We start from the raw sequence: 72089 nt of genomic DNA on the forward strand, positions 1-72089 counted from the left end.
AATTAACTAATTGACTCAAAGGAACAAGGTTTTGTTCGGTGAATATTTTTCGTTTTTCTGTGACACTAACACACTGAAACTTGAAAATCTTAACTTCGCTGCAACTACACATTAATGAAGATAGAGAAGGGCAGATTCCACCAATAACGGTCTGTTGCGTTACAATTTTTAAGACTGAAAACTTTATTTTCAAGAAAAAAATCGTAGTTTCAGACATTAGACTGGTCCTTTATTGCCTCAAAGTGTTAAAAATTTGATCTGAGGTAACTGGTCATACAAAACTATTGCAATTGACGGAGGTCTGCATTTTCAAACGCATATTCTATGGCGATCTCCGCTATTAAAATTTTTTCTTCGCCAATAACGGATTTGTTCTACAGTTTTACACGCTCTATCGTCTCCACCAAGTTTTATTCGTTCACCATAGAAACTCAGGCGTCTGCTGATGCCCTTAACGATTATTTGGCCTCTTATTTTGTGTGGAATTTCCGAACTTAATTTATATGAGAGATTCTGACTACTGTGTCGTGAGCCATGCACCAGAACAGAATTTAAATGAAGGACTCTCAAGCAAATTTAGTTTTTATACAATTCTGTGACGGAATTGGGCTGTTTCTTGCCTCACAGTTTTAGAGTACAAAACGTTTTGCCAGGAGTGACTTCCATATAATCAAGCCGGTCGAAATACTACAACAACAAACCTCTCCCTCATCGGCCACTGATCACACCCTGAAAGACTAAAGAGGCAAGAAACAGCCCAATTCCGTCACAGAATTGTGTAAAAACATAATTTGTTTATTTAAATCCTGTTCTGGCACGTGCATTGCAGGGTAGTACTCGTCAAACTAAAAAATTGGAATCACGGGCGTAATGTACTTGCTGATGCTGAGGGCACCGAATAAATACTTCATTGAAAAAATGAACGGTTTTTGGTACAAAAGCATGTAAATTATCACTTTTCAATTTCAAACTGATCTTACCTGGAAATTTATATCCAGAGGTTGTGTAGTCTAAAAAGTTGAAATCAATTAGCTTAAGAAGTCATTCTCACAAACAGAACTGTATTGACCTTTTCCCTTGCCCATGGCATCTCAATGGCGTAATGGTTATCTCGTTAACTTTCCATTATTCGATTGAGTTGCCAGTGCGAGGGTTCGAAACTCAATCGCAGCAGAAAAAAAAAATCGGTTGTCAGACGTGTACACAAATACACAACTGGCTGAATTGGTTCAAATCTGGTGTAGTTGTGTGTGTAGAGCTGTCACACGGCTTGCCGGTCAAGACATTGTTGGGAGCTGTCGGTATTCAACTCCTATTACGGTTTAGTGGGTTTAGAACTGTTATTTTTGGTACAAAGGTGTAATAATCAAAAATCCTTCAGAGTGTAAAATACTTTGAAGGAGTGGTTCAGAATACACGGTAGGCAGGTGGTCGCTAGGTCATACCATGTATGCAAATGCCTTCATTAGCTATAGCAGCACTGGTAGCCGAACCTGACACTTTAGTGTGATCTCCCGGCTACCATACGCTATTATTATTATTCTCTTGCCCAGGGACACTAATTTCAAGTTGAGTGAATCTTGTGGAAGAGATGCTGTTTCCTTGGCTGTTTCGATCTTCAAGATACTATGGCGGCCTCATGGCACTAGTATCCATTCACAAGACATTGTTACACTTATGGAACTAAAAATTTTCGACAATTCTTTTAAACTGTCCTAGTTGTATCGTCTTCGACGTTCGAAGGCAATGAGGTTGAAGCTCAAAAGACATGTTCTTTTGAAATTTTGAAAGGAAAGAATTTAAAGCATAAGTGCTGGGTGTTATGCCGTTCTTATGTTTCTCGTCATGTAGGAAATTTTATGTTTTCTGAGAAACCTTCCACGCGGTTGCCTACGTTACACTATGGAATTTTGGGTATATAACGATAACGATAAGCTAAAGCATGATGCATGATAAAATATTATTTGAAAATAATATAAATCTGTCGGTGTGGAAAATGGCAAAATTAAATTGCTTCTGCTAGAATTACAGTTTCCTGTGTAAAATCAAGAAAGTCAATAGCTAGAGAAAAAACTGCAACATTTTTTTTTTTCTATTGAGTAAAATGCAAATCCAACAAACTAAATATGTAAATAAAATGCAAACAAGCGTTTTCAATGTGAAAAGATTACTTTCGTAAGTCCAAACACCAAATAATCACATGTTCGAATTCTACATGGTTTTTTCTAACTACATGTTTATCTAACAATAAATTGTTTGCCCATAAACCCCCTTTCCAACCAACAAACAATACAAAAACTCTGTTGCTTATCTGACTGGGTGTCCTGAATTTTCCGTTGAAAATGGAAATGCAATCGAATAAGGTAAAATCGTGTTTGCTGTAATATAACAGAAAATTTGATGGGATTGAGGCTTGTACTTGAAGCGAGACCGTGGAAACGTAACGGCAGGAGCAAATAAGTCGAGCTGGCCAAACTTATACTGTGAAGTGTATGAATGGTTCGTCTTTTCTATGTACTTTTTACCGTCGTTTCGCAGTGCAGAATAATAACAGATGGCGTTGCTTCCGCTCAGCTGTCTGGTCCAGCGCAGCGCCATCTGTTATCATTCCACTTTTTCGCAAGTACTGGCTGCATTATTTTCATAGCAGAATAAACGTATCAACATAGAATTAAGGGATTTGGCCGTACGCTCCATCATGATATTACGAATTTAATTGTACAATTTTACACAATTTAATCATCAGAGTTGTAAATGTCGTACCTCAATTAACTATGCTTTGCAGTTTATGATATTTTGGCGCAAAATTTGAATTTAATAAGGCATTTTAATCTCGTTGTTTCTAACAACATAATGCTGGGATTGCCCCAGCATAAGTCTAAAAAAATTCTTTAAAACGACACGGTAAAGGTTACTTCACAGATCGCTTTTTTATCGAAACCGAACCTTAAACCCTCCTTACATTCAACGTTATTGACACACATACAGGCATTGCTATCTGGATCTACATTTAATGCATGTTATAGACGGCACGACTGTATACGTATTGAATTGAGGAACTATTTGTACAACTTGTTCATGGACGTAATTGAAGTAATGTCCAGAGCAGCTGACATTTTTCAGAGCAATTATAGTGACATTTAAGCTTTTAGTTTAATAATACCGAATTGGACATAAAGAAATTTTCTTTTCTGGTTGGAAAATAATTTCTTTCCATGAAATGATGTGATTATTTGCAGTGGATATAAAAGGTTTTTTTTTTGTTATTATACGTCGAATGGATTTTGATGGGAAGAGAATGTTTCGGGACAAATGGTGTTATATCGAAAGAAAAATCGAACGTTTTGTATATTATTGTAGCATGTGGGTGACATGTGTTAATGATTTTTGCATCGATTTTTCTTCGCTATATTTTAAAGTCCACCGACAAGGACAAATCTGACGTGTGAGACGCAAATACTACATTGTTACTTCCTACAAGCAAATCGTACACATCCTATACGTACATATATTAGGCATTTTTCTTAATTTAAGTATAGTTTCCAGTTAAAAAGAGCACTCCGTTTAGCCTCCGTTTACATGACAGTTGTAAAATAGAACAAAGGAACTGTTCCGACGAACCAAGATGTTCTGGTTCAATGTTTATTTGACCAATGGAGTAAACTTTTGGAGTACCCGATCTTCTGGGAATGTTGCTTAATTTTCTGGTCACAGAGAGAAAAAACACGTTTTTTCTTTTAATTCGACGTTTCGCCACTATTTAATGGCATCTTCAGGAATAAAACGATTCTGCAAATACAATGAATTTTGCATATCGTAAATAAAAAACTAGAGACACAATCGTCCTATATCTATAACCATTGAACAATTTGGATATAGAAACTTACTTTAAATCGAATTTCCAATTGGGAAAATTCTTTATCTTTTTTCAGTTCGACTTCTTACTAGAGAAATTTTGAATGTAAAAGAACTTGCAAAGCATGACAGGCAAAAATTGCCGAACAAAAATTTTTTTTTTTAAACCGAACAAAACAGTGTTGAAATGGTTGAAATACACTTTGTCAAAAATATGAACCGCTCAAAAACGCGGGAAAACTGTAATAACAGATTTGAATATTAATCCGAAAACTTAACGTCCAAAACGTTATGATACACTTTGCTGATACTGTCAACATCCTTCCTAAAATTCATCGAGTTATTTGTCAATTTACAAACAAGAATACGGCACACCTATGGGACTCCCGCTATCTCCAATTTTGGCGGACATTGTTATGGAAAAGGTGCTCGATCTGGCGATTCCACAATTCGATTTTGTCCCGGTCTTATTCGTCAAATATGTTGACGACATGTTTACATCTGTACCCACCAACTTTGCTCAACACACGATCAACATCCTGAATTCGGTGAACCACAGAATCCAATTTACAAGCGAAGTTGAAAAGGATGGACAAATCCCGTTTTTGGACGTGATAGTTTTCAGAAATAATGATGGCACAATTGGTACAAGATGGTACTCTAAACCATCCTCATCAAATCGGTTGCTAAATTTTTTCTCAAACCATCCATTTCAACACAAAACTGGCGTCATTGATAATGCAATCAACCGCATATTCGGACTGAGTGAAACGACATCACGCCAGCAGAATACGATCGTGGTGAAAAACATATTGGAAGCCAACCATTACCCAGCACACTTGATCAACAAGGGGATCCGTAAATTTTTCCATAAGAAAAACAATCGTGACACAACACTGAGCACAGTGTTAAAGGAACCGATTACTTACAAGGGTATCAGCTACATTTCATCTTGCTCGGTAAATATTGGTCGTGCATTATGTGAAGAATTGGATGACGTGAAGGTCGGCTACAAACCGTTCAAGACTAACAGATCCAATTTCTCACAACTGAAAGACAAAACCAATCCACTGGATAAGTGCAATATTGTTTACAAGATTCCATGTTGGGGCGACGGTTTTTCAAAAAACAAGTGCGAACTTTGCTACATTGGTCATACGGGTAACAAGTTTGGTGACAGACTAGGACAACATCAAAATGATGTGAAGAAATCAAACGACGAAGTAGAAGCTAAGAACGGTCAGACAGCTTTGGTTCGTCACTTCCAAGATGGACATGCGCCCGATTTCGAAAACGCTTCAATATTGATGATGGAACCCAACGAGTTCAAGAGAAGAATACTTGAATCGCTAAACATCCTGACAAATAACTCGATGAATTTTAGGAAGGATGTTGACAGTATCAGCAAAGTGTATCATAACGTTTTGGACGTTAAGTTTTCGGATTAAGATTCAAATCTGTTATTACAGTTTTCCCGCGTTTTTGAGCGGTTCATATTTTTGACAAAGTGTATTTCAACACTGTTTTGTTCGGTTTAAATTTTTGTTCGGCAATTTTTGCCTGTCATGCTTTGCAAGTTCTGTTACATTCAAAATTTCTCTAGTAAGAAGTCGAACTGAAAAAAGATAAAGAATTTTCCCAATTGGAAATTCGATTTAAAGTAAGTTTCTATATCCAAATTGTTCAATGGTTATAGATATAGGACGATTGTGTCTCTAGTTTTTTATTTACGATATGCAAAATTCATTGTATTTGCAGAATCGTTTTATTCCTGAAGATGCCATTAAATAGTGGCGAAACGTCGAATTAAAAGAAAAAACGTGTTTTTTCTCTCTGTGACCAGAAAATTAAGCAACATTCCCAGAAGATCGGGTACTCCAAAAAAAAAAAAAAAAAAGGAACTGTCACGTAAACGGAGTAAAAAAATGAAATAAATTTAATTTCCACTCCGTTTGCGTGACAGTTCTTTTGTTCTATTTTACAACTGTTATGTAAACGGAGGCTAAACGGAGTGCTCTTTTTAACTGGAAACTATACTTTAAGTTAGAAACAACGTTTTTCTTAAGAGCGTACAAGGGTTTAGCTTCGGACAAAAACCACATGCTATTGCGTCATCTCTTTTAATTGAAGTGAAACTCGTATTGTGTCTTCAATAACAATAGACACACATCTTAGAAATATAGTGAAAACAAAATGGCCGCCGGGATAGAAACAAAATTGTTTTTGGTTATGTGATTATTCTCGATGTACTGCCGAAAAAATGTACCTAAAGTTGAAAAAAGTGTTGCCTTGACGTGTTTTAATTGTGAAAAATATTCATGAAAATGAAAATATTATAAATGTGAAAACACCTTTTGGTTAAGTAACCGTCCGTTCATTTTTTGTTGTATTCCATCTCTTGGATCCTGAGAATTATGTTCCTAAACATGCCCTATTTTTCGCAATTTTGGTTCTTGTCCGCAGCTTGTACGTCCTTAAACAACGTGGGAGATAAGCGACGAAGTCGTGATATTTTAACTCTCTTTGGGAAATAGTTATTTTCCTAACGCATGCTACAATGCCTTTTCAATGCTCGCCTCCGGCTCGAGCTTGAAACCTCTCATTCACTAAAAAAAACCTTTAAGCATAAGTTAGGAACAACGTTTTTCCTAAATGAAGCTTATAGTGACTTCAGAAAATAAACGTTTTATTGACAAATAACTGGATACATACCACCTTTTGGGCAGGTCAGTTCCCTTGACTGACAATTTTTTCTATATCTTTTTAATCAATTTCATTTTATTTTCCATTGTTAAACTTCCTAAACATCACAAATGACTGATATCAAAACCTTCGCTTGAGTACAAATTCTTTGGAAAAGTACTTTTTCTGTTCTCTATTTTGTTGTAAAGCGGCCAGATTTTGAATCAACAATAAATCATAAATAGACAGGGACTCGTGTGAATTACGGCTCTCGCTCCGCTCTCCCCACAAACTTCCCACTCGTATAAGCTGTCTATTATTCAGTTTCATAGTCTTATTGGTAACGCTAATCAGAAGTAAAAGATGCGAATGTACGGTAGACGTTCTTGCCTTACTTTTATGTACAAAAAGGATGAAAAGGATTTTAACATGAATAAAATAGCACGACTCGTGCGAATTACGGCCCTCGCTTCGCTCTGGCCGCAAACTTTACACTCGTAGGAGTTTTAAAGTTTTCTGTTTGATTGTTTTTTAGTGTCATCCCATAAATTTGAATAACGACTCCAAAAGTGGTTTTTCATAAAATTTTATAAATATTTTATGTCATTGCGTGAAATCTACTACTTTTGCCCGTGATAGCTGACTATCATGCGTGATAGCTGGATATAACTAGCCCACAAAATCAAATTCCATCAAAGTAATCTTTTTCGATTGACTGAATTTCCAACAGTGGAAAATACTGTTTTTCTGGAATAACTTCCAAATCCTTAATCCCACATAGCCCATCTTCGAACTTAACCTCAGGAATTCAATTCTGCGTCGATTAAAAAAATAAAATTAGTAATTGCTTGATAATTACTCAAGTTATCGTGTTTACAAGCAAAATATTGGGACAAACAATTCCGTTTTTCATAACATATCATACAACCTTTCATTCAAACATTTTAGGTTATTTTCCGGCATCCCTGACTTACAGTCAAGGGAATTATTTAAGTTTTTTGGAAGCCGAAAGCTCAAAAATGATACAAACTGAATTAATTGTTGTGTAGTGGTTTTAAACCAACCCACCCTATGCAGATATTAGAATTCCATACATGAATTAAAGTATCGCTACAGAATGCAGAAATGTATCTGAAATTCCTATTTGAAAATCATTAAATTATTCTGACAGAAGTTAATCATGACTGCCAACATATACATGCATGAACATATGAGTAGATCGTATGCAAAAATATAAGAGCACTCGAGATATTTTATTACAAATAATATTCTTAAAAACCACAAAATATGAATGTATGAATTATTCAGCCCTTAAATATGAATTTCAAATCCATTTGCTCGTAAGACTTGTTTATATATTTTAGTAAATTCGAAACTTCATGTGCTCATCTCTAACCGTATTTCATTTCAAAAATTAATAGAGAGTTTCGATGTACTTGAATATAAAAATTGTTACAATAATTACATGATTTGCAGTTTTCATCAAGTTTTGCTGCAAACGATGCTCATCCACGTGGACATGTGTGTGCTTCATATAGAGCCTGTTTAATTGAAACTATTTTTTATATACGCGGCCGTTGAAACACTCGAATCTCTCTTTAATAGGCGTGTGCGATGGATGAATGGATCGGGACAGGCGTGGTCCACAAAAAATTGTTATCATCCGTAGATGCTAATCGATTTTTAACAGTCGACGAGCTTTGATGACTAACTATACGAAAGATACTTTTTCGAAAAATTTCTTCAAAGGGGCTCATAGGATTACGATGCCGTGTGTAATTGAAGGAATTCGAAGCACGGAATTCGACGGTAAGGGCAAAGGGTTTGCCTATGTTCATAGATGAAAAAAAATGAAATTTGGGTCATTGGACTAAGACCGCTACTAGGGCCCTATAACTCGAGTAAATTTCATCCGTTTTGCGTAATTTTTGTTTCATTTGGAAGGTAATCGAAGGCCGAATAGAATGTTGTTGAAAAGATTGTTAAATTTGAGTCCTTGGACTATGGCCGCTACTAGGGCCCTATGTGTATTTTGCATATAACTCGAGTAAATTTCATCCGTTTTGAGTAATTTTTGTTTAATTTGAAAGGTAATCGAAGGCCGAATATAATGTTGTAAATTAAATTTTAGGGCTATTTGAAATTAATGTTACATTTGAAAGGAACGTCGTAGGGGACTTCGTAATTGCGGTATGCGCAATTCCTAAGATGCACACATTTCATAACAATTTTACTTTAACTACATTTACGGGCGCAATAGGCTTACGGTAAAAATAGGGCGACAGACGCGCTAGGGTCACGTACGCAATAGATATACGTGTTCGTACGGGGCTCAGTCGCAGCAAACGCTCCGACTGTTCTGATGGCTCGTTTTATTGCATTGGACTACAAATGATGGTATACAGATCGTGAAAAATGGAAAATGGAAAATAATAACAAAAAACGAATGTGTTATCTGTCAAATATTTTGAAAGCTGTAATATTTTGTAAACCGGTGTAAAATGATGTTCGTACCACAAGTTGCAAAATGCGTCTAAAATGTGTTTAATCACAGTCCAAAGTTAATAATTGGACTGTAATTCACGCCGTTAGTGCGGTCGAAATTCAAAATGGAAAGCGGTAGGTCTTTCTAACGTAGAGTCATTTTCATACAAGGAAGCGTTGAAATGTATTTTTTGGCTCACTTTTTCATCGAATCGTTCACTCAAAATTTAAATTTTAGGCACACTGACGGCGTGAATTAAACACATTTTTCACGCATTTTGCAATTTGTGATACGAATATCATTTTTCATGCATTTTGAATGCATTTTTCACCAACTGTGTAACTGATTTTAGTTCAGACTCACATTTCGACATTTAGTGGTTATTTTACTTTCATTGCTTCTTCGCAGTTTGGATATAGACATTTTTGGCTGCATAAGGCCCGTCATTGAGAAATGACAGGACAGTTTACCGAAAATGTATGGAAAATTTTATCACAAAAATTCACCAAAAAAATTCAAAGAAACTCACCTCTTATGCTTTCCATTGTATTCGGGCATAGTCTCTTTAGGTCGCCAAGGCATATTTGAACACTAAACACTTTTTACTCGATGCAAAAACAAAGTTTTTTTTTTGTTTTGTCGCGACAAAAACACAGAAAATATTTCGACACAACTGTGACACTCCGCTACTATAAGTACTAGAATGAATGTTTGCTGTGTTCACTTCGGCGGTAAAATATTTTCATTCAAAAAAGTGTCAATTTTTTAAGGCTTTACGAGAGCTCAGCGGACATTCTTTCAACGATGGTAGAGCATTTATTAAAAATTTAGCCTCTCGTAAGACTGCGCTGAGCTTGACTTGACTTTGACTTTCGCAATAACAAGCTTGCCCCTATGGGCTATCCCATGAGATTATTTGAACGTGAGGACTTTGAATTGAATGATCACGAATGAAAATCAAGTCCTAATCCTCCCTTTTCTCTCTCGTAGACTCGGTTCATTGTACACCAAGAGAACAATCGTGTACTTCCTCTCGTCGAGCATACACATTCACTTTCGCACTCTGCCTCCGTCACTTTGACGTGCCTTAACGTTAACGAGCTATTATTTTAACATCTAATATATCAGAAACAATCTTGCAAATTTTCAACAAAAAAATGTTCCAAGAAAGAATACTCGAATCTAAAACAACGCACTACAAAACAGGCACAAGACCGATCTAAAATAAGAGGCCTACTCGACGCAATAGTCAGAATATTTCATGTAGTTTTATGTTGGTATGAGATTGAGGCTTGTAACTGGGCCTTAAGGCCCGTCATTGGGAAATGACAGGACAGTTTCCCGAAAATGTATGCAAAAATTTATCACAAAAATTCACCGAAAAAATTCAAAGAAGCTCACCTCTGATACTTTCTATTGTATTCGGGCATAGTCTCTTTAGGTCGCCAAGGCCAATTTGAACACTAAACACTTTTTACTCGATGCAAAAACAAAAAGTTTTTTTTTGTTTTGTCGCAACAAAAACACAGAAAATATTTCGACACAACTGTGACACTCCGCTACTATAAGTACTGGAATGAATGTTTGCTGTGTTCACTTCGGCGGTAAAATATCTTCATTCAAAAAAATGTCGGACATATTATAAAAATCATGAAACAGTTGACAAAGGGTAGCGTATACAGTTAATAATGCTCATCGACCATTTTTTAAAGCTTTACGAGAGCTCAGCGGACATTATTTCAACGAAAGAGAATATATATTAAAAATTTAGCCTCTCGTAAGACTGAACTGAGCGTAAATAAATGTTCGTTTCTCTTTAGTAAGCTAAGAAGACTTCGCGAAGTCTAATTATGCCACCTCTTTCAATAAAAATATCGGCTGAGGTCGAATAATTCTCCGCTGAGCTCTAATAATTCTCCGCTAGGCTTCAGGAAGTGTCTGTTAGGCCTAAGGAAGTTTCAGGAAGGCTTAATGGAGCTAATCGGACACTCAGCGGATATCTGCCAAAGCTAAGTGGAGTCTTATTAAATCATAGCAACAATTATTAGGTATCCGCTGATGCTTATTGAGTGTTCGCTTAGCTTCATTGCCTTACTAATAAGTGCTAAGGTCTGACGGACTCTTACTGAAGCCTAGCGGAGAATTATTAGAACTCATTAGAGGTTTGTCAAAGCTCAGCGGAGAATTATTAGAGCTCAGCGGAGGTTTGTTAAAGCTCAGCGGACAATTATTCGACCTCAGCCGATATTTTATTCAAAGAGTTGGCATAATTAGACTCAGCGAAGTCTTGTTAGCTTACTAAAGAATTGGGAGAGGTTACAATTTTAATAAATGTCTACCATCGTTGAAGGGTCGGACACTTTTTTGAATGAAAATATTTTACCGCCGAAGTGAACACAGCAAACATTCATTCTAGTACTTATAATAGCGGAGTGTCACAATTGTGTCGAAATATTTTCTGTGTTTTTGTCGCGACAAAAGAAAAAAAAAACTTTTTGTTTTTTCATCGAGTAAAAAGTGTTTTAGTGTTCAAATATGCCTTGGCGACCTAAAGAGACTATGCCCGAATACAATGGAAAGCATAAGAGGTGAGTTTCTTTGAATTTTTTCGGTGAATTTTTGATAAAAAATTTTCCATACATTTTCGGGAAACTGTCCTGTCATTTCCCAATGACGGGCCTTAACCAACATTTAAAATGTGAACTATAATAAACCAAAAGTTCACATTGTTATGTTGGTACAAATATTATCACTGCTGTGTGTAAACAGGCTCAACAGCAATTAAGATTATGCTGGAAAACTTTTGTTCTCGAAACTTTAAATCCTTTCACGAGCGGTACTTTGGGAAATAAACCTCACATCCGCACTATATTTTGTGGATGAAAGATGTTTTGAGGCAGCTTGTTTGTGGAATGTGCTTTGAGAGAATAATGTGCAAAATGAATGTAGAGTCATGTTGAATTTGCACAATATTCTTAGAATGTAGACTATAAACACGTTTATCCGGTATCGGATGGCATGGTTACTTCATTGAGATTAATGCCATTCTTGTATTTTAGATCCTTCGGGGCATTATTTTATGCTGTGAATGATATGTGCGTATAAAAAAAAGGAAAATATTAAGTTGGAAGGTGCGGGAATTGCTTAAGAGATAACGTATCATTTCCCTTTCCACATCAATTAAATTATTTACGGTTTTTATTCATTCAAAAAAAAAACCGATTTGGTCAACAGAAATTTTTCAGTACAGTGAACGACATCTCAAATGTCACATTTTTCTGAGAATTTTATTGTGTCATTGCAAATTCACAATGACATTCTCTGAAAAAAATGACAGTGAGACATTTGAGATGTCGTTCACTGTATATAAACTGTGTTCAAATTTTTGTCGCTAGGTATGTAATATTCATTTACATTCGCCTTCCATCGAAAATACGACTTTAAATCGAATTCGCATATTTAGAAAATGTCAAAATGTTCACCGCTAACACATAGACAAATTTGTAATCTCTAGGGATGAAATATTGGAATTTGTAATCTCTAGGGATGAAATATTGGAAATTGTTAACCTAGAGTTAACAAACTGGAAAGCGCCGTGTATATCAGTGCCTATATTCGCGAAAATATTTTCACAAATTTTCTCAAATTTTCTCGATTTTCTCAAATTTTCACAAAAAACTTTTTGTGAAAATTCACGAAAATTTGAGAAATTCGTGAGAATTTGAGAAAATTCGTGAAAATATTTTCGCGAATATAGGCACTGGTATATATGATACAAATCGATCATAATTGTAGTAGACATAGCAAACTGAGAGACTTCTCTCTCTTCAAAAACGAATGCTGTCAAGAATCGTTGTCGTGTTGTTGCAATATTTTTGTGTGCTATTGAAGGGATCGACATAGTTTGTGTTTGTTTGGTGCTTAGTTTTCGATTAAATTGATAATTTTTGGTGTTTTTCGTGATTTTCGATGAAAGGCGAATGTAAAAGCCATTAAATGACTCGGGTCGAAAAAGATTTTAAAAAATTCTCGGTGTATGTGTGAGCCTCGAGGGTATTGTAACATGAGAATGCGTGTTTGTGAACCGAGGTTTACACATACACCTCGAATTTTTAAAAATCGTTTTTCGACCCATGTGATTTAAATAACTATTATCTGCCTAGAACGATAATCTCGCATTCGAAATGACGAAATTCTTCAGATATTGAGATCCCCTAAAATTCTGTTCAAGAATAAGATTGAAACGATATGATCACTATGTTGAATTGTGCCACAAGCATTATTCGCTTAGAATATAAAAGTCTTTGTGCTTTTAGATGGGGATTATTGCTAAACACGATTCTGTCAATAATGTTTTTGGTCATGCATTTTCCTCTGCAGGATTTCCCAATATTTTGCAACCACCTGGTATTTCTAGAGACGACGGTAAAAGACCTGATGGTATGACAGTAGTTCCGTGGAGTCATGGAAAATCACTTTTATGGGATGTAACAATACGTGATACTTTGGCTCCTTCATACATCAGTGAATCCTCTAAGAAAGCAGGGTCTATTGCAGATAAAGCGGAGAGATTTAAGCATAATCATTATATACGTCTTAAAGAAAACTATTTATTTACCCCCCTTGCCTTTGAATCATTAGGTTGCATGGGTCCAGAAACAAAGAAATTTATTGACAAGTTGGGATCGTTGATGAAGAGAGCATCAGGGGAGCCACGTTCCAAAGATTATCTGTTGCAGAAAATTTCTATTGCCATACAAAGAGGCAATGCGGCATGTATTCTTGGAACTTTAGGAAGTAATAGAGCGGATGATTTTTATTTATTGTAATATTTGTTGATTGAAAAGATCGTTTTTTTACTGACTGCGCCGTATGCGAGCAGTCTTTTTTTTTCGCTTTGAATAAATAAATATAAATATCTTTGTGCTGTATATAAGAACCGATAAATTCACGAAATCTCTGAGATTCTCGATGCCAAAATAAACTGGAGAGAAACCGCTTCAAATAGGACAAAACTTAAGAATTTCTGTGTAGTTACAAATTGTTATGCGTTTCTGATGACCCAAAATATATAAATTTTCTAACATTCCCGTAGCATAAATACTAAGACTAAATAGGTCAAAAATATTTATATTTACTCATCGAATGAGTGTAATGTTTTCCGAAATTGATTATACACAAAATTTAGAGTAAATAAAGGCAAAACTGCACAAAAACTCGATTAAAACTTGCAAAAAGCTAAAAAAATACAAAAAATGTCACTTTGGAATCTGGTTGACAAATGCACAATGAAAATATTATGAAAAGAATTTGACATATAAATGTCATGTGCCAAGGATGCGGATCTCAAAACGGTCGAGGTACAGCCGATTGTCATTTTGGTAGATGTGTGTTGGTTACACAACCTCTTATGATTAGTATTTTGGACATTGTTGAGTTTAAATTAGACTCAACAATGTCCACATTTGACCTGCAAATTTTGGTTGACGAATAAGTTCTGAAAGAACAGGTTAAGATACTCATAAAAGCAGCTGGCATTAAAATATCAGTGCTTCTATAGCTTCAATATAAACATTTTAGCAGCCTGTATTTTTAGAGTTTTGATTGACGCTACCTAATGCTTGGACACGCAAAGTAGTTAATGAGAACTTAAAATATGCCAGGTTCTGAAAGAACAGGTTAAGACAACTCTCAGTTGATCACAAATGTGGTGACACACAATTTATAAAATTTGGTGTCATCCGCCTTCGTGGTTGTCTTAACCTGTTCTTTCAGAACTTTGAAAATATGTACGTAATGCCGATCGACAAAATCAAAAATGAAACTGAATTTGTATTTAGGTGAATTCTTCGAAGCGGTCACTTATTTTTTCGCGTTAATGCCACAGCGAAGAGCTCAAATAATTTGAAACGCAACAGCAATACAATAGCAACTAGTTATTTTTGATTTAATGCCACCACGAAAAAAAAGGCTGTTGGCCCAACCTCCTAATAATATACAACCTTGGCAACCACAGCGGATCATACAGGTTTCTTCCAAGGTCGTTCAAAATGTCAATCGTCATCCACAGAGAAGCCAACACAACCTCACTTTGAAGTTTTAACGAACAAATTTGTTTAAGTTGCGGTTATGTTTGCTTCTGTGGATGACGGTCGGTTGTTTTCGGCCTGTCAAAATTCGTTTTTACCGTACGATGGAAGAAACCTACTGATACAGATTGTGCGCTGTGTGGAATTCATTGAAAACGTGGAAATCATAAGATGACAGACAATTGAGATGTCGTGGACTGTAACTTTGTCTTTTAAACAAACTTTCTATCTGCGCCATATTTTCCGAGTTATGAGTCACATAATTCAATCGCTTAAAATGCTTATAGCTCTGAAATTATAAACTTTAATGAAAATTTCTTTAAATTAGTTTCTTAGAATTACATCCTTGACATACCATGCAAATTTCAGCCATATCCACAGAGTAGTTCAAAAGTTTAACAGTAACAAACTCACAAACTCACGAAGGTTGATAAAATTCATCTATTTCAAAATGAATGGATTTTCACACTTCTTCGTACAAAATTTCCAAGTTTTGAAATTTAATATCTCGGCCAAATCTCGTTGAACTCGGATGAACGCCTAGAATAAAATACTTTGGGGGTAAAAGGAGGTAAAGTGGAGAAGTCCTACGAAAAAAAATCAAATTTTTTGGCGTGAACGGACTTGCGTCACGGTCCTTCACTAACGTCATGTCCATCATTTGGCTATATTAAATAAAAAAATAATTAAATTTCGCCTTTTTCTTCCGAATTTCTTCTTGGATTTCATAAAATTATTTTATTTATTCAAGACAATAACAATTGTAATGCATTTTAATTTCGTAAATAATCCTTCGAAAACTTCTGCAGATTATATTTTCAAATGTTTTATTATGTTTTGTTGTAATAACATTATCAAACCCTCCGAATGTAAATTCTCATGTAGCATAACAAGTTTTTTTTTTAAATTTTAAATATTACCACTCAAGCGAATACACAAAAATCATGGAAAATTGTTTTATGCCCCCAAACTTTGCCAGTGCCAATTTTTCGTTCCCTAATATAGATTTTTTTTGCGTTGCTAAATGCTCATTCAATATGCACAACGGTTATGGGTCTAATGAGCCGAACATTTTTGTGAACTAAAAAAAAAACTTGTAAAAACATTTTGGACGCATGAGTGGAAACAAGTGTACAAGGTTTTTTCGGTGAGTTTGAACCATAGCAGGGATTATTAAATTTTTATATGTTGCGAAAATTACTTTAACGGAAATAATAAAGTGCATATTTAATTCGAACATTTGCACACACAATGGCCGAGATGCGATATAAATACATGAATTGTAATGTAACGCTTGGAATGATTTGCGAAATTGCATGGTGCTGGCTATTTTCATTCCATATTATTACGAAAAATTATTAAAATTCAGCAATAAAAATGGGAATTCAATTTGCACAATCGGAGTTAAATAAAAGTGGAAAAGTGTGTAATTGCCCCAGATGATGCAACAATATCAAAATGAAAAATAAATATCTCTATGCTATGGAATGGACCGCCTCGCTTAAGCAGTGTTCTACATTTTATTATCTTTTATTATCCCTTAATGATGCTAGATGATGACCTTTATTGCGAACATTATGACGAACATTCTGATGACGTGTAAATCAAACATTTCCAGTGATTGATTGAGAATCCAACAAAAAATTTTGGTTTCGTTAAATGTTTCGTTCATTCATTTGTATGGCTTTGATGTATACGTGGACGTTCTTAATGTGGATGACATTTCTTAATGTGGATGACATTGCTTAATGTGGATGACATTTCTTAATGTGGATGACATTTCTTAATGTGGATGACATTTCTTGTTGTGGATGACATTTCTTAACGGAGATGACATTTCTTAACGGAGATGGCATTTCTTAACGGAGATGGCATTTCTTAACAGAGATGGCACTTCTTAACGTGGATGGGATATCATTTAAAACGTCCTTGAAGAAGGTCAATAGAGTCAACTTCTTTAGAAGACTTTTATTTCTGACACGATACAGTTTTCACCTTTTTCTACTGAAAAATGTCGGAAAATATCGAAAAATTCTGGAAAATGTCAGAAAATTCTGAAAAATGTCGGAAAATTCAAGAAAGTATGGAATAGTCAATTAAGTGAGTCATGATTGCACGAGTTTGAATGTGTGCGAGAGATGAAAGTTTGTGGAACGAGTGGAGCCGAAGGCGGAACGAGTTGAATAATTCACACGAAGATATATACGAGCGCACACATTTAAACAAGTAAACTTATTTGACCAAGTATGTAACACATTTTATGACATTAGCGTTCGGTAACGTTGAAACCACAACAATAAATTTTGATCACACCAAGACACCATCGATCAATTATTTTATTTCTATGATTATTTACTGAGTTGCACAAAATTTGACAATAAAATTATTTCCGAGAACATTTTATTCATCACAATAGACAACATTTTCATTATACGGTACTTGTCAACGTAACCCCACTAAATGTTTCGTCCAGTAGTCCTTAACCTCAATTAATTGACGTTGACTGCGTTCAATTTACTGGTTTTTACAAGAAAATCGTTCGTTCTATAGAGTGTTATGATGAAAGAGATAGAAATATTTTGTCAAAATATTTCTATCTCTTTCATCATAACACTCTATTCATTCGATATTTTTCGACATGTCTGACAGCTGGGATCGTGTCTGACGTTGACAAGGTCATGAAAATGATCTATGGCATCGAGTACGCTACAGTTGAAAATCTAAAACATTGAATTTTGATAGAACAGTTAACTAAGCAATTGCCAACCATGATCAAACCATTGATTTATCGGCAAACATTTCGCCACATAAACAATGAGTTTTGAAATCAATTAAAATGGCCACACTTTACCACCACAGTTAGTAGGGTTAGTAGTGACCGTAATAAATATTATGCACGTATGACAAGGCGGTCGAGGCTTGCCGAGACGGCTTGTCATACGTGCATATTCTTTTTTATCGCATAAGCGAAAACGAGACAACAAGATATGCGAATGACACTTTGACAATTTACAGAAGTATAATGTTTGTTTATATATCATAGTCACACTTTATCGCATACGCGGTGTGATTCCCCGAAAAAATTATTCACCTAGGATATATAAACAAACATTATACTTCTGTAAATTGTCAAAGTGTCATTCGCATATCTTGTTGTCTCGTTTTCGCTTATGCGATAAAAAAGAATATGCACGTATGACAAGCCGTCTCGGCAAGCCTCGACCGCCTTGTCATACGTGCATAATATTTATTACGGTCACTGTTTGCAAACAGTGACCGAAAAGCACTTTACAATCACAATCACTGTAAACATTGGCCGTAATAGTATATTACTTCCGAGGTTCCAAGTTGTTTATTTGATAAGTGGGGTGTTACAACAACTTGGAACCTCGTAAGTACAATGCTTTATGTGATTAGACAATGTAAATGAAAATTAAAATGGTTTTGATCGTCTAATATACGAGGACTGTGTTTTTGTGTTCTTAGTTAAAATCAAAATCTAACAAACAGACTTATGAATGATCAAAATGCATCGATTTCAGGCTGAAAACTACGTGGTTGTTAATTCCGTTTCCTCACATTATCGTAGTACGTTCAATTGTGACAGACTACCTAAGAAGATATGAATTTGAGCAAAGTACTTCTCTACACCATAAAATGTTCGCGCGGCATTATTTTATAGCATTATGAAAGCGAACTCAGTTACGCTTTGCATGTAAATTTACTTATTTGCGTCAACCCATTGTATGCGAACGCCATTAAACTGTTTGAAGATGTACTTATGTACCACATCTATGTTCTATTAGTTTCAGTTATGAAGAGTAGATTACAACTCTGGTTGAAGTTAATTTGGTGCCACGACGCTATCACATGCTCTAAAATACGGTAAAATGTGATACCGGCACAACTTCACATACTCAAAACAATGTTAGAGCACATATTTCCACAGAAAACGGAGGATTATATGACTGGTAAAACATTGATGTTAAATCTCATATGCCACATAAGAACTAAATAAATATAGAAGCTTCAGCAATTTCAAGTTGTGTGGTGGTAGGTATTTATGCGAACGCTACACCCTCGAAACACCAGTGAACCTAAATAAAATAAGAAAGGTTGGAATCGTTCATCCTGTATTTTATACAATTCAACATAATGTTGCTTGTGTTTTGTCATCGAGGTTGTCATGGAACTATTGTCATAATGCTTTGGAAATTTGTTCTAGCAAAGCTTGAAGTAGCAATAATCTTCAATAAATTTAAATAATCAAAATATTTCGATTTTTCATCATACCTGCTGCAGACGTTTCCTGGGCCCATAACCTGTTGGATTTCTCGTAATTCCAGGAGCGATAGATTAACACAAAGAGTACAAAATATAAGAGAATTTATTAGAAAACGTTCTTTTATTAACTGAATTAAAAGTAACGTTACATTTTATAGGTTTTCGCGATTCCGGGCTACAATCATCACTTTTGCATTAATTTTTTAAAAAAATTCTCCAGTTACACGAGCCGTGCAGGGTCGAAAGGGGTGTCATTAGAATGGTAATTGCATGTACTTCCGGGGCAAATAGGGTCTTATTGGGTTTAAAATTCATCCACACTGAGATATGTATAGTTGAAGTTTTCATCCGAAAAAAGACTGAAAACTTACACTTTTCTTACAGAAATTCTCGAGGTACACGAAACGTACATGGTCATGTGGGGTGTCATTAGAACGGTAATTGCATGTACTTTCAGAAGATTTGCCCTGGAAGTACATGCAATTACCTTTCTAACCCCACACGACCCTGTACGGCTAGTGTAACTGGAGAAATTTTTGTAAGAAAAGTGCAAGTTTTCGGCTTTTGATCACCTCACACTAGCCGCACAAGCTTCGAAGAATTTTTTGAAAGTGGTTTTGGCTTCTACTAAGGTCGAATACCTTACTGGGCACATATAAAAAATTCCAATAGAAAATGCGTCCGATTTCGGTCTTCTGTTTTTTCAGAAGAATCACTCATTGTTGACGCGGGTATACATAGCATTGACAACTGTCACGTTACGAATTTTTAAATTCACGAGAATCGGCGCACAGCCGCAGAATGCGTCACGTAAAATTTTTGTTTAGGAACTCATTCACATATGGACTTGTGTCACATCTCCCTTTATAAAGGGTTTTATAGCTAACACGTTATTCTCATTTATTTAGGAGCTTGCAGAGTCGTTTTCTGCGGCCTTAACGCGTCGAATGAAAATGGTTGAGTTTATAGTGGTAGCTGGGGAATTTAAGGCACTTGACTGAGCTTTTAAATAGCAATAAGTTCGAAAATATCTTCATTGAAAAAATACTTACGGAAGATGGACTAGTAACCACATCACCCCGACTTCAGTGAGCTTTGTTTTCCGGATTAAAATCGTTAATGCCTTTCGTTTACTGTTTCCAATTATCCGATTATCACTGGCTGTGTTAAAGCTAGTCGACAAATAAAGCTCTGATGTCACAAGACGAATCCAATAATTATATTGTTGTTAGATTATATTATCAGTGAATTATTGGTACTCATGGCCGTCCTTTATATACATCCTTTATGCCATTATTTCTGGTGTGAGTCGTCAAACACAGTATACGTTATCGATCAGAAGGAAGGTATAATGTCACAAACTTTGATGTTTTAGGTGAATACACAACTGAAATGTAACTATTTCAGTTCCATTACTTAGAAATGGCCTATCATTAACCACACTTCAGTGATTGCAATTCTGATGTGCGATCACAGCACCAGTATAATTTTCATAGGTCATTACTACGACTAAGGAAATGTTTAAAACATAATTCAATTCTACTAATTAATCATTTCAAATCGCAAGGAAAATACTATATTTACGTAAAATGTTGCAATTATTTGTTGCATTAATCCTCTTAAAATAAGGCGGTGCTGCTGTTGCTGACGTTTTCAGGTTTTTCCTCTGTATATATATAAAGTAACAAAGCAAAGCTCAGTGTAACAATTTTTCATTAAGGAAATTATTCGCTGTATTACGGTGTTTCCTCTCTCTCGTAAAAGAATTTGGAATCATAATTAAATTAGGAAACGCTCCACATAAAACTTAGTTCCTATTTGAGAACATTTTGAATACACTGCGAAAGGTAAGAGTTGTCGTCGAGAGGTTGTATGTGGACATGATGAAAGATGACAGCACTGAAAGTCAAAATTAATTCGAATCAACGAATTGCGAGACGAAACAAACTTATACGAATTTATACGACCCGCATGAAGTAGTTGCAAAATTGGTAAAAGAAAAATATTTTACTGCCTGACCCATGCGAAAGTTGATCATTACATACCAATTTGCCCCCTGCGAAAATGATTCATTGCATGGTGGTTACTTTTGGCCAAGTTTTGGTCAAGTTTTGCATGGGGGAATGAAGTAAACCAGAATATCTTGAATGTTGCTACGTAACTACGTAATTGAATAATTCAGAAACAATCTAATGACACTCTCCAACTCACTGATGTTTTTTTTTTTTTTTTTTTAGAAACTCGCTTCGGTTACTGTTTTTCGACAAGGATAGTTGCATACCTCGCTTTCTGCTCGGATGTGCAAACACTATACATGTCGATAAGACCGTTTGCGAAGCTTGTTGATCAAAAACACACGTGTGAGTTTGCTTTTGTCATAAAATTGTTACCTCATGTAATGTATTACTTTCGCAGCATCCAGGGTAACCTACTATTTCGAACAACTTTTGCAACTACTTCAAAAGCATCCATTTCTGTGAGAAATGAAAATACTCCTGCCAGCTCAATGTCTTTGTCAATCAAATCGTTAACCACTTTCCCCCTCCATTTCTGCCGTGAGGAAGGGTGGGTGTTAGTTTATTCAAATCTAACAAATGAATAGTCACCATATGCACTTATATTACAAGTCTTCAATCTACTCTCAGTGCTGGTATATTTAACGTTGCAGATTGGCTACGGTGTTCCAAAACAAAAAGTGAAAAATACAGAGCAAACGCTTCCCTGCAATTAATAAACATTTGTGCTGTACAGCTCACAACACAAGCATGGCTAAATCGTCAGAAAATTCAAATAGGGCGAGTGCACAGTTCATGAAAAATGGTTGGAAAATAATTGAAAATAGCAAAAACAATTATGATAAAATACTCAAGACTCACGACTGGAACATTCGGTCACTTGTAGTTCGGAACATTGGCATACATAAACGGCATTCTAATTCACCAACCTCCTTGTAGCAAGTAGTGCTTCAGATGTCATGTTACTTCGTATGCACTAGAGTCGTACGAACTTCAACTACTTCAAGGTGTGCTGAAGAACTTAATAAATTAATTTTCTCCTATTATTGAGAAACTTACTTCCCAAAATTGATAGCTTGAAATGTGATAAACTCATCGTTTCCACTATGAAACAAGCAACAAAAAAGGTTGCATGAAACGCTCTTCCCGTGATTCCTTTTATCCAGTGTCTACAGAATTTCAAAATTGTGCTTGCATGCACGTAATTGTTTTCTATATGCATTCGTTCGAGGCATCCATTAAAATGTTGATTGTCTGCAAAAGTGTACCTAAAACTGGAAGCGTTATGCATGTTTCGATTGCACGGCATTTCTTTACATGTTAAGAAGTCATTTCTATTTTATTGCATTTGATTATTTTAAAGGTGCAACCGAACAAATTTATCTTAACGAAAAATCAATGTTCGCTTCATTTGCAATTAATTAAAATCAGTTCTAAATCCACTGCTCTTATTCGCCTTTCGAACGAACCGTAGCAAGGCAAACCGTTCGTCGCTGCCAGTAAATTCTGGATATTCCAGCCATTCTCATAAATTCTTGTTTGGCCTAATCTTTAGATTAGTTGATGACTGCAAACACTCGCATTGAAGTATATCTCCATTTGTAATCTCAGGTTGGCATGTATATTATACCTTTAGAACTGAATGTTTATTTAAATGCCTTTTAATCGTTAAACGTTGAAAAGGAATGAACCCACCTACCGCATATTTAGTCGTATACATAAAGATATGTTGTAACTTGGCGAATTAAAACAATTCAAGGGGATTTCAGCTATGTGTAGAAAGAAGTGGCGTAATGAAAATACCTGAATTTCTCTGTATTTTATCTGTATGGTGTACAATTTGGTGTAGATCTCATTGTTGGTTTTCCGTACTCATCACATCTTCCGAGCGGATTAGGAGTGTTTGTTATGAATGCGGTTATACGGTTGGATAAATTGGATTTGTTCGGTTTTATGGAATTAAGATATACAAAATTAGGAATTAAGTTATACCCTCCGAGAGCACAGACTGGCATACAATTTATTTTTACACATTTATACCGTGTGTCTGTTCACGTCGTCAATGACAATTATCTGATGATCATATGATTACTGAACCTTTAACATACGAAAAGCTTGTCGGCATTTCATTTCTCATTGTTTGAGTATTCAAGATCCTCATAGCCTTCCACATACAGTATATCCATTAAGACAGTCATCAAATCTACTACTTGATTTGATCTAAGACAAAAGATTGAAATACAATCTTTCATGTCAATTGTGTATCTAACACAAGATACTTGTGTTAAAGGCTGGTATGGCGAGTGTGGTATCGTTGTAAAGCTTAGACTGCAGGCTGATCAGGTATTATTGTTTTGTTCCAGACAGGGTCAACCTGTGTATTACAGACGAGTCCAAGTTTCGCTGAGGATGGTGAAAATAAAATTTTTCAAATATTGTACAATTCAGACAAATTTTGTAAAATCCATTCTCGGCGTTCAATAGAGCATGGAGTCCCCTACCAATATCGCCACTCAAAGAGTTTCAAACTTTCTTCATCCTGGACATATTATCACCATTTAAAAATGTCGAATTTTCAACTTTAGCTGGCTGTAGATACGTGGTCAGGTTGTCGAGGGAAGCCATTTCAACACGAATAAGCTTAGAATTAGTCCATCTATCCGTCGCGATAACAATCTGTATTCAAATTGACTCGTCGGTCCCGCACGGCCATGAGTGCCGGTTCTCCGAAACGGCTGGATGGATCCGCGAACTGAATGTGGTTCCTTATAGTAGTCCCTCAATAAGAACATGAAGAAAAATCAGAGGTGGTATCGCGACTCTATTTAAGTTATGTTCGATCCCACCGTGCGAGATTTCGGAGCCCATATCGCCCTAATGGAAGTTCCTGCATATTAGTTCAAAACATTAAAATTCCTCTAATTCCGAAGACGCAGAGATTTCAAACGCTACTGAAGTCTTAGTAGTTTTATTTGTTTTTCTATTTCTCGATGTTAAACTAGTTTAATCACAATTTCTCTTATGGTATTTCTGCGCAGATTGGAGCGACATCGTCGATTTGCTCGCAAATGACCTTAGCAAATTCAACAAGTGATCTGTCTTGTAATTCTTGGTCAAATTCACCATTGTAGACAATGGTCGGCACAAAGTCCGGATATGGGTATGCAACTCGGTGCGTTCTTCGTTCAGCGTCCAATTTCAATTGTCTTGCGAAGCCATTGTTGATGCAGTGTGTTACTTCGTCCCATTCGATTCCAACCAGTTCGGAACACTATCGTAAAGAAAGGAATTGAGTTTGTGGAAATGAAAACTCTGGGTGCACGTTCAACAGATCCTACCTCTGGTCGAGTAGCGTTCAAGTTGAACGGCAATCTCATTTCACAGGCAATGAAGTCAACTTGAGCTTGTTCGTTGCGGCAAATTTGATGCAAGCCACACAATTGGAGCATGTTTCCGTAGCATTCAGCTGGACCGAACTGGCAGATGAAATATTCTCCATGGTCGACACTCTATAGTAAACAGAATCCGTTAACACTCTGCCAATGCCGATGATAAGGCCACACTTACGTAGGCTTTACCGAATGGAATGAAGAAGAGGTCAATGAAATCGCTCAAATGTTCATAAGCTGGGAGTAGTTGATCGGTGATGAAACGAGCGGTGTCCGAACAGAGTGAATTGTAGTAGATTCCAACTTGAAGCTAAAATGTAAATTGTCTACTGTATCGCATATCATCGCCGTAAAAAAAATCAAATCAATTACTTGTCCTCGCTCCTCGCTGGAGCTTGAGTCTTGTGCATGAACAGCAACAAAGATTGCGAAAACCAATGCGATAAATAGCTTCATGTTGAATCTGAAATGTTAAATATTTTCAGTTAAAAGTTCCACTGTTTTGCACACGTAAAAAATCCCACTTTCGTATCGAAGCTGTTCTTCTCTCTAGGCTCCTCTCATTTCCCTCATTTGCCATTTGAAATAGTATATGAAATGAGAAATGTCAGAGAGGAACAGCAGTAACAACTTAGATGTGAAAGTGGGCAAAGCAGTACATTTGCCAATCGAAAAATGTTGGAAAGTTGAGGGGATCTTTTTTCGAAAAATCTCTTTAATAGATTTCGATGTATGTGGTCAAATCACATCGAATTATCGAACTTTTAAATTTGCAAATACGAGAGCAGACCAACAATTTCGGATCCAAAATGTGGACATAAAAAGTAAATTTTCAAATCGAAAATCTGTCATTTTTCATGTTGAAATTAACTTTTATTGTTACATGTAACCGATGATGATTTTCAGTTAAAAATAATAACTTTTCGTTCCCTCAAGGCATGGTAAAACCAATTTAAATTAATGGGCGCTTTAAAACCAGTTGAAACCAAAACATATTAGTGTGACGTTAGCCCCGTAAGAACTCTTACACTCACACTGCGTAATACGTAGTACGTATATGTAAACTTGATATCATACGTATACCTAGTACGAAACATTGTACATTTCGATTCACAATCCATGTGCAAAACGTATGCCAAAACACCGTATTAAATCTGTATTTGCTTTTAAGAGTTTTCGAGAGTTTTGAGTTCCGTTTGTATTCTACTGAAATGTGCCACTTGTCCAATTGAAGACAAACGGAACTCACTCTCAAAGCTTGCGAAAGCTCCACACGGTCAGGCATCCAGTGAACCGATTTTTCGTAAAAACGATTAGTACTTTCGTTATAACTGCTGTTGGATGGAACCTTAAGAGATACACTGCGAGCAACTGGATTTCCTACTCAAGTTATGTGCTTCATTGACTGACGGATCGGATAGATGTATGGGAAAGCTAATGCTTTCCAAGCAAATAAGCCGCCAATGGACCTGTTGTGTATTACTCATATTTTTTTAGAGATTTTACAATTGTCAATTGTAAATCCTATAGTTGATCTATTAGAACACAGGTGTCGCTTATAGTCGATATTTTAGAATCACTTTGTAAGTGATGTATGAGAACTGTGTTCAGATTCTTGGTTTATTCTTAACTAAAAGCACTACACCTGACACTGGGGTCGAACCAGTTACATATAGGGTTCGAGTGTATTACTCTACCGATTGAGCTAACTAGACACTCCTTTGCACTATTTGCGCTTACTCTCAGCTTGAAATTTTAATGTTACAAATGGCAGATTAAACCTAAGAGCCGCCGGTGGTTTGTCCGGAAACAAAATAAAAGTTTTATGAAATATTATCGACTATCACAACACCGGATTCAAATTACGTATAAAATCGACATGTCTGATAATTAAATACTTTTACGTTAAAAAAAAAATGAAATAAATGAAATTGATCGGAAAGCAATTAATATTGCGAGATTGCGAGCCACAATAAAAAATGAGACGAACAATTTTCGTGAAATTTTTATGATCCAAAAATGTTTGCTTTTTCGGCAAAATATTTTTCTATTTTTTTTTTTTCGCCCATTATTGCTATTCAATAAATCGAAATTTAACGTTTTATTGGTTATTGTAATTCAATATTAAGTTTTGTTCAATGCACACAGTTGATTCGATGTGGAATTTATGGACATTTGCAATAACGTTAAATTGGCAATTTTTGGTTTTTCTTTACAGAATTACAACTGAAGTTATTTCACCCGATTAAATAATAATCAAAAGTTTAATCACCTCTTTTGACTTCCTCTGTTAACCAGCTAAAATTGGAAACTAGCGAATTTCCTCTGAAAAATCTCATTATATTCGATTCTACAATCACAGCTATCATAATTGATAGCTCTTATCCTACACGTCTCTGATTACCTGCCGCATTGTATTGAAATACCAAGTGTCGTCAATGTTATCTGTCTAGACTTTAGACTGTATAATCATGCTTGTATCGATTTATTCAAATGTGCAGCATCGAACCGCCGATCAATCTAGGTAAAACCTCATATCATCGTCACGTCTGATGTGAATTTTTCGGCTGAACACGATTTTATTTTAAGCTGACAACACAATTGACACAATTTGTAAGATTGTTGTAATCAGTAGCGGTGAGTAGTATAACGATTGCGTTTAATTGCAAAAGAAAATTGTAGTAAAATTCCTCTTGAGAGTATTTTATGTAATACAATGCGGAGATAACGAAGAGATGTCTGAACTTTATCTCGGTGATGTATGAAAATTTTGATTTGCACTTCAGTGATAATAAGATCTGAACATGGGCTACGTTTGAAGTGGCAGCATTTACAACCGATGCGAATTTATTTGTAGAACACGAAGCAAAATTAGATACACGGAAAAAACTTAAAATAATGTTGTGCGTGTAGGACGAGTACGATTAACGGAAATTAGTGCTCAACTAACGAACAATGTTTGACTCATTTTTACTTAACACGAGAACGACGTAAAACTTTACATTGTGTGGACTCCTCATATCGTACATCAGTATTTTACGTTCTTTCCGTGTTCCTGCAACCATGATGTGAAAAAATTATCAAAATTACTTCCAGGTGCTTGTGTCAGAAAAAGTGGCTCTGCTCGCATTGCAACTTTTGAATTTTTTTGATATTGCATGTTGTTTGTGGTGAAAAAGTGTAGAACTAAATGTTTTTACCGGAAAATTGAAAATCTATTTTCCGGCCGGAAAACCAATTTATATGACAAAACTAAGTCCCACCTTTTGGGCGGGTCAGGTCCCTTGACTGACACTTTTCTAAATGAATTTTTGATCAATTTCATTTCTTTGGAAACCATCGAGCGTAAGGTGGAATTATTTTTGACTGTTTTTTGCGTTCTCAATTTTTTTTATAAATTTTCAATTTTCAAGATTTTCAATCAACCGTAAATCATAAATAAAACATGACTCGTGTATACTCGCTTCGCTCACTCGTATGAGCTGTCTATTATTCTGTTTCATTGTGTTTTTGTTACATCAGAGTAGATGCGAAGTATGTTTTGAGAATGTGGAACGAGGACTTTTTCACAAAATAAAAATGAGCGATAGATGTTCTTCTCTTACACTTTTGTACAAAAAAGGAGGTCGACCTGTACCTTCACATGGTGACATGGTAATAAAGGAACTTTATTAGTTTTTGGTTGATCGTTAAAAATAACTCAGTTTACCAATATTTTCGGTAAATTGATCCCAATTTTGACTCTATAATGGTAAAGGGATTTAAAATATTTGTAAAAGGAGAAATTTATTGGTAGACCGAGAAAAAAAATCCCTCGAATATAATTTCCCATTCACAAAACCTTCAATGGTGAATAAAATATCGCTTCGCTCTGGCCGCAAACTTCATCCTCGTACAATTTTTACAATATTCTCTTTTATTCATTTCATTCCAAGTATTTAAAAATATCTTCGGAGATTAGTTGAGATAATTCATCGTATATTGCCTGCAAAAATGTAACTTTTTTATTACAATTTCTTCCACTTTTTAAGCAAAAGGTGCTAATTGATAACAGTCATTTTGCTGGCGTAAGATGTGGTAATAAAGGGAGTAAAAAACTACCTACTCGATAAATGACTATCAAGTTGTTAGTCAACTATCAAGTTGTTAGTCAACTATCAAGTTGTTAGTCAACTATCAAGTTGTTAGTCAACTATCAAGTTGTTAGTCAACTATAAAGTTGGTAGTCAACTATCAAGATGTTAGTAGTTCACTATCAAGAGAGCACTTTGAAAGCTGGGCATCGAATGATGAAATTATTTATCCTACTAGTTTCATGCACATCGAAAACAAACTTATATGATTTACCCACACGACCAAACAAAATCAAATTTCATCAAAGTAATCTTTTTTAATGGAGGCTATGATCAACGTTTTTCTCGGCCAGATCCTTAGTCCTACATTGTCCATCTTCGAACCTAGCCTCGGGATTTTAATTCCACTTATTAAAAAAAAAGAATCATCCAAATTGGTTCAGAATTACTCAAGTTATCGTGCCCTCAACGAAAAATTGTTACCCACATTTAACGTTTTTCATAGCATTTCATACATTTTCAATCACAGTGAACCTTTTTTTTGTTATCCACATTTTTCGGTGCTTTCTGGTGTGAGACCCTGACTTTTAGTCAAGGGAATTAAAGGTCAAATGTCTACCATCTTCTGAAAATTCTTCAACTTTGTGGACTAACAACTTGGCCCATTCTTAAACAATTTTGATTAATTAAAATGATTGGAAAAGGTGTAAGTAAACTCTGTCGAAATCTGAAAGCTTGAACCGTTTTGTGGTTCCCAAGATATGAGTTAGGACTTCCACCTGTACCTCCAAATCTAATATTTCGTTTACATTTTTACAGATTTCCTAGATGTTATTGTCGAAATTTGTATAGAGCAATTACGTATAGGCATCATTTCTCATACCCGTAATTAATCCCTTCACCGGTTCTAGAACTCAGAGATTTAACGAGTTTTACCAGACTTTTTTTTTGTTTTCTTCTCACCAAATGGAATTATTGAGATCTTCGAAGGTCATTTCCTATGTGTTGGGCACTATTCACCTCAGAAGGATCACGAGTTGTCAGCTCACTTTTCCATATATTTTTGATGTAATATAATCGTCGCTAATCTAGCAACACTAAATTACACCTAAAGTGCCAATAAAGTGATCTAAAACAAACATCGACGCACGAAGCAGCGAAATTAGTAAACTAATGCTGCGTATCTATTAGGTGTACACTGACAACACTATTAGAGAATATCACAATACGTAAAAAATATGTGGAAAAATTAGAGAGAAAAATGACATGACAACTTGTGATCTTTACATTTTCGTGGAAAACTTAGGTCATCTGCAGTGTATTAGACCTATACACTGATATAACCAGCGTAAAATTTTTCCGCAGAACTTACTATTCACTTAGAGTTATTTACTTAAAACAACGCGGGACACATTCACCTAAATCCAGTACTTAGAGACCAAAGCACCTTAAACGTTCTGTACGTGCCAAAGGTGTATGTTATGTTACGAATAACTCAGATTCTGATGAACCTAAAGTGCCATTTTCCAAACATTTTCCTTACCAATACCAATAAGCATCTAATGAGATCGAGTTAAATTGATGGCAGGAATTTGTTAGGATATTCAAATTCAAACTGGATGAATGTAACATAGATACCATAGACATAACTGTTCACATAAAATACATGATATGGGCGTAGAATAGGCGAAACATAGCAGAAGATGTCTACCAATTCGAAATGTTCAATATTTTTCCCAAGAAAAGTAATTGAATTGTGTGTTGTGGTTCATATTAAAAACAAATCCTTTTCCAATGTCAATATTTTTGGAAGATGAAGAAAAATGTTAAGCCTCAGAAAAACTATTTTCTTCATCCGAAAATATCCTTAATTCCCATAAGCATTTCGTTTCTTATTAAGAACTCAATTCAATATTCTGAGTAACAGCGAAAAATAAACCGAATCCATAAAAAAGAGATTCGGTATAGCGTCGCTTGAAAACACCATTCCGATTCGATTACAGTTTGGCGAGATGGTATGACGCTAAGCGACACGAAAAGTAATTCGAATTTGTTACAAATACGGAAAATATAACAAGCTCATCCACAATGCGATTTCAATTGAAATAATAGAACGTTGAAAGATTTTCCCGTTCTTCAAACATTTCAACATTCTTTACATAGTGTACGGAGCTCACATTTTTCATTCGAATCCAAAACCGTAAAGTTGAGTTGAAACTATTTTTCCTTTAAACAAACATCGTTCAGTCTTGCTGCAATGTTGACGTCTTCATCATACTATACATGTACATACTACACGATATTCAACGGTGTTTGGGGCTGGTATGGATATAATGGGATATATAATAGTGAAATAGTCTTGTAAAGGTAAGAAGTGTTACATCAGCACACTATTTGTTAAACCTGGAAATTGTACAGGTGAAAGAGGAATCATACAAAAAATGCAAAAATTGGTTGACTGAATAGATGCGGTGGTAGACAGTATGGCTTCTGAGAAAACATTTTAGTATAATTCAATGAAAAATTACTTTAATTGGCAGAAATGTCTTAACCGAATTATAGTATATTACTTCCGAGGTTCCAAGTTGTGTATTTGATAAGTGGGGTGTTACAGCCCGACTCGAAGGGGAGGGCTGTATTCCCCACTTGTCAAATAACAACTTGGAACCTCGTAAGTACAATGCTTTACGTGATTAGGCAATGTAAATGAAAATGAAACATGCCGTAACACGTCAAATTGTTTATTTATAAGTGCGGTTCTTGAGTTTGACAGCAAGTGCGATTATAGGTTTGTTCCAAGTAACTGTAAACACGAACTTTGACAACCCGAACAACGACAATTTCATCCATAGCAACGTCTCTTACGTGATATTTCATACAAATCGACCAACGTCGCCTACGCGATTTACACAGAGGTATTATTGAGGTTATGGTTATATGGATGAAATTTGACAATTCATATGGCCTTGGAACAAACCTATAGGAAAAGTAGAATTTTGTTCCGAAACGACAATATAACTACTACAACAGAAACACTTGACGACCTGACAGCATAACTTTCACTGTTTCCCCCTTCCATCTACCAACTTACCTCAGATGTAGTAGTGACAAATATGTCAATATATAGTTATTTGCATCACTTGGATTGAAACCACGAAATTACAGTATACGCGTGAATTCGTATAACGACTTCGTCTCGACGAAACACACATACGTATGCAAAAATTATTCTCATGGTATACGAATTCACGCATATACTGTGATTGAGTGGTTTCAATCCTGTGATGCACACAATTTTACACTCGTCACACCATGAAATACACAAACAACACAACCAAATATAATACACACGACACACCGTTCAAGATTGAACTTGAATGTATAGAAGAAGAATGAGAATAAAAACGAAACCGAATCGATGTGCATCACACTGGTCGCTGATACGGAGAGTAAGCTCCGCCTTCGTATCAAATTTCTCTCTTTGACTAATAAAATAAACAAACTCCACCATTAAGGAAAACATCGCCTGGATCCCTAGACCTGTTTGCAAGGTCTGCTGAGAGAGAACTAAAAAGTGTGGTTTCCGATAACTTTTGACGCGTGACATTCAGTGTTTTCATGGTTTGGCGAGTGTAAAAATATTATCGCAAACAACTATGCTTGTCGTCCTAGCACTTATAAATAGACATTATTTGGAATTGACATGGGAATTTATCGTCCCCAAACGGACTGTTTTTTTTCGCTTATGCAATAAAATAGTGCATTTACATATGAGAGGAAATCTCGGCAAGCCTAGAAACTTTCACTCATTATTAGGCTCATATGTCAATAAGGTCAATAATCAACTACTGTTTTTGCATTGTCAACGCACTTCAAGCAAAAGTGCTATTAATGACTGCTGCTAAATAGAGTACTTTTTGTATGAAATTTTATCCCCACTCTTTTTACAGTGTAAAATTTTGTATGTAGCACTGTCAAGTTTCAGTACCCTATTTAGAGTACCACTTTTGCTTGAAGTGCGTTGGTGTTGTAAATAATTTCAAAAGTTTGTATTCATGAAATTACCTTATGACCTTATTACCTTACATTCATATCAAATATACAATAACCACATCATGCCGCTTAGAAAGTTTAAAGTTGTCTCTGTTCTTTGCGGTTATATCCGTCGGATTCATATAACGTATACCTAACCGATACAAAAAAAAGAAAAATTCACATTGGCAGTGTACTACATCCAATGATTTACTACGGTTATTTGTAATGCCGTCTACATAAACATGTTACGGTAAATATATTGATCTTAAAGTTGGCTTACGGCGCGACATTTAACTCTTTGCAAAGTTTACGGAAAATTCTTTTTATTGCGAAAAATTTTTCGTTTCGACTTTTTACTCTTAGAGATGCCGAGAGTGTGTACATGTGGAATTGGAAAATTGTTTTATTTCCAGAGTTTATTTTTGCATTCGAAGTTGGTGCAATTTTATTTCTTCTTCACGTGACGAATGATTTCAGCTATTTTATGTGTGTTACTTTGCTGTGACTGTTCGTTCATTGCTCACATATTTTTCTATAAGACATTTTTACTGTCTGCGGCTCGTATATTCGCTTATGTACTAAACAATATTGCGAGTAGCTTGTAGCCATACTAAGCTTGAATTTTAAAGAGAATTCAAAATTTGAATATTCGGACGAGTTAGTGCAGTCGAAATTTTGTTTATTTTGAATTCATCTCATGTGTCACTTCTGCATCCTTAAACAAAAGGTTCGGTTGAAGTATATTTGGACGGTGTTATGCACTAAGGGTACAAAAAACAATAACCAATAGTCGTTCATATAAAAAAACATCAGTGAGAGAGAAATAGAGCACACTTCGTTTAAAATTTCAACGAAATGTACTTCACGGTCGCAGTAGATGTAAATAAACGTTTTGATCAATCTTCTCTTGTGTCAGATTATAATCAGCACATTATAGGTACCACGTAGAATATGATCGGTGGTAGATTATAATCAATCGCCGGTAGATTATAATCGATCGCCGGTGGATTATAATCGATCGCCGGTGGATTATAATCGATCGCCGGTGGATTATAATCAATCGCCGGTAGATTATAATCGATCGCCGGTGGATTATAATCAATCGCCGGTAGATTATAATCGACCGCCGATGGATTATAATCAATCGCCGGTAGATTATAATCAATCGCCGGTAGATTATAATCAATCGCCGGTAGATTATAATCGATCGCCGGTGGATTATAATCAATCGCCGGTGGATTATAATCAATCGCCGGTAGATTATAATCGACCGCCGATGGATTATAATCAATCGCCGGTAGATTATAATCGACCGCCGGTAAATTATAATCGACCGCCGATAGATTATAATCGACCGCCGGTAGATTATAATCGACCGCCGGTAGATTATAATCGACCGCCGGTAGATTATAATCGACCGCCGGTAGATTATAATCGACCGCCGGTAGATTATAATCGACCGCCGGTAGATTATAATCGACCGCCGGTAGATTATAATCGACCGCCGGTAGATTATAATCGACCGCCGGTAGATTATAATCGACCGGCGGTAGATTATAATCGACCGCCGGTAGATTATAATCGACCGGCGGTAGATTATAATCGACCGCCGGTAGATTATAATCGATCGCCGGTAGATTATAATCGATCGCCGGTAGATTATAATCGACCGCCGGTAGATTATAATCGATCGCCGGTAGATTATAATCAATAGTAGTGCCTAACATCTTTTGTCACCAGTGAATGACTAGTTAAACAAATGTCTAAATGTTTTGAATTTACTACGGGAAATTTTTTTTATTCCCTCAACAGTTAGCATAAAGAGTACACTTTATCTAACATCACTGTCCTAATACTTTAATAAATATTTGGTTATTTCTAAGTGTTTAAATGTTCAGGGGGAAATTTTGGAGGAGCGAAACCATCTAAAATCTACATCTGTAATTGTTGAAATATTTTATGAAAGTATAAAACACAACTTCGGGCCCAAATAATATTATTTAGTTATCGACAACGACGACATTTTTTTACACACTAGCAATCACGTTGAAATTCGTTGGGTTTTACTACTTCAATATTACCTTTACATTTTTATACGTTTAGGAAAAAGCATAAACTGTTGAGGGAAACAAACAATTTTTTATAAACATAACGGCAACCTTCAGTAGTTTCAAGTTTTTTTCCGTACAGTCCGATAAAATAAACAAGTCAACAAATACATCCAATTGAAGTTATTCAATTGGTATGGCATAAGGAGAATTCGATTGTATTGTAACTTATTATTTTTTATACATTGGGACGAAATTGCAGAATTTTTCTTATTAAATTTAGTCACTCGGCATGAAAAGTTGTATACGCATCTGTTTTGGACGGTAGATCGTAAGCACTTTCGTTTGTCGCACTCATGCAACATTCACTCACAACCTTCATGCATGAAAAACGTTGCGTTCACCTCCGAAAGAAGGAGAAATAGAAAATTTTAACTCGAGCGAAAATACGGCACTCACTTCGCTCTGGCCGCCAACATCGGTAAACAAATAACTACTTCCCCGACTGTAGTTTTTTTTTAATTGCTTCAACAAGCCATGCCATATTGTCCGTACATTCAAAATAGTACATTTCGTACCTAAGACTAAACGTCTTTTTTAGCGTGTGAGAGGTTTCCAAAGGCGAGTTCTGGAATCTAACACGTTAAAAAAGACTTTTTCTTTACTAGGGAGGGAAAATGGACTTTCGTAAAGGAAAATGTTATACTACACTCGGGAAATAATTTGATATTTCGTATCCAGATGAGTAAACGTGTCCGAGGGCTTTAGCCCTTGTATAGTAATATACTATTAATCCGTGGTACGAATAATATTTTTCATATACGACTGAGACGAAGTCCCTGTTGCTATCAATTCATTGACGAATCAGGATAGAACCCTTTCCATGCATTGTTTTATTGATAAATTCACATTGTTTGTCCCTATAGGGGACTTACAAAATAATTCACGTTAAAATTTACTTGGGTTTTACTACTTCAATACTAGCAGTTGTACAACAACAATAAAACCCATGTAAATAATAACAGTGAACGAGTAATCTTCCGATATGCACATTATGCGATTGTGCTATGACAGGTCATAATATTGTACGTGTAAATATCTAGTGAAATATATGTAAAGTGTAACTGAAAACTGAACTTTAAAATCTATTCATCACCAGAATGATTTCTCAAGTATCACCAAAATGGACAATTATTTTGGAATGTGTGCATGTGCAATGAAGGAAAGAGCTTGTTAATATGAAAAAGTTCTGGAATTTAGAATATTGTTTCTGGACGAAAATTGTTGTACCGATGTCAGACAATTTTTCCAATAGATTTCAAATTGACAACTTGCGTTCTCTACTTGCAGAACGAAGTGTAGAAAGGTATGGTTTCAGGACTCTTTTTCCATCAAAAATATGTGTGCGTTATTGCAGTCTTTGCATTCAGTTCAGGCAAAATGCTTTGTATGTAATTGAATATGCATGATTTGTTCTAAAGATCGTAACTGTTTCCTTCCTTTAAAATTACTCTTTAAAAAATACAAGCTGAATAACATCTGATGCAAATTAGTTTTTGATCATGATAGGCTGAAAAAGTATCAGTCGTAGTGAAAAGTAATTCCACATTGTCTTTGGTCATTAGTAGAGATTATGGAATACTTTTCTGATAATGACTCAACTGAGTCAGATAGTGATGCGGTGGAAGACCGTCAAAACTTGACATCAAATACTGTTCTCCATGAGAATTCGAATACTAATACTGCTCAGTCAGAAATCACCGATGCATCCGATACAGACACTGCTGAAGAAAAAGTCGCCGATTCAACTCGTACTGCAAATTCTGACGAAGGTACGATCATGTGAATAGTTTTTAGCAGTTGATTGATTTTTAGTTGTAAACTCCCGATAGTGTTTCATAGCCTGTGAAAATTCTACTAAATTTCGAAATGTATTGCACTCTACTTTGCACAAATTGTAGATTATACGCTTCGGTTTAAAATATTTATTTTGACGATTTCGAAGTTATGTACCGAGCCGAAGGTTTGGTACATAATCCAAATCGTCAAAATAAACATTTAGGAGAGAGGTGTACACACTATTTTATCTGCCCAGAACAGATCGAGATGAACAAATTTGTCCTAAGGAGATAACATCGAGATTATCGTTCTAATCAGATAAAAATTATTTCGTCGTTATTCAGAAAACAGTCGTATACACCTAGATGATAAATCCTTTTAAGGCGTTCTATTTGTATGGAGCGAGATCCCCGATTTCTCTAGTGTCACTCGGTTACACAGCTATTTCAACTCAAACTCAACTGCTACAAACTGATTCTTATCAACTTAGATCTATATTAATGTTGAGTGCATTGTAGATGTGTTTGTATCAAATGGTCGTCCCAGCCGTGGAAGGAAAAGAAAAGTAGCTGGACAGTCCCGAGCTGACAGGAAGCGGTTGTATAACAACAATAAAACCCACATCAACACAGTAGGAAACATGGTTCTTCAGAAGGTGTTCAATGAAAATTTTGTATGTCCCTGCCAAAAGCAATGCACGGGAAATGTGCCTTTACAATCTCGCAGAAGACTTTTCAAGCAATTTTGGAGTATGGGCTCGTACTCCGGTCGGTGCATGGTTCTGGTAAATTGTGTGTCGGAGGCCAATCGAATGGTGTCCGGTAGGCATTCGTACAACATTTTTGGCTATCGTGTTTGCAAAAATGCGTTGATTCGAACATTGCAAGTAAATGCAAAGCGCATATCCAGAGCATTGAAAAAATACCAAGAATGTGATGAGATAATTGATGGTCGTGGACAAACATGCGGTGGACGAAATGCCGTTCCGGAAGAAATAAGGGATGAAATCCGTCGTCATGTTATGTCTTTTCCAAAATACGTGTCTCACTACACACGTAGTCAAACCAACTCCAAATATTTATGTTCAAATCTCAACCTGGCCAAAATGTATAAGTTGTATAAAGAAAAGGTACAAGCTCCGGTGAGCCTGTCATTGTATAGAAATATGTTCTATACCGACTTCAATCTCCGATTCAAAACTCCTAAGAAAGACACGTGTAAAAGATGCGATTTATACATTACAAAAATTAAGAACGCGAGTGAAACTGAACGACTGGTATTTGATGAATGGCATGATCGCCATCTTGAGGATGCTGAAAATCTGGAAAATCAAATGAAAGAAGACTTAGCTTTAGCTAAAATCGATCCAACACTAGAGGCGATTACATACGACATGATGAAAATACTCCTGTTGCCAAGATTAACCACCAACATCGTTTATTACAAACGGCAACTGAACTTTTATAACTTCGGAATACATATCGGCAGCAGTGGCAAAGGCCGGTTCAACACATGGCTAGAAAATGAAGGTTCCAGAGGAACGCAGGAAGTAGGATCCTGTCTAAAGAAATTTATTGAAAGCATAACCGCTCCAGTCAAAACCTTAATTTTATGGTCCGATTCATGCGGTGGACAAAACCGCAGCATCAAGCTTGTTTTGATGATGATTTATGTGTTGCAGCACCATTCTTCGTTGGAAAAGATTTCGTTACGCTATCGGTTGTCTGGGCACAGTTTTCTTCCTAATGATTCTGATTTTGGTGACGTTGAGTGTGCCCTAAAAGGCAAAGATAAAGTGTGCACCGACGAAGCTTACATTAAAGTAATGGAAGACTGCCGAGATAAAAATAAGTTTGAGGTAGTTCGCATAAAATCTGAAGATTTTTTTTCGGTTGGAAAATTGGAAAATTTGATAACGAACCGAAAGGTGGATGTCATGAAAGCTAAGATAAGTTGGCTTGAAACTCACGAAATTCTAATTGATAAGTCGCATCCCAACATAATAAAAATGAGAAAACGAATTGGTGATGAGTTTCAGACGATCGATATAGCAAAGGCAAAAACAAAATTGGATTTTAAAAATGTAAAACTTGAGCAGCTGTGGCCAAATAATAGACCGTTGTCGAAAGAAAAAATCAATGATCTTAACGAAATGCTGGAGCTTGTTGACGACGAAGACAAACCATTCTATGACTTTCTTAAAAATAACACGACAGCCGCTGAATTTGAAGATGATGTTGATGGATTCTGTGAAAATATTGACTTCGTTCCAGAAGATGAATAGCTTTTTTTTGTGATTTTATTCGCTTTGTTCATTAACATAGACTCGCTTCTAACACTAATAAATTTAACAACTTTTTCTGGCAAATTCTGCTATTTTTATTTCAATTACAACCGTAAGGTGTCGAGCTTATATCAGTAGACTTGCTAAGGACAATTTCAATATTGATTATAATCTACCGGCGATTGATTATAATCTACCACCCGTCGATTATAATCTACCGGCGATTGATTATAATCTACCGGCGATTGAATATAATCTACCGCCGATCGATTATAATCTACCGCCCATCGATTGTAATCTACCGCCCATCGATTGTAATCTACCGCCCATCGATTATAATCTACCGGCGATCGATTTTAATCTACAGCCGATCGTTTATAATGTACCGCCCTTGGATTAAAATCTACCGTCGATCATAATCTACGTGGTACTTACAATCTGCTGATTATAATCTAAAACAAGAGAAGAGTGATCAAAACGTTTATTTACATCTACTGTGTCCGTGAGATACATTTCGTTGAAATTTTAAACGAAGTGTGCTCTCTTTCTCTCTCACTGATGTTTTTTTATATGAACGACTTTTGGTTATTGTTTTTTGTACCCTTAGTGCATAACACCGTCCATTTATGGTCCACACGACGTGTCTGTACAAATATACAAACATCGTAAAATGCGTGATTCATCTGTGTGACAATAAAATCAAGACGTCGTTAAACGTATTAACATACATTCACGTCGTAATACGAACCGAAAAACGACATTTCTATCGATTTACATTCGCTTCCTTACCTTCTTTTTATGTCTTCATCCTCATCAAAGCAATTTTAAATTTCCGATTTCAATATTTTATAGCTTGATCTGTGTGTCTCATTGAAAATTCTACACTTTTGTTCGGTGAAATTAAATTCGGAACACCGTAAAATACGACTAAAGTTAAATCGCCTGTGAATAATAATTCAAGGATTTCGACTATTTTCAACTTGTTTCATTTTCCTATGTTATACATTACATACAGTCATGAGCGGTATAATTGTTAATTCATACTAATGCATGCATGCAGCATTATATTCGAGTAAAGTCTCGCGCAAGACGATGAAAGAATTTTCATATTAAAATCATATTGAGCAGCAAACATTCTAATTGATCAATGTAACGACATGCAAGTAATATAACAGTAACAGAAGTTAACTAAAGTCAATTAATTCGATGGCTACATATGCAACTGCGGACCATCTGCAATGTACTTAGCTTTTGCGCTATTATCACCAGAGCAATCTTCCCATTACATGCTCATTTCTTACACTCAGAGAAACCGATCCGAGCAATACTCCGATTTTGGAGTGCTAACGGAGCTCTGCCTTGGTAGAGCATATTTTTAAACCAGCACAGTGTTGCTGAGGACAATTATTTTGATTTAATTGTGATTTTCCCGAGGGGAACACCACTCGGGTAATTGATTACACACCCTGCTCGGAATTGACGGAGACTCCGGTAATTAAACGGTATTGACAAGAAATTGATAGAAATTAATGGGAATTGAAGGGAATTGAAAGAAATTGAACGGAATTGAAATGAATTGAAAGGAAGTATAGCGAATCCGGCAATTAGATGAATTGATCCGGTAATTGAGGTAATTAAATGGAATTGACAGGAATTGAAAGGAATTGACAGGAATTAATGAGAATTATAAGAAATTGACAGTTAGTATCTATAGAAATTGAAAAGGAATTGAAAGGAAATAGAGCGAATCCGGCAATTAGACGAGTTGCTCCGGTAATTTAGGTAATTAAACGGAATTAGAAATTGATTTGCCACTTTTTTGGCCAGTGTTTTGCCGTTTTGCCGTTTTTGTATTAATTACTTTCGTTATTAAACCTGACGGAAAGCCTAATACGCAGTTAACTTCATTTAACTGACTGTTTACGCTAAAACACTGAAAAGAGAGCAGTTTTCACTTTTTTGAAAACGGTGAGTGAACGGAGCAAAATTAGGGCCGTTTCGAAGTCACTACGTTTTGATCTCTGTTTTCAAGATGACAATGAAAGCGGTTCTCTCTTTCCATTGTTATAGCGTAAACGGTGAGTAAGTGGAGTGTGATTTAGGATTGAGGTTAGGGCTTAATTTTCACTTCAAAAAAATGGTCGTAAGAGAGCTTAATGATAATACGATAAAGGCGAATTTCAGTGGAAACCAGACTTAAACGTCTTTACGCACGTCACTGTTTTGGGTTTAAGTTTTAATGACTCCCCTCTGAAATCTGGAAAATCGGGATAAAAGTTTGATTTTCTTGTCCCTTAAATATTGCTCTTGCAGTCTGGGAATTATAAGAAGTAACAATTACGATTCAATTGACGCTATTCACTCCACATGCTTTACCAACGTTACGACATTTACGCATGTAAATCGCATGTGGAATGAATAACGTCGATTGGATTGTAATTGTTGAAAATGTAACTTCTTATGATTCTCCCATCGTAAATTTAACTTTGAGCTCAGATTAATAAGTTTTTCAAAAACTTACTATTTGAAATGTAAAGCTGATCGATAGTTACTGATCGAAATTGAAAAAAATGCCATCGTGTGGTGACCCTCAGTGAAGGACAACCGTACCACTCAAACGGGACAGTATAAAAGTATCAACTAACCGGTGTCGTAACTATTTCTATAAAATAATAAAGTTTGTAACCACTTGCCATTTGTGTCGGATTTTTTAAAGATATCAGTAGATTACTGTGTCACTAGCTGTAAAGTTCATTTTTTGCAAAATTTTGAGCGTCTTTGACTTATGACTCTGTTAGCTTCGCTGCTAGAGAGAGCGTTGGCGTCACCGTTTCTGATACCAATAGTCTTGTAATTAGAATATGACGTACTTGTGCCGCTCTTTCCTCTTTCGAAAGGTTTTTTCTGATCGACATAAAATCACAAACTTTAAAGGAATTCATCCATGTTATAAACCACTGATTTTCCATAAATACTTCCTCTATAACGAACACTAGCTTCCGAAATCATAGCAAAACTCAAACATTTGGAACATCATGTAACTTTGCACACAGTCAGAGGCCGCTGTTTTTCAGCTGATCCACACACCACACATACAATCAAACTTGGTTATACGATTGAAGCTGCTATATGCACGTGGTAGTGGTGAGACCCTATAAAGACGTATTAACGTATGGTTTGTGTGGATCAGCTGAAAAACAGCTGAACGAAATTAGTGCTGAAAATTCACTGTCTCTAACTGTATTCCTGTGAAATAAATAAATCTTCGGTTTCGACTATTTTGCTAACTATTTAGCAAGAGCGTCTGAGCACATGAATTTGATTTTACAGACTCCAATCAGCTTAGAAATTAGAAAAGTTTTTCTTAAAAAAAAGTTGTCGACGGTTCGTTTTACCGAGCGTCGTCGAGCTTTTACAATAATATAAAGTGTAGTTGACTCAAAATATATCCTACGTGTCCACAGGACACGAAATTTTTAGCGGGACGTCTACAGACTCCCCTTTGGAAAGAGAAAAATGTTATGTAAACGGACCAATTTTTCAAAACGGACTTTGAGTCATCTGAATTTTCAATCGTTAAATCTTAGCATGAAGATTGAAGATCTGTGCACATTCACTGTCTTGGTTTACCGTCAAGTTGGTTTTTTATTTTTAATCTAAAATGCTCAGCTTAATTAACATTATAATGCTAATTTTTGACTCAACGTATGTGACACATTTGATGGATTTTTCATCATCAGTCTGAGAAATATTACCAGATGATTCATTGATCGTCAGTTACACAACACCAATATAAAAGTTTTTGTATTAAATAAAAGTAAAAAAATCTTTTTGTCTTGTCGTTTCGTCCAATTCTTCTATATATTTAGCAAACGAAGCACCAGAACTACTCAAATGAAGACATACTGTCAAGGAATAAAATTAATAAATTTCATTAAGAATATCATAACAGCGGGTATATACACACACACAGCACATTCCCCGTTGCTCTTTTCTCGAGCTTCGTTTTGCACGCTTCTGAAATTTTAATTATATTATTTTCAAAATATTATTTCAAGTGTTGGTGAGGAGAGGATGTAAGTCTACCTCCATCTCAGTTGCTTCGCGACAGATTTTCAACAAGTTTATTCAATTCGTTTCATTTCAATCAATTTATTTGAAGTGTTGTGGAAAAATGTACTGGCTAAAAAGTGGCAGTGTGATGATGTGCTATAAAGGAAAATGAAATCAAACTTTTGTGGAAGTGATACACCAACGACTTTTACACGAATTATTCTTTCGCCCAAAATTTCCACCCTTGCAACGTGTATATCCATTTGCAGCTTACAGAGTGATATATGTGTCTGGTGAGAGACGATACGAATGCTCTATACATTGGCCATAATGGGAAGAAGTAATTTACCTACCTTGCAAATTAATATAACTACTGCCATGCACATGCTTCTACTTATAAGTTCAGTTCAAGTGGACACCGTCGCTGCAGTTGATGAAAAATTGCATCATAAATCTTTAATCTCAAAATCAGAACATTTCGATGTGAGGACGAAACGTAGCGAGAACGCCTCGCTACGTGAGTATTTAAATGAATATTATGCAAACTATTACAACGAGTACTACACCAACTACTACAGCCGTGTTGCGTATAACAATGCTCCGTCGGTTCGAAAATCAATTAGTTTTGTTGGAAGTTTCAATGAAAACTTGAATCGTGAATCGGCACACGGTACAAAATATAGGTACAATCCGCTTTTCGAATACAGATCTACAAATCGCAAACGTCATAAGCTTTTTGTACCTGTTTAAATTAAAAGAAAAAAAAACTTTTTAATGCTATCAAAGGCTATATTATACACTCGCTGTTCGATTGCGAGAGTAGTTCGTTCCCGTAGTCACACATAAAGCATATTTTTTTTAGTTGTTTGCATCGATATAATATAGGGTAGATAAGTAATGTCAAAGTAACTTTATGCGGAAAAATCACATGGATGTATGCGTAAAGTACCTAACTTATGTTTTGAGAAAGCGCGCGAAATAATGTCATAAAAATATTTGAAAATAATTGAAACTCTGCATTAGGAATGGTAGACGTTCAAAATTATCGATAATATCAATCGAAAGAAATTATCGATAATCGATTAATCATATCGTCATCGATAATTTAATAATTATCAATAATTATCAAAATATCGATATTTTGATATTTATCTGAAAATTCATGATAATATACCGATATATCGCAATATATCGATAAATATCGGATTTTCGGACTGAAATATCGATATACCGAATTATCGATATCTTGATAATTATCAAAATATCAATAATTATCGATTATCGATATTTTTTTGATAATTTTCGATAAAAAAGTCGATAATTATCGATAATCATTATCATTATCGCCCATGTCTACTCTGCATTTCTCAATTTCCTTTTTCTCTTCGTTTCGTGTTGTGATTCGTATTTTTTGCACTTGTATGTGTGTTATATTTCCGAAATTTCGTTCTTCGTGTCTCATTATCTACAGTATATTATATCGATGGTTGTTTGTGATAAAAAGTTGTAATACAAAACTTTGTTCTGAATAAATGCGAATAAAAATTTAATTAAATCAGCATGATTATCGTAGCGTTGGAAACGTTCCTTTCGCATTTTTTATTTATTTATTATTTTTTTAAATTTTCTTGACTGTTGAGGGTCTTAAGGTAAAAGCAAAATAAAATGATCGATTCTGGTTTTTTGACAATTGTATTTCAATTGTCAAAAACCAGACTCGATCATTTTATTTTGCTTTCATTTTACTTCAGAAAATACGTCTTAAAGTCAATGGTACTATAAAGTGACCATTCCTGAACTGATTTTTGGAGATTTACTGCCGCTACATGCTATATAAAGAGAAATATTCAAAAGGTGCGAGATATCTTTTGAAGTTGATCAAAATTTCAGGCCTTTGACTGAAGCAGTATACTAGTCAACAGAGGTCATGTACACAGATCGTGACATAGTGCGTTGGATAGGTCTTGGTGCCCTGAATATGGAACACACCTCCGTTCGTCCCAATGACGTCTGTGTGGAGAGGTAACCAACTCGAATATGTGACAATAAAAGTGCGCCGATCCGGTCGGCTGTTAGTGTGGTAAGGTATTTGGACCTCCTGAGTTCAAATAACAACTCCATTGGTCTCGATCACCTATCTGTGGTTCAGACCAGAAATTCTTTTGACTGTGTGGGTGAATATTTTTCTGGTCTGAACCACAGACAGTTGATCGAGATCAATGGAGTTGTTATTTGAACTCAGTAGGTTTAAACACCTTACTCTGTAAATCACGCAGTGAAAAAAACACCCTTCTTCGACCTTTGGTGGAGGTATACTAGTCAATAATATTTATCGACTCTGTCTTTAGACTATTAGGACCTATTGGTAACCTAGGCATAAAGGCAAAGCGTTGATATAAAATAACTCCGTCGAAACCTGGTCCACTTTCAAAAAAATCCGTTCTCATTCTTTCATTCTAATTATTCTAATCGACAGAGAATGCAATTCATTATGTGTCCAGTTCATACATGTACTAATTGTACTATGTCTAATACTAATAGCATCAGATTCATATACGTATAACCGTAGGGTTTAATTTGATCGGTGTAACCACCCAGCTGCTGTTGATAGAAGTTGTTTCTAATTATCTCTAAGTCGATGACTCATGTATAGTTCATAGTTCTTCAAAAAAAAAGCATTCGCGACATATCGAAGCGTTTTTCTATTGATAAGGTACAATAATAGTAGACGATAAAAAAATGACTGCTGTAGTACCGTTCCAGATGCTGTTCCAGCTGTAGAGCCCTCAGAAAGAAGGAAAAAATCTGCATTTTGGCACCAACTTTTTTCCAAGACATCTGTGGGCTTGCAGCACAAAAGTACTGGGTTCATTAATATGTGCAACGATAATGGGTGAGGCCAGCTACAACACCCCACACTCAGTTCCGTGGAACAGCGAACCTGCAGAGAATCCGAACTCTCCGAACATTCCCTATAGTTTTAGTCATAACTCTCGTGGATGTGCTCGCACCAAGCAACACGTATATTCTACCTGTAGGTCTTTCCAAGGCCGACATTCGTAGAACATTACAACAATTCAAAATAGTTTTTTCTTGAGTTTTTGCCGAAAAACTGGTTTCGGTACCCTCTTTACATGTCTTTACTTTTGAGAGCTTTTGACAGAAAAAAATATTTTTTTTAGAAAAAGTGAAAGATACGTGTTTCCTAGAATTGAAAGACGAATCCGACAAGCTATCCCTCATTAAAATCGGAGACCGATTTTTAATCATGTGAGGGTGCCTATATAACTTTCGAGTTACGACTAGCAGCACCATATAACCTATCGAGTGTAACTCTAATGACTTAGCGTCACATATGAAATTTTGAAGTTAAAATAAAAGAATAGAATAAGTGGCATAACTTGCGTCAGTCAAGGGATGTGACCCACCCAAAAAGTGGGACCTGGTTTATTTTTACGACAAAATTGAGTTGCGTATAATTAATTCAAGTTGGACTTTCTGCTCTTAAATGAAATAGTTGATTTTCTTGTTATTCCACGTCCATAGACTATATAATCAAACGCATTTCGCTAACGACCCATTTTAAGAGGAGATATTTTCTCTTCTATTTTACTAAAAACTGTTCTTCCATTTAAAAACGACGACACAACTTATCACGGTTGAGAATCGAAAATTTATATTTAAATTATTTATCTTAGGAATTTTACTATTTACAACCACAGATATTGAGTCAAGAGGCTTACTCAAACGATTTTGTACCGACGACACACAGAGATAAATTCTGGGTGTTTATTATTGATTTGATGTTGACGCGAATATGTTGATCAGCTCATGTCACGAATTTATCTTACATTCTCATTTATCAAGTTGTAAAATACCGAAATATAATGTGCAATATAATCGATTGACGTTAGCTCAATTTAAAGTTTAATTTTTGTTTGTTTGCCTATAGGATCCAAGGCGGAAAGTCATAGACTCATAGATTCAGAAGAATGCGTGAAACTTTTTTCCTGCGTTATTTGACGCGTAAGTTCTGTTTGTCCGTTCGGGTAAAATTTATTTTTGATTAAGACAAGACTTAAATATTTTGAAGTTATAGATTTTCCGAGCCAGTGCGGGTACTCCACTTATACTATAAAGTTAGTGCTAACAGCAACGTCCGATATGTGATAATAGCCATTTACGAAACTAAAACTGATCCTTGCTCCGATCTCTTCTTTAAAATTAGACAATTCAGAGAAACCAACAAGAACTGATTAGATACAAAAGTGCCTTCATGCCGGAAGATGTCGAGATCCTTGGTGTAAAAGAGATTATAGTTTCCTTAACGAACTTCTAGCCGTTTGCTTTTTAAGAAACAGGATACCCAAACTCGAAGATGTTCTCGAAGATGTCGAAACGCGATCACAATATGGAAAAAGTTGGACATTTACAGATTTTTGTAACTTTAACATTTGCACCTACTTCTCATGTTTACGTTACCAACGTCCTGCGTAGGTGACCAAACCCATACATAAAATTATGATTAACTTTAAAATGGCCACATGAAAATTCGTTAAATTCGAATTTCGAAATGAGTTTTCACTGGCTACAGAATTTAAATCTAGAAAACTCGTTGTACTCGTGCCATAGTTTGTCTATATGTGACTTCCTTGTTCCTTGCGTTGGTTGGTTTATTTTTTATGGAGATGAAACTGCGTCACAGCCTTTGCTACCGCATGATGTTGATTGCTCTGAATAATTCTTCCTGTAATCGTGGTCTACTTTGATACATTCGTGGAGTTTCCAGACTCTACGTGCCATCAAAAATTTACGATAAAAATGCTGCAACGTTTGGCGATGTTACATTAAGATTGTGAGTGATCAAAAAAGATTTCGAAAAGAATTACACACACGGAATTTTGAAAATCGACACATTTTCTGTTTCTGTGTTTTACTTGAGTTTTCGATTTCTCCATATAAAAACACATGCAAAATTCACAAAAAACTAGTAAACCACAAAACAGAAAATGTGTCGGTTTTCAAAATTCCGTGTGTGTAATATACTCAATGCTTCCGTTTGAATATTTCGACTTTAACTTGCTGCCCATGTTATGGTCTAAGAATATATTTCCTTTTGGTCATAAACACATAGGGAACAAGAACTCTTATTCGAGAATCGAAAGTTAGATTTCACAACTTAAGTATATTCAATGAAAATCCGATGTCCCTTCCGAATTTATAACAAACAATTTTCTCCCAGCACGGCCATAATTAATATGACATCAAATTGGGGTTAGAAAATTAAATTTTCCTCTACTTATTTATTATCCCTTGCCAACCATTTTACATAACCTACAACCACTTAGACACCCTCGAAGGATCTAGCAGTAAATTGCAACAAATTTGTTGAAGACTTAACCTAATTAATAATCCAACATAAACGGGTTAAAACAAGCAAATTCTGTTGACCTTCTTTGTGTATCAAACAACTACTTGAGCATATTGTAAACACAAAACTATTAACTTTAATAGGTGTTACGGCACACTGTACCCATAAATCATCTACACACTAAGACACGAAATCCCACACACATATTTTCTTCTCACACATTTTATGAGCGGCATATTTAAAACCATATTCCTGTATGGGTGTCTCGTTTTTATTATAAATAATATTCACGAAAACTGAAAAGTACTTATGGGAAAACGAAGAAAGTCTGCAAACACAACATGAATTGAAAATTAAACAGGAATTTAAATTCATTTATTTGCCACAGAAAAAGGGAAAAATGTAAATTTGAATGGCTGACACTGTGACACATTATGTTGTATGTTGGGGATGAGAGGAGATTGTCATACACCAATCAGAACAGTGAGAAAGCGTTTTTATTGGAATTCCTAACTTTTTATATAGGTTTTGATTTGATCAGCAGTGAAAAAGAGCGGATACTCTGCTGGATGGTAGTTTATTTTTAATCGATCTGCTAGGCAATAACAGTGACCTTATGTCATCCATTTGGACTGTGACAAGTGAAAAGCTATCATAACGTTTCTTGCGAGCTTCCTTTCGATCTGTTGTTGACCGTGGCAAAAAGATCTTTCGTATTTAAATAGCTCAAAGCTCAAGCACAACAAAAATGTATTTATATTGAAGTAAGTGGGATGCTCAAAAGGGATTGATATAATATGTCGCCTTAAATACTAAATTTCCACGTCTCCTTTGTACTATATTTCTTTCGTTCTCAGACATTTAATATTCAAGCCCTTTGAAGAGTGTAGTTCATAATGTATTCTGGGATTTGTGGGAAAGACGGCACTCAAAGTAAGTAAATTTTTTCTTATAAAAAAAAGATGATTTTTTCATGGAAAGAAAATTGATGTTGTAAAGAGGTTAAAACTCTAATGTTCGATTTTAGTCTGTTTGATGGAGAAGTTTTGATTTTGTCTAATTTCCAAAAATTGATTAAAACTGGTCCGTCCGGTGTGATTTTTATGTAGGTGGAAGCAATGGACTTCGTTGACTTTCTTTTTGTTGAAACATAATACAAGTCTTTCTTCACCAAGAAATCTACGTATTTCATTCACTGCCTTTTTCCTTCATCTATTATATCTTTTCTACCATTGGCTCTCATCAGTTTTCTCTTAGTAAAAATTTCGCGCCAAAAATATATTATTTTTTTTAAATTGCCAGCAATAGATTGTGAAGATTGTCACTACAGCAAAAATCAGCCATGACACTGCCTTCGAGTCGGTCTTTTGAGATACGAAATTTAAAAATCAAAATCATTTGTTAGGAAATTAAATTTTCGATCACATTGTCGATGAAAATATTGTTCGGTGAAGTGACAGAAGTGACCGACTTGCCAACAGCGTCAATCAAATAGTGCTCAAATTCACAATATATATTGACAGATTTCTACAAAGTACAAAGGTGGTCCATAGATCATTGTCAATGTCGTTTGAAACGTCAAATAAGCTGTCATTTTCACAAAGCTAACCATAATATTAAAAAAAAATTATATGAAGCTCGAAGCTCTCATACTTCGCTTTGTGAAATTGACAACTCATGTGACACTATTTGAGAGATGAAACCGGTATTTGACACTGATCTATTATCCGTAGAAACCGTAGTTCACGACGCAAAAGTCCAAAATTCTCACATAAATTAAGTTTATTTATGTTGGCCACTGCGTTACTGACGTTCCAGTTCCATACAAAATAGCAGGCCAAAAAAATCTGTTCTTGCGCCTGTAATTGGAGTGTGTTGTTCGTAGTCATTCCACTTCTCTCACTTCTCTAGCAATCCGGCATTCTGTTGGGTAACCTTAATATCACAGCACTACAGCGCTACTCCTAACATGACCACTAAATTCATTTGATTTTGTTATACAATTACATTACATAAATAGAAGAATTTTTGAAATTATCACAAGAATACGTTAGCATCACTATTATCACAGAAGGTATTACGGATGCTCACTGCATTGCCCCTCTGGATGGCAATTGAAATCCGTTGGAGCAAAAAATCCAGACTTCGCGGTTCGCCGGTTTTGCGTTTCATAAGTTTTCCCAAATTTGACTAAAACAATTCAGTTTCCGGTCCGACAGACCCAAATGATTCGAATGCCACGGGCGTGAAATGGTAACGACGCTTCACGTCAATGTAATGGTTGTGTTTGTCGCGTTCTGCATGATCAGCTGCAGCCCCACTTTTGTTGGATGTTAGATTGATGTACGATGGAGACAAGTGTCGAATTTAGAGGCTTTAGTGATTAGAGCTTCCGCTTAGGATGTTTGTATTGTATGTTTTAACTCATACAACGAAAACAAGTCATCTATCTATACAAAAGAAACGCAGTGTCTGCTATGCTTCCATCAGCCTCCGAATGTTTTCTATGTTCATGCTAGAAGCAGTGCAGTGTTAGCAATAAAGAAAAAGTCAAAAAAATCTGTTAAAATTTACTCGAACAACTTTGCCCATGGAAACTTAGGTCAATTCTCAATGTTACAGAGTAGAAGGTGTAGCAAAGTGTGAAAAAACAAAACTCAAAACCCTACTTGAAACCGGTGGTGATTCACTTGTCACACAGACAAGACTACAAGACTTACTATGATTACGTCATAACCCATATTCTCACCCAGATTCTATGAAATCTTTTCATCCATGCAGAACTCCGAACTCTGTATACCGTTGACGTAAAAAATGTAAATTTGATTTAATACATGAGCTCGAGGGGTCTGTAATTACAGATTTCTCGAAAAGGTAAAATGTTAGGGGGTCATACAGTGCGTACGCTAAAAATGACGTTTTTTTTAGAATACCCTCCCCTCTTGCACGCAAAAATGGATGGACATTTTTTTGAAAATTTAACGTTTTTGTCTAAGCCCACTCATCCCTAAGAAGCGTGCGTACTTTGTGGATGACCCCTTACCGAGGTGAAATCATATTTTTTAGTAGAATTTTTCTGCGAAATTTTCCATAGAATTTTGTCAATCGAAGGAATCGCCTGTAAAGATTTTCCTCTTGTAATAGAATTTTAAGTTAAATTCACAATCGTCCGTTTTCCAGCCGCTTTTTTGACAGTTAGAATTAAAACAATGCAAAAGTTATCTAAACAATAGAAACGTCATGTAAACGGAGAGCTAAACGAAGGCAAAACGGACGACTGTGAATTTAACTTTAATAGCCCCTCACAAGCAGAAGAAACTTTCTAAAATGAATGCGTAAAATAAAAATAGGATTTTTTTTGATGTGTGGACATGACAAGATATGCTTATGAGCATTAAGTATACACACGTAGAATGATATAATGTCATTTTTACTATGCGTATCCATATACCTGAAAGAGATTTCCCAGTGACAATGAGTAATGTTCGTCAATTCACGAAAGAAATCTTACATAAAGCCATCAACATTTTTTTTTCTACTCTCTCTCCCGAACACACTTTTATGTCGGAATTTATGGGATTCTTTAAATCAAATTGTTGGATGATATGGTGAAGAACAGGGTACATGAAGAGGGATAAAGTTATCCAAGTTGTTGAATGGAGTCATTTACCTTTAATAGCATCAATGTTGAGCCGAAATTGGAACACAGAGTTGTCTCTTTCCGAAACAAGTACGGAATAATGTGTGTATGCAAACGGGACTCTTTGGAAACACAGCCGATCGAAATCGGACGCATTTTCAAGTGGAATTTCATTTATGTGCCCAGAAAGGTATTCGACTCTTAAGGCCAGTTCATGGTCGCACATATCGCCTTAAGGTCAGTTCATACTCGCAAAAATTGCGATATATGCGACCATGAACTGGCCTTAAACGAACCCGGTGCACATCTCTGCTTTACAATAAACCTACATTCGTAGCAAGCAATTGAGTTTCTGTTCATTTTATGAAGTCAAAGAAATGAGGTTTTCCACCTACTACGAAGTATAGGAGGAAAGCAACATTTTCAAGACCAATGATCGCTCGGTTTAGGACAATTTCGAACTGAACATGTAATTTTGATTTAGTTTATTTCTCCATCGCTCCAGCCTGTTTGAAGACCAAAAACAAATTGAAAACACTGAAAAATATGGGTCTCCTGGAGCGACAGTTTACTTCGACTAACTTTATGGCTTGCAACAAAATTTATCTGAGGTTTTTTATATGTGGAACGAAAGAGGGTAAGTCCAGCTACAAAACCCTATAGTCAGTTCCGCGGATAAATTCTGTTGCAAGCCAGTAGGACTGTCCAAACATGGACCATATTTTGAGTCATAAGTCCAGAACGGGTGGCGGCCCATACCGATGATTATACTCTTTATGAAGGTCTGTCAAAGGCCTATATTTCTACAAATTTTCAACTTTTCGAAACGTGTCTATCTTGAGCTATCACAAAAAACTGTTTTCACCACCCCTTGACATGTATCACTTTTCCAGAAAATGGGAAACTAACGGAAAAACTGAAAGATTCCTATTTCTTAGAACTGAAAGACGATTCAAACGAGCTATAGCTTGCCTGGATTGCCGAACCATTGTATTTATTTTCACCAAAATTGGTTCAAGTTTTGGCGATATCACTCTTAAAATGAAATAAGTGCAGTTGAAATATTCAACTGAAAAAGACTAAAAACGAAAACTTACACTTTTCTTACAGAAATTTCTCGATGTACATGAAACGTACATAGTCGTGTGGGGTCGAAATGTAACATACTTTCAATTACTTTAAAAACAATTGGTCATCAATGATATTGAAGATATGAATATTCAGATTTTAATTAGCGCAAACAGAGTCTCACGGAAGTTTGGTAGCATCTACTATGAAAAATAAACCTTTCTAATAGCCATTTAGAGACGTATGGGCGACGTATAGTGTCAAAATTGACATTAGAACAAAACAATTCTGTCAATTTTGACACTGTACGTCGCCCATACGCCGCTCTCTAAATGGCCAGTTACACGACCATGTATGTACGCTTCTTGTACATCTAGAAATGTCTGTAAGAAAAGTGTAAGTTTTCCTTTTTTTTCTGTTGAAAAATTCATCTGATCATATTTCAGTGGGGGTGAATGAATTTTAAACCCAATAAGATCAGATTTGCCCCGAAAGTACCTTTATAATGACTCCCCACACAGCCCTCTACGACTTGTGTAACAGCAGAAACTTCTGTAAGAAAAGTATATGTTTTCGATTTTTCATCACCTCCCACCGACCACACAAGCTTCGAAGAATTTTTTTTAAAGTGCTTTTTGCTTCTAGGGTCAAATGTCTCTCTGGGGATGACATAAAGGAAATTCCATTGGAAAATGCGTCCGATTTCGGTAGGCTGTTTTTCAAAAGAATCCCTCAAAAATGTATCCTTCTGATAATTTTTTATGATCAAGCATACGATTTTCCGATGTGGGAAGTTACAAAACAAATTGCATAGCTGGAAAAAGATTTTTCCGAATTTTTGTAATATAGTCACAGCTAGTCCCATACTAACGGAGGTAGGTAGATATACAGATAAATATGAATATTTACGACTATAACAATCACCACCACAATTTTGATCTAGACTCATTATTATTAGTTAACTTCAGGAACAGCTATTGTGAACTTCTTTTACAACGAATCTAGTCAACCGAGTTGATGATGTAGATTGACCCACATCAAAACATTTCGTGTTGTGTCGTTAATAATCAATTCAGTAGATATATAAAATGATTGCAGTATTCATGGAACTGTGCACGAACACAATAAAAGACTTTTATGGGAAGCTGCGGGAAAAGACATTTTTTTATCAATAATAATTTCAATTCTTCTCATACAGTTAACTCCGACCAAATTTGTGTCGCAATTTGTGATTTCACCTTTTCCAATACGCGCGTAAAACTGTTAAACTCGTATAAACACGAACGAGGCAGTGAGGTTCAGGGCCTATTTAAGGGGAATTCAATTCCCGAAAATTCGACCCCGTTGATTTCATGGCCTTCTTAGTTGTTTTTTTTATGTTTTTGAGCTTTATCGATTAAATTTGGATGATATTTATGGAAAACCTGAATTTTCGTGATATTGTGAGGGAGGTTGTATGAGTTTCCCAGCCGAAAAACAGCTAAAATAGAATGTGTTACAAATTTGATTGGTGTTAACTATATATTTTTGCAAGGCAGAGTAAAGTAAACCGGGAAGTAGCAGAGGACGCAGATACATTCAAAGGAGGGAGTTAAATCTCGTTACAATCGTTTACGAATTGGTTTCACGCATTTGTATTAGTGAGCGTTTCGTCGTTCTTATTGGCGATGGTGTTAGGTAAGTTACGGACTCGATGTAAAATAAGGCACTTTCCAAAGCTAGAAACTCTGAATCGATGTTAATCTATGTCCGAGACATTACTTTAAAAGACCGCGAAAGACTATGATATTTGAAAAAAAAAGTCGAGGAGCAGATTATGAATTTAAATATTTTTGATTCGTATATGCTCTATTGTCTGAATTTCTGCTCCACAGTCACATCGTGGATTGCCTATTGAAACGTGGTACTCATGAGGGACGACATTTTTTTCTTATTTCAGATGATTTCTCGACAGTTTTATCATAATTTTGTGACCATTTTCTCTCGAATACATTCAATTGTTTCCTAATGTTTCAAAAAGTTGGACATCAAGTGTATTGCTTGGAACTTTCAATAATAAAATAAGAGAAAATTCTTAAAAATCACATCCTAAAAACTTTCCCCGAGCTTCCGTAATATGTAGCTATGCTCATGCTGTGTATTGTGTAGGTATTATTTGCTCACATGTCTTATTGCCATTCGTCGTACACAATATACAATTTTCACCGTTGTTTACCATGATACTTGTCCGATTTTTTCTTTGTTGCAAGACAGCTTAGTTCAAAAGCTTTGTGAAGAAGTTTTCCGATACGTAAACAAACCATTTCCTAGACTCCAAATGGAATTTATATTCATAATTCCACTTGTGGCCACTTAATGGACTCTCCATGGTTTGGGTTGCCATTCGTATTTATTTATATTGTCAGAAATTAAATCTCTGCACGATAGATACCAGGATATACCATACCAAATACATAATAGCAAAAGTTTCCCGGTTTAATTTAGTTTTATTATTTTGTTGTTTTGTGTTGGTTTGTTCCTCAACTGGCCACATTTAAATAAATATTTTGCTTTATTCGGTGCGGATTGAAATGGACAATATTTATTTCTCTTTGAAAACAATTCAAATTTACATTTATAGTTAAAAATGTGTCACAGTGAAAATATGGTACAAAACTTTGGACTCAAACATAAATTGAGTTGGTGGTCGCTCTTTATAAAGAGTGTATTTCGTCCGCCGGTTAAGGTTTTTGTATTTATTGACACTGTGGATCATGCCGCCACGTTAGTAAGGCGTTGTAACGCAAGTCCACACTCAGTAACATTTTGATTCTTTTCCCTTGGCACAAATGACTCTCAAATCAGTACTAGTTCGACGAGCTATCGCAATTGGTTAAGATTTTAAGGTCAATCAATGTCGGCAATTTTTTCAGGTCTGCCATTCATGATGATTTCATTCGTTAATAACTCGATAAATTAGCGTTTTATTGAGTCAAATGGGTGTTCTACCACCCAATGATTTGATTTGTTCGTTTAGAGACCTCACTAACAGCCTTTCCCAGCCAGTAACAAGTGCAGTCTGGCTTAACGTGACATCCGAACCGCGCCTCAGAGTATGTATTTTGGTGCTTCATTCATATATCTCCTAAATGTCCCCCAGAATACACACAAATTCTTCGTATTTGGGTTACGCCATACGTGTCATTCAGTGTGGATATCGTATATCGTTGCAGCCACCAAACACACTGCAACTTCCCAAATTATGAAGCTTGAGTGATCAATGTGACAAAATCGCTTAAAAATTCCACGTGAAAATTGTCTAACAAGCGATTCGAGTCGGTATCATTTTGGTGGAAGGCTAGTACGTAACCCCTACATTAAGGGGGTAGAACACATATTTGACTCACGGAAACGAATATTTATCGAGTTATTAATAAACTACATCTGCTGTCAGCACTGACGAAAGACGACGTCCTCTATAGATGATCCCATATTGCATTTCAAAGTTTAGCTTTTTGTATGAGATGAGAATGGACCAACTTTTTTGAATGTCCATTTTGTAATGATGAATTTGATCAACCTTTCGATGTTTGTTTGTTTGTAGAGAATTCTAGCTCGAGATTGACCCAAGCGATTTTGGTGAAACTTAGGGAGTAGTTCGGGCGTGATTTAAGGGCTAGTTGCAAAAATGGCAAGTTTGGGGCTAAATTATCTCGTTTGGGAACCTTCGGAAGTTACCATAGAACACCCTTAAATATACATGTAAAAAGAGTGTTTTGCATGTATGTGTAAGTGTATCTCAATGTGCTGTGACGATAGAGTTTTGGTTTGACATTAGGTGACTCAAATTAAGTAGAGTGTTCGTGAATAATATCGGGTAGTTGGAAAAGTGTTTCAATTTAATGGTTTTAGGTTATTCATGGAACTGTGGAGGTAGAGAATTGGTTTCAGAAACGGTATCAGAGATTTGAGAATATTGCGATGTGGTATTTGCGAAAATGGGTAATTGGAAAAGAATTTCAATTTTTAATTCACCAGCACTAATTTACAAAGCTTACAAAAGCTCAGAAGAGTAAGGGTGATTAGTTTAAGTGTTAATATCAGAAATGGTGAATACATAAACAATTGGTTGTAGAGTTGAATTTTGCGTATCGGAACTTTGATCATCACCCTTTCTGATATCAATACTTTAAAAAGTAAAGGACCTGCGTCACCCTTCCTCTTCTAAGAGATTTTGTCTGATGAGAGTATACAGCGAGCTGAATGCCTTGGGATTCATTTAACCACACCTGGTCACAAGGTCTCAATGACCCAATGATTTTCGTTTTTCAATAATAGAAAAATATAAATTCCAAAATAATTACGTAACAAACGAGAAGGAAAAAAACTAATAAAAGAAATAAAATCGCTTAATGAAAACTTTTCTGGTTTGTTTGCAAGTTAATGGTTATTGTTTCCGTCATTACAATGAAAATTTGGGGAAAACGAGAACCGTTTAATTGTTACGAAATTGTGAGAAAACAGGAATTTTACGACACTAATTCAGTTATTTACTGATTTTATTGTTTCATTCGCTGGAAATTGATTTTTTTTTACTTCCAAGTGTGATTTGGGTCTGTGAAATAAACAATTTAACAATTTACTTATTTAAGTGGGCTGCCATTTCTCGTTCGGCTATATATCCGTTTTTATTTTTTCTAATTATACAATGTTATTGTGCCTCGAGCTTCGCAGAAAATCCATTGAGAGTGAAAAAGTTGAGTATATAATAAGATTTGAAATTGGGTATATTTTCCCAATTGAAGCGGTGTTATCGATTTTTAATTGAATGGTATAGGATATGCTATACCTATCGAGTGTTCGATTAGTGTAAAAATTTCTCTTACACGAAAGTAGTTGTCGTCATTTCATTTTGCTTTCAACTCCGCCTTAAACACGTAGATTTATAAAAGAAAATTTTCTGTAATGCAGACTTATGGAGTGGAATAGCATTACATTGACGTTATTATACAGGAACGTACGTACTTTAATATTGATTGTCTGCTGTGGAATGATTTGGATCTTAACAACGATAGAAATGAATATTAAGATATAACAGTACAATAAAACACGAGCTTGGAATTTTCGTAGAGTTACAATGCAGAGAGATGAAAAGTTTGCGACTGGGACGTCCCAGTCGCCAACTTTTCATCTCTCTGTTACAATGATATAGAACTTAGAACATCAAACAGTGTGCACTTAAAAGAATTGTGTACCACTAGGCATCATAATATGCAAGATTTGCAAGCTTCAAATGCCTCTGTGGCATAAAATGTTGGATGCAGCTATATGCAAAGTACTTTATTAGGCTCACGTGTTTATTACGCCAGCGGGCTGTGATATATATTACACACTTGTCACGTAGAAGTCGAGGCTTGCCCAGACTGATAGTGACAAGTGTGTACTCTATTTTATCACATAAGCGAAAACGAGACAACAACATAGACCTGAAGTGTAATTTTTGAATTATTCTTCTAGTTAAGTAATTTTGACATCCGAACACCGCGCGTATGTATAAAGTGTATTTCTCTGCCTCACAACGCAAAAAAACAAGGCATCAGAACAGTCGGAGCGTTTGCTGCGACTTATCCCCGTACAACCCGTAATCCTATTTCGTCCGCAACCATAATACGTCCGTAGCCCTAATAAGCCCAGAACCCTAATACGTCTACAACCGTCTAATGCGTCTGTTGCCAAAATGCAAGTCAAGTTGGGCATTGTCAAATTTACTGAAACTGTTCGTTTTTAAAATTGCGCATAGCGCAATTACGAAAGCCCGTACGAAGTACCTTTCAAATAAAACCAACAATTTACGACATTATTTTAGAAACCCAAAATTTTTTGCCAACTTTCCATTGGGTATTCAATTACCTCTCAAATGAAACAAAAACTAGCAAAATCGGTTGAGATTTACTCGATTTATGTGCAAAAAGCACTTAGGGCCGAGTAGCGGCCTTAGTGCAAGGGCCTAAATTTGAAACTTTATTTGCCATCATTCTATTCGGCATTCAATTATCTCTCAAATGAAACAAAAACTAGCAAAATCGGATGAGATTTACTCGATTTATGTGCAAACAAGGCATCAGAATAGTCGGAGCGTTTGCTGCGACTTAGCCACGTACGACCCGTAATCCTATTTCGTCCGTAACCATAATACATCCGTAGCCGTAATACGCCCGGAACCCTAATACGTCTACGACCCTCTAATGCGTCTGTTACCAAAATGCAAGTCAAGTTGGGCATGGTCAAATTTAATGAAAGTGTTCATTTTTAAAATTGCGCATAGCGCAATTACGAAAGCCCGTACGAAGTACCTCTCAAATAAAACCAACAAAACTTTTTTTTGCCATCATTCTATTTGGCATTCAATTATCTCTCAAATGAAACAAAAACTAGCAAAATCGGTTGAGATTTACTAGATTTATGTGCAAAAAACACTTAGGGCCGAGTAGCGGCCTTAGTCCAAGGGCCCAAATTTGAAACTTTTTTCGCCACGTTATTTTCGGTATTCAATTACCTTCCATAAAAAACTAAATCTAGCAAAATCGGATGAGATTTACTCGATTTATGTGCAAAAAACACTTAGGGCCGAGTTACGACCTTTGAGCCCTCCCAACAAGCCCGCGTTGCATCTTACCCAAAAACAATGTTCAGCAACTTTGTTCTACTCGTCAATACCTTTTATTTGATATATCACAAGCAGCTATTGCGTGCGTATTTCGGTAGATATCGTCCTGAAAAACACCTATAGGGCCCTAGCTCTGGAGGGGCCGACCCTACCATGCCCATTTTCGAACTTGACCTTACTTTTGTCGATACCAATCGGGAAAAAAAAAGAATTTTGAAAAAAGGTTGTGATTTACTCAAGCTAGAGGGGTCACAGACGGACGGACGGACGGACATTTTTTTTATTGCGGATTCGTCATCTATGAACATAACCAAATGCTTTGCTCTTACTGTCTGCTTCCAATTCGACGTGTTACAAACGGCATATTAATCTTATAAGCCCCCAGTACTTCGTACGGGGCTAAAAATGAGTGCAGAAGAGGTACAAGATTTTGAGAGAGAGTAAATGGATGAAATTCTCTCACAAAATCGTTCATCTCTTTTGAACTAACGTTTTCATGGGCTATGGGGCAAACAACTTCAGCAAACAAAACAAATGAATTGTCAATTACATTTAAAAATAAATATATTTAATCAACAAAACCATCTTCCTATTTGGAGCAGAGAAAAAAACTAATTTTTTGTCCATATTTCCATCAAAATCACTTGAAAATATGCACAAAAAAGTAATTTATGCAACAAGTCCAAGTTCAAGTCTCAAGCTTTCAATTTCTGCAACAGCTTTGGTTGATGCGGCAACTTATTTTCGAATTTACACGTCGCTTTTTTAAGCGATCTTCTTTATTTTTTGCAGCTCCTAAGATTTTGTGCACTTATTCGAAAGTCGGTCGCTGTAAAATTTTTGAAAATGCTTCCTCTTCACGCAAATGTTTTCACGACCATGACTTTTTATAAAAACAATGAAAATGTATAATCACGTTTCACATAAACTATCATTATTCGGATCATTATTATTCCGAATACTCGTAAAGCAAAAACCAATCACAAAGAAGCAAATCAAACTCTTTTAAACACCTCAATATGCCATCAAGGATCAAGGGTGTCTTCCCTGACTAGGTCCGTCATTAATCTGCTAACATGTTAAATATACAGTCACGGAAATAGGGGTAGCGTTTCCATCTGACATCACCTTCACCCAGTCAGTAAGAATCGTTTATTGGCGTGTCCTGGAGTGAGACCCGTTTTGGACTACTTAGAAAATTATTTTGGTCCCACCCAGAAAAGCTATACTGAATGAAGCTGCAATACCCCTCTATTGTATATTTGAAATGTGTTAGTCGGTTTTTTGTTAATGAGTTTAAAATTTCCCGCTATGGCGCTATAAATACGAGCTTAGATAAATTTATCATTCAGTGTTATATCAGCTTTAGCAAACGTTTAGCCACAAACGAGATGAAATCCATTTTTCTAACAATTTTATTTGCTTGTCTGACTGGGCGTGTCTACGTAAGTGAAATAGAATTTGGTTCTTCGTAGTGTACATTCCGAAAATTGAATTTCTTTGGCAGAATTAGATTAGCCACACGGGTGTTTTGTTTATAACATATAATATTGTGCAATCTTTGTCACCAGAGCGAAGCGAGGGCCCGTTTATGTTTTTTTCGTCGCTTCTTTCCCATGTCGTTTAGGAAAAACGTTGTTCTTAACTTTTGTTAGTTCTCCTTTTACGTAGTTTATAAGTGCGTCCTTTTGGCACCGTGTGCCAGATTCCCCGATACCTTTTTAAATTAATCAAAATGTGGGAAAATCTAGGGAAATATGGGAAAATTCAAGAAAACATTTTCTGAAAATTAGTCTCTGGGTCTGGAGATGACCCACTCGAGACGTGGAACCTAGTTCTATTTATTAAAATTGTTGTATTACATTTGAATCTCTTCAACCGAATCACTCACATCAAATGAAAAGTCTCCGGAAAACGTATTCTGTGCTGATTTTGAAAGAAAAAGAATTTCATTTACACAATAAAGTTCAACAACAGCAAATAACCGAATCTTGATGGTTAGTCTGCATAAAGAACAGCATCTGAAACTAAAATCACTTTTCATTTTGCAGACTGATGAAGCGTCTGATCTTAAGCAAAGATATCAGCAAGTTCATTTGACCTGTGCAGCCAGAACGCTTTTCAACCCGGCCGGTATTAAATATTTGATGGACCTAGATTTTGCTGCTGCCCAAAGAATACCAAATCATGACTGTTTTGAAAAATGTGTTTTCAAAAGTATCCGTACCGTCACACCGACTGGGATAGACAATGACAAAATTTTGGCAATAGCTGCCATATTTCAACCACAGACTGTGCCACAAACTCAAATTCAGTTAGCTGAATGTGCCAGCTTGTACGATCCCAATAACTTTGACTGTGCGGCAGCCTGGCGATTATATCTTTGTCTGCAGAATGCTGAAGATACTCTAAGTCTACCGAAAGCACCAACAGCTTTTCTGGTTCGAGCTGCTTGGGATTCTGTTTGAAAATCTAGGGGGGGAAAATCGACTTTGTCATCTAACGGATATTACTCGGAATAAAATGATATTTTTACTGAAGTGTTTGTTTCACATCGCAAGCCGATAATTCAATTTATGTAAAACATCTTGAATTCTTCTGTAAAGTCGAATGAAACGAAACATTGACTACTACACAGATAGATGAAAAGTTGGCGATTGGGACGTCGCTTCGACAGATAGCTGAAAAGTTGGCGACTGGGACGTCGCTTCGACAGATATAGGCAACCAACTTTTCATCTATCTACGTTTATAATATCATCATAAATCAAAATTGATCATCTTGGGTAACATTGTAGCTGGTCAAACCCTTCCACTTGATAGTGCGTATTTTTCGGAATTTTAATTCTGAAAAATTTCCGAAAAACTCAGAAATATTTCTGAAATTTTCTTCGGAATGTTTCCGAAGTTTTTCGGAATTACTTGGAATTTTCAGAGTTAAACTTCTCAAAAATAGATCCTGCTTCTTGATTCTCAGTTTACCAAAGGCTGACCAATCAACACCACATCTTCGTGTAGGTAAATTGTCCAGAGTCCAGACCCAATTTCAATTTGTGACCAAACAAATACCTCCCCTATGAACCTATGAAATTTACATGCGCATAGGATATTTCGTTCCAAAATACTAAACAATCAGAGAGATGCTAATATATCGACTGGGTCGTTTCGACGGATAGAGGGAATATGTCGAATGACAGTTGGGTTTTTGAGAGAGAATTCAATACATTTTCTCTCAACCAATTTTAAAATCATTCGACATATTCCCTCTCTCCGTCGAAACGACCCAGTAGTCAAATTAGCATCTCTCTGTAAACAATCAATTTTACTATAAAACGCTGGCTGTATGAGTTGGTATCTCGTTGCTTTATATCAATTTATTGTCTAAAGATTGCATTCCCATTATATGCTCGTAAATATATTTGTTTTCGCTACTGAGACCGTTTTCTTGTGTATTTTCATAAACTTCATACAGATCAAATATGTTTTTCCGACAAACTCAAATATATCGCGAACCCGATGCAGCGAAAAGAGCGTCAAAATGTGAAAACCAACTTGTAAGTGAAGTTAATGTTTCGCCTGAACTGATTTAAGTTTGCTGAAATGGCAAACATTTTCTGCTTAAATACATTCAAGCGGCAAATTCATCTCGCACATTATTATGCATTCATGATTATACTAAGCCTACATATAATTATAAATAAATACACGAAATGTATACCAAACTTAATCTTTTCATACATATATTGGTGTAATGATATAGCGAGTGTTTGTGTGCATATAAATTTGTCGGTATTACATATACTCTGCCAACGTTGCGATATACTGAATATATGAAGAGATAAAACTTAACTTAAACTTGGAAGTAAAGTTTCGTTCGGGGAATATATTTCGAATCCAGTAAATAGCAAAAGTTTTCAATTTGCAAGTTTGTGTATATTATTATGCAGGCCGCTGGTTTCACTCATTCTTGAAGAACAAGAAATACCGAATTACAGCACAGACCGAGAGGTGCTTGACAAACCGGCAATGTCTTTGGGGGTGGTTCGCTTCACATATTACCAATACAGCAAAATTTTCCAGAAAGCAATAAATTAATAGTTGTCATTGTTACAACGGAGCTGTATTGTACTTGACACCATGACAGAATTGTTAAGTTTAAGATAAGTTCAATTTGTTCCATCCATATACATAATGCAATAGCATATAGTGTTAAAGCATCTGAAGTTTTTGGGTTTAAGGTTTAGGGGTTGAATTCGTTAAGATGTCTTCAAGTAGTTAAATTTGATTCGGTTTTTGAGGGTTTATAGTAGTTTCGGTGGCGGACGTTTTGTTGGCTGTATCATCTGGTCTGCGTAGAATATGTTGAAAGCATTAAATTCTATTCGAAGTTTAAGATTTATTGCGATAAAAAAGTTTAATTAACGTTATAGATTAATTGTGTCAGTCGACTATAACAATTTTGTCATAAATTCAGTCTACAAAGTGCTTTATCAATGCTTATTATTGGGAATTTCGATTCTTCAATTCTCAAACATTCTTAAATTTTAGAATTTTAGAAATTTCCAAGAATTATTTTTCCAAAATCCTTTGAATTCATAGAAATTTCTGAAAACTCCAAGAAATTTCGAGAAATTTGTAAAAATTCCCAAAAAATAAAATTTTTAAATTTTAAGAATTTTTAAGAATTCAATTCTTAAAAATTCTTAAAAATTCTTGAAACTTTTGAAAATTCCTAAAAATTCTTAAAAGTCAGTTGTCGAAAACTTCGAACCGAATTTCGGGAGGCTTTTAAAGGACAAGTTTTGTCTTGAAATAATTTCGGTTTCATGATGGAACTGGTCACAAATTGGTCTACACTCTACACTGAGGTAGTCAAAATCGTTTTTGATTGATATCTTTTACAATAAGAAACAGGTTTATCTGAAATAATTGGTCGTTGGTATGCATTTTAGTTGGACTTTTAAAAATTTCGAAAATCTTCCTGTGAGCGGTGTAGGAGGCATTCTAAGACGAAAAAGTTACAAACTTCTTCAAGTGCGAGGGGGAAACCACTATTTTATGATTAACATGGTTAATCAGTTAATCTGTTAATCAGAATTAATTTGAGAATTTAAACAGTCAATCGGTGATTAACATTGATTAACCGCTATATTTCACGTTTCTTTGTAGTGTTTGTAGTCGTTGGACAGGCCTCTACTATTCGTGACACGACAAACCTACTACTACAAATATTCTCTAAAATTCCAAATTTCACCTGGACAAAGTACCTGGTCGATCCAAAGACAGTCACCAGTGCAGACATTGTACTGAGTCCTACACATTCGAATCATTAGGCCACGTTCTTGGTTACTGTTCCCGAGGCTCACTTCTACGCAATAAATGACACAATCTTTTACGGAGTGCAATAGTAGAAGCACTACGGAAGAAAGGCTACATAGTATATGAAGAGAAGGAATGTATTGTACAAGATGGAACTACAAGACCAATCGATATTATTGCCATCAACGAAAAAACTAAAATCGGCATAATTCTGGATCCAACTGGCCATTTTGAAACAGGAATCAACCAAGACGAAGAAGTTGACTTGGAGAAAAGTTTAATCCGAGAACCGTGCATTCCCGATTTGAGAGCAATGTACGATCTAAATCAAATTGACGTATATGGCCTTTTGTTTGGTGCAAGAGGAACCGTTTTCAACACATATGAAAACATTCTTTACCCAAATTTCTATTAGTGCGGGTCCTTAGCATAAAAATAGTGCAAACTATAGTAGAATCGTGTGCTTTGGACCAGTGATTAATATAGATATGTAGATTTAAAAACGATTACTATCCCTTAAGAAACTCACCCTTAACCCCTCCACCCCTATTTAAAGTTTTCAGTGTAGATGCAACTTGAATGAATAATTGTGAACTGATTTCTTCACATATCGTAGTGATATACAGCTCAAATGAAAGAGGAAGATTCAAGCCTTTTTTCAGGATCCTAAAATTTTCCACAATTTTCCGATTTTCCACACATTTTCCAATTTTTCTTCTGTGGTAGTTATGAATTTGCAAGTTAAATTTAAATATCTTCAAAAGTTTGTTTTGAAAATGAAAATTTCTTTTTGGATTATTGTTTTGTATTTAATTTGCCACTACTTTCCCGAAGAGACCTCTTTTGGATTTTTCCGCCAGGTGCCATTTTTGTGTTAAATTTGAGCTAGTTTTAAAGAGATTTTTTTTGACAAAAAAAAACTTTAGGTCGTTTTTTAAGCAGATTACTTGTTAAAACTACTATAAATTACTGAAAAATAGTAAAATAGTTGATTTTCAAATTTAGGGACAGGGTTATGATATGGTATGGTATGTGTTTATTATGCCAATTTGTTACCCCTTATAAACTTTGACCAAACCTGTAACTCTCGCATTCAGATCTAACAGAAAATAATTAACATCATCATAAAGCTGCAGATCTCAGCTTTACGAAGAGACCAATGGACAGCAGATTGAAAAGTAATATGCTTGCAGTCAGTCAGCATAATGTTCAGAGAATTTTCCTTACTTCTCTTAATCGTCATTTCAAACAAAATGACCGAAATCATGACTGAAATTCTCTATTCAGGCTATTTAACAATGATATCCATAATAATTTTTGAAATATTTCACGTTTGCAAAATAAGAAATTCATTTTCAAAAGCTGAGATTAAGTCTGAGGAGGACATAAGTATTTTTATTGCTTTATGTAAACTCAAATGTTCCTCAATTTGATATTTCCCTACTTTAATCATTTGATTATTATTTTACTTTAACCGCACCTAAATTTCGCTTATCTGTTGACTTAATGCCCTCCTTTAAAGCCAAAAAAATAAACCAAAAATTCTATCATTTAAATAGCGTTTATGCAAATAAAATTGAAATTGTTTTTGAAGATAAAAGTTGTTCCGCAGTTCCATACACAACGGTGCCGTACATTCCGTACAGTTGATGCAGATAAAAAGAATTTATCCTGCAAATTTGCCTAAGCACGTCATACAATCTCAAAGCGGAAAAAGTTTTTTTTTTAATAAGCCCAAACGATTGAACGAACCCTTTTAAGCATAATTTTTCCATAAAGCATTTTTTGCTTGCCTTCTCCTCGTTATAAGCTTAACACTTCACCCTTTCATTTTAATAATAATTTCATTCATGCAATTATCCAGGTTTTTCGTTCGCGTTCCACCTACTAACTTTCAGTTTTTTTTTTGCGGAAAATATTATCGAAATAAAAGTATATAGAATTTTGTACAACAAATTGTTCGGCGGTGGTTGTTGCGGTAGCATTTTGGGCACGATAAATTTAGCGCAAATCTTTGGCGAATGTAATGTTCGTTATTGCTTTTTGAAAGGCGGATTTTTTCTCCGTTCCGCAACGATTGAACGTAGAAGACGGGGTATAAGAATTTGCTTTGAGGAGTAAATGTAGCACGGAAAGTTGTTACTTTGTATTTATAAATTGCATGTACGGGAGGCAGTGTAAGAGAATAAAATTATTAGATTTAATGTTACTATCAGGTTCGTAGCTGTGGGAAACTGCAGATCCTGGAACGTGATAGGGCTTTCCCTAGATACTGGTCCCATTACTTTCCAACAAAAATCGGACAAGATGTAAGAATGCCCCTTTTTGTACCCACAGTGGACTATCTGGATCCTGATGGTTTTATTGAGGTAATCCGGTCTATTGAGGTAATCCAAGCTCCAAATAATGTTGTGTGGCAGTAAATGCTCGTAAGATTTTCGCTTCACTACATTTGCCTCTGCAGTGAGGGTGTCCTGTGAGAATCGCTTCTTTTGCTTTTACTGCTGAATGACAAAGTTGGCCCGCAGCCTGCTGTTAGATTCGCAGATTTCTGGGAGGAGAATGAAACGACTCATTATTAAAATAAACTGCGAATTTTAACAGAATAAGACTCATAACCAATTCCCTCTAAGGCTTACTTACTCGAGAGCAGAGCATAGATCACTAGATTATGTGAAATATCATTATCACCGTAATTCCAAATCTACTTCCGTTTTCCATTTTCTTTATCAATTCTGCGTAATCAATTCGCTCTACCACTTCCTTACATTTTTTGTGATCAATTCCTTCTACCACTTCCTTCCATTTCTTGTCGTCAATTCCTTCTACCTTCAGAATTTCCAATTTCTCGCGACCATCAGCTGGACTATGACTTGTACTACTCCTAACACCACTGACAGCATCATGAAATCTTTGTTCCACTTGAATGTTGCATTTCTTTCAATATAACTTGTTCCGGCTTTTATGTTTTCTATTCCATGTACGGTACCCAAGGTCTTGTATTTCATGTTCTGCCGATGTTTTTAACATTATTACGTGTGTTTTCTATGTTCCGTGATTTCGGAGAGTTCCGAATGTTCACAATTTAATCGTCGATTACATTAAAAAAAATATTTTCCAATTCCCCGTTCTCTGGGCCCATAACCTGTTAGATTCTAAGTTTCCGGTAGCAGAATGAAACGAATCATTAGAAAATAAACTGCATTTACTGATGAAACCAGGGCCTATTTTAAGTAATTTTAATTACCAAAAATTACTAAAAATTAATAAAATTACCAAAAAAAATGAGTAATTTTTTGGTAATTTTAGTAAATTTTTGAAATTTTTAGTAATTAAAATTACTTAAATAGGCACTGAATGAAACGTCCGAAACCAATGTCGAATATTAACTGAATAAGACTAATTAAATAGCTTTTTCGAGAGCATGGATCACTAGATTATGTAAATTATCATTTCCAAGACTGAATGACCAGACTTACTCTCAGTATACTTCTAATTCCTAATTGATAGACCAGACCACACTTAATCGTCGTTCTCTTAATGGACAACCTGTATTTGGAATCAATGCTGATATCGATTTACAATGAACACATTTCCAATTCAACCCGAAACACCGAAAAATTAGTCAGATCACAAAAATTCAGCACCAAAATTATGTAGAATTAAACATTAGTAAAAAAAATTGTTTATCTTTTCTTCGTAATCCCGTTTTATCAATAAACGTATACCATTGCTGATACGAGACCCAATGTAGACAAATAAAAGAAAATTTACTCAACATATTTCTGCCAAAAGTAGATATTTTCGATCAAAGTGAAGGTGTGTGTTGTGAAACGTGGCAGAAATGAATTCTCAAAAACAGTGGATACCCGACCCACACAACCCTACTCAATGGATACTGAATCCGAACTTTCACCGACCCGATGAAGAAGCGCCTGTCGTAAGTCTTCCGGTTGTAACGGAATATCTAGACTTCCATGGCCCTGGTTTCCATTGCCCCGGACCAGAAACCTGTTCGCACATTTCGCACCAAAGTCAAGCACAACGTGGACCACCGTTTATTGATATGCATGGACCGGGATGGGATTGCACAGGAGGTTCCGATTGTCCTTATTGAAATTACTTGTTTAATGTTTTAAGATAAATAAAAACAGAAATTGAAAACAGCTAAGAATCAATGGCATTCATTTTTCTGGTGTTGAGCTTGTCGCAGGGCCTATTTTTAGGAACTTATTTCCTAAAAATTCTTACAAAACTCCTAAATTCTGAAAAATAGGCTGTGACTTGTAGTGACCATGAACTTTGTAATATGGTGCAAAATATTCAATTGGGAAAATAATATACCGTACAGTCGCTCCCACTTTTGTTTCAGTTTCTTAGCACCTCGGAACTGGTTGATTGAATGTTTCTGGTTTTGATAAAAACATATCCTGGAAAATAAACTAAATATGAAATTGAGTGAACGAGTGATAAACGAATTTTTAATCAATGCAATAGATATGCAGATATGAAACGAATATTGTGACTTTTAGTCTTAGTTTCAATTTTATGCTATAATCCGGAGAGCGCTCTGAAATCAAAGCTTTTTTGAAAAGCCCCTGTAATGCGGCAACATTAAAATTCACTATATTTAAGAATAGTATAATGTCATAGGCAAGGCGTCGGTAGCGATAGCTTTGTTATGATTAGACGGCATACTCATGATTTTTAACCTCTCACATTCAACAAGTGTTGGTATAGTCATTGAATTGACAAATATGTATGTTGCCGGTTATTGTGACTTGTCAACTTTAGGCACACCGGGAAGTGCTAAGGGGTCGAGGAATACCTCCAAATAAATTTCTAAAAATCAAAAATTTGACTTTTGATTTTTATAAATTTATTTGGAGATATTCCTCGACCCCCTTAGCACTTTCCGGTGTGCCTAAAGTGCCTGCTCGAGCATTATCCTCTACGTGTTACACATTGAAATTAATTGCGGCTTGCCAACTTTCGGCACCCTGGACTTTACTTAAATCGTCGAGGAATGCCTCTAAATAAATTTCTAAAAATCCAAAACTGAATTCTAGATTTTTAGAAATTTATTTGAAGGCATTCCACGACTATTTAAGTAAAGTTCAGGGTGCCGAAAGTTGACAAGCCGCAATTATTGTGAATGTGTCCTTATGTTCGCGTGCTGTTTTAAATAAAAACAACCGTATGCCGAACAAAATACAATACTTTTGTCTACTTACATTAGGCATGGGATCGTCTCCAGATCTTGCACATATTGTGTTGCACTAACAGGAATAAGAAAACAGACAAAAATTTTACGTGTTAGTTTGTGGATTACAAACTCCGGTTAACAGATGAAGTACTAGACTTGACAAAATATCTACGAACACATTCAGTACATAATGCAATAACCGAGCTAATTAACGCCGAGAATGTGGTGATTTAAAGCTGCATTACGCTTTGCATTTTGCGGTTTTTGAGGCATGAAAATTGCGTATACAACAAAATTTTTATTTCCAAATTTCAATTTAATTTCTCATTTCACCTTGTAGATTTTTCATGCATTAAAAATGGTTTCAGCATTTTCGGTGAAAGCCCGAAGCAGTACAACACCTAAAATAAATATTGTATTTAAAATCATACATTTCATAGGAGCAAAGCTTATCCATATAAAATCGATGTATGACAAATTATGATCAAACAAAAAAGCCTCTTCTTTCTTCATCGTTCTTAATCTCCACTCTAAAAATTGTTTAAAATTGCCAGCAATATTGATAGATTCGTCATCTCCATGCGTTGCGTATACATCGTACCGGTCTGAACATAAGAAGCAACCCGTACGAATAGTATATTAGACAGTTTGCGCAAATGACGTATCAACATTACAAGTCAACTTATAAATTGACAATTATAACTCACATCTTCATACTTCTGGAAGTTCATTTATAATTTGGCGCGTGCTATTGGCACTTGGGTGCGAATAGTCTATATGAAGGCTATTGGCACTTGGGTGCCAATAGTCTATAAGAAGGCTATTGGCACTTGGGTGCGAATAGTCTATATGAATGCTATGGCACTTGGGTGCCAATAGTCTATACGAAGGCTGCTGGCACTGGAGTGGAATTAGTTTATACGATTGCGCGGCGCAAAATCTTATTTCGACATGAATTACACAAATCATCTTCCAATAGCATTCGTATAAACTAATTCCACTCCAGTGCCAGCAGCCTTCGTATAGACTATTGATAATTTTGTTACTAAATTAAAAATTAAATATTTTTAAAAGTTTACGTTCTTATTCGTAAAAGAATAATTTCCCTAGGTCGAACGAACACCCATACGTTCTTATTCGTAAAAGGATAAATTCACTAGGGTCGAACGAACATTCAGACGTTTTTATTCGTAAAAGGATAAATTTTATTAGGCTGCAGCAGAACACCTCTATGTTCCTCTTCGTAAAAGTATACATTGTTTATTGAAGTAGGTCTATTATTTTTGATTTTTTGTTTCATTTTGTCAATTCATCTAATGTAATATAAAGAGAAAATTCCTAGGGTTGAACTGTTGGAGATCAACTTAGCAATCACATCGAATTTGTGATCATAGGAACTTTAGTCTAAATTGTGTGTTTGTCGTGTTCTGGTTCATTAAACTTTTCTTTACATAAATCGTTATTTCACTGGAACCTATGTCCCAGATTCCTGCCTGATTCCAACAGGTTATGGGCCCAGGAGTGTTTATCAAGTCGTGTGGAAGCTATTATTAACATAGCTAAAGCGTAGCATTGCGGCATAGAATTTCATAGAAGCATAGCAAGGCATAGCGACATACATTCGCATAGCAAGGTAGAGCAGCACATCTAAATGTCAGGATCAACTGGAGACATTATTTATTTCGGTGAATTTGAAGATTATGAGACGT

At 35.6% G+C, this 72089-nt stretch overlaps 3 protein-coding genes and 1 long non-coding RNA gene across 4 annotated transcripts; 3 read left to right on the forward strand and 1 right to left on the reverse strand.

The window, feature by feature from the left end:
* Positions 1-4232: 4232 nt before the first annotated feature.
* LOC119078137 lies at positions 4233-5303 on the forward strand. Its single transcript, XM_037185612.1, has one exon. It carries the CDS (start codon positions 4233-4235, stop codon positions 5301-5303), a length of 1071 nt encoding a protein of 356 aa, XP_037041507.1.
* Positions 5304-24362: 19059 nt separating this feature from the next.
* Positions 24363-27196, reverse strand: LOC119077575 (GILT-like protein 1). The gene is made up of 5 exons (XM_037184786.1): positions 27072-27196; positions 25172-25262; positions 24978-25109; positions 24749-24919; positions 24363-24681 (listed from the first exon to the last, which is right to left on the reverse strand). Exons 2-5 carry the CDS (start codon positions 25253-25255, stop codon positions 24430-24432), a joined length of 639 nt encoding a protein of 212 aa, XP_037040681.1. The 5' UTR covers positions 25256-25262; positions 27072-27196; the 3' UTR covers positions 24363-24429.
* Positions 27197-28399: 1203 nt separating this feature from the next.
* Positions 28400-43959, forward strand: LOC119077576. The gene is made up of 3 exons (XR_005087831.1): positions 28400-28410; positions 31245-31246; positions 43401-43959. It is a non-coding gene; the product is annotated as an uncharacterized LOC119077576 (long non-coding RNA).
* A 17262-nt stretch (positions 43960-61221) lies between these two features.
* LOC119077741 lies at positions 61222-62358 on the forward strand. The gene is made up of 2 exons (XM_037185020.1): positions 61222-61301; positions 61908-62358. Exons 1-2 carry the CDS (start codon positions 61248-61250, stop codon positions 62322-62324), a joined length of 471 nt encoding a protein of 156 aa, XP_037040915.1. The 5' UTR covers positions 61222-61247; the 3' UTR covers positions 62325-62358.
* The last annotated feature ends 9731 nt before the right edge of the window (positions 62359-72089 follow it).

This window comes from Bradysia coprophila, unplaced genomic scaffold, assembly GCF_014529535.1.
Source record: "Bradysia coprophila strain Holo2 unplaced genomic scaffold, BU_Bcop_v1 contig_24, whole genome shotgun sequence".
Taxonomy (NCBI): Eukaryota; Metazoa; Arthropoda; class Insecta; order Diptera; family Sciaridae; genus Bradysia; species Bradysia coprophila.

Excerpts from the sequence above, each read along its gene's own strand:
- LOC119077741 (XM_037185020.1), top strand. The coding sequence starts at position 61,248 with ATGAAATCCATTTTTCTAACAATTTTATTTGCTTGTCTGACTGGGCGT. Across the intron at positions 61,302-61,907 it reads GTCTGACTGGGCGTGTCTAC|ACTGATGAAGCGTCTGATCT; the intron begins GTAAGTGAAATA and ends TTCATTTTGCAG.
- LOC119078137 (XM_037185612.1), top strand. The coding sequence starts at position 4,233 with ATGGGACTCCCGCTATCTCCAATTTTGGCGGACATTGTTATGGAAAAG.
- LOC119077575 (XM_037184786.1), bottom strand. The coding sequence starts at position 25,255 with ATGAAGCTATTTATCGCATTGGTTTTCGCAATCTTTGTTGCTGTTCAT. Across the intron at positions 25,110-25,171 it reads CCAGCGAGGAGCGAGGACAA|CTTCAAGTTGGAATCTACTA; the intron begins GTAATTGATTTG and ends TTTACATTTTAG. Across the intron at positions 24,920-24,977 it reads TTCCATTCGGTAAAGCCTAC|AGTGTCGACCATGGAGAATA; the intron begins GTAAGTGTGGCC and ends TGTTTACTATAG.